This window comes from Chionomys nivalis, chromosome 5 (genome assembly GCF_950005125.1).
Source record: "Chionomys nivalis chromosome 5, mChiNiv1.1, whole genome shotgun sequence".
Lineage (NCBI taxonomy): Eukaryota > Metazoa > Chordata > Mammalia > Rodentia > Cricetidae > Chionomys > Chionomys nivalis.
In genome coordinates, this window is record NC_080090.1 from 98,811,612 (window position 1) to 98,883,700 (window position 72,089).

Consider the following 72,089-nt stretch of genomic DNA (forward strand, 5'->3'; position numbering starts at 1 on the left):
TAGAAAATGAAAAACTATGGACTCCTTCAAAGCTAGTTGAGATTAGATTTGACTCAGGAAGACCTCCTGAAATTTTTGACTACACACCTGTAAAAAAAGAGCCAGGCAGTGGGGGTGCATACCTTTAATCCCAGCACTTGGGAGGCAGAAGCAGGTGAATCTCTGTGAGTTCAAGGTCAGCCTGGTAACAAAGCTAGTTCCAGGACAGCTAGGCATACATAGGGAAGCCCAATCTTAAAACAAAAAAGAAAAAGAAAGAAAGGAGAGAGAGACAGAGAGAGAGAGAGACAGAGAGACAGAGAGACAGAGAGAAAGACTACAAGACAGGTCATATATATATTTTACCTGCTCAAACATAAAACAAAAGATTGTTTTTGACTTGCTTGTGTATAACACACAGTCCATACTTGTGTTAATGCATATATGTGTCTTTCCTTTGAAAGTTGGTGTGTTTTCAGAGCAAGGGGACCAGACACCAATGAAAGTGGGTATCCCAAGTGATCCAGCCACTCAGAGTGCCTCTCTTGCAGTTTCTTCAGAGTTCTGCATTCAAAACAACTTTAAGACTGCTGGCTGAGATTGTCCAGCCTCACAGACTATTTTAGCCAGGACTGCAGAAAAGCCTTGTGCTTTCCCATTGTACAGAGATTGGACAACAAATATTATGGCTCACTCTTCCAGGACTTGAACACCATCTTAATTTTCTCAGGGTCCCCCAAAGATGCCATCAACTTCCAGACAACAGGTAGCAGTTTAGAGAACATGACACCCGCAATCCCAAGAGGTAGTGTAAGTGGTTTTTGGTCATTCAGTGGGTTATGGATGTTTGTCATCATTTAGGGGGGTTGGTTACAAATTGTTGCTTGTCATGGTCAGGAAGAAAGCTGAACAAAGGAGATTAGACTCAGGGATTGTTTTCTGAAGGAGAAAATGGGGGGGGGGGATATAGTAAAGAAATGGTGAGATAAAAGAGTGGATTGTTGAGTCTACTTTTGAACAACAACTAGTCTCAAATATTTTACATTGGTGTGGATTTTTGTATATTGATAGAAATTTAAGCTTAGTTTTGTTATACTGTATATATATTTATACTCTTGTTTAAGGTATTGTACCTATGCAACTCATTTAAAAATATAATGTATAATTAATAAATACAGATTAGTAAACAGTTGTCTGTAATAATCAAACCTGTAGTCATGTTAGGTATGTTTTCATGCTCAAACAGAGATATTTTAAATAGATGGCCTTTAAACACTTTGAACACCTATAGAATATGTATGTTATTTAAAATATTTTAATAACATAAGACTTTTTATGACAGTGAGACACATCTGCTCCTGGAAGCACCAATTCACTTCAAAGAATTATGGGCATCAAAGAACCTCCATTTGGAGTTTGCTTTTATTGTGGCAAAGTTGTTTTGATTGTTGATAATATGCTGTCCAAACTGGACAAGTGAGCGACATACAAAAAGTGACTGCTGAACTTTGCCCAGACAAGGTAGGACAGTCCTTTAAAATTCCTATTTTTATGGAAAAGTTTGTCAGATATTCTAAGTGTTTAGGCTAAAGGTGGATATCCCAATGTTGCAAAGAAAGCTTGGGTGACTGACCAGGCAGCCAGATGTTTCTACCATTTCTACAGTTGTGGAAGTTGTTTGCTCTACACTTCCTATTTACTCAGGTAGTGTTATATCCTTCACAGGTCTCTAATGGGGCTGAAGATGAGATAGTGATAGTTATAGTGTTCCTTGTTACCAAATTCAAAAAAAGAAACTCACAAAAGAGATATAAATTTCTTAAGAATGAGAGACATAATTGTTTATCTAAAATATTATTTGAAGTCTAAAAATTTAGTTTTGGATATGCAATACAAATATGATAAAAAATGGTTATGTATAAAACTTTGAACTCATCAAAGTAAGATATATAATAATTTCTCCAAAAGTGCCAAATACAAATGGACTGGATATTTTAAATGTAATTCTCACCTGATAACTGTTCTTATTTTATATTGTTTCACTATTTTAGAGTTAAAACTCTTTTCTTTTTTTAGACAAAAAGAAGGAAATGTTGTGAGATATTTTATTACAGATATGTCACTGTGATTGGCTTAACAAACAGCCAGTAGTTAGGCAGGAAGTGGTTAGGCTGGACTTCCAGGCAGAGAAAGAGGAAGAGGAGATGAATTTAGGAATGGGAGAGACACCAGAGGACAAAGAGAGGAAGCAAGAGGAAAGAGCAAGACGGAAGAGAGATAAAAAACAAAGCAAAGCAAAACATAGATTAATATAAATGGGTTGATTTAATTAATAAGATCTAGTGGGACAAGCCTAAGCTATAGGCTGAGCTTCCGTAATTAATAAGCCTACGTGCCATTTTTTGTGAGTTGGTAGCCCAAAGAAAAATTCATCTGCACCCCTCCCTTCCTCTCCTTCCATCTCCTCCTTCCCTCCATTCCATTCCCCTCTTCTTCTCTCCTCTTTCCCTTTTCCTTTTGCAGTGCCAGAGATGGAAGCCAGATTCTCAGCCTCTATGGACACTGTACTACCTCCCCCAGCCTTACTCACTGTAGCTCTCATGTGCTGGCCTGCAATACACTGTGAATAACATCAACAGGAATAATTTAATTTAATGATTAATAATTAATTTAGTTAATAATTTAATTTATGATGATGAGAAGGAAATGACCAGAAGATCACTGGGAATCAGAATTTCCAGTCAGATGGAGGAAACAGGCTTGAGAAATGGGGGTTAGAGGCATGCAGGACCTACAGTGTGTGGCTGCCATTCCTGCTGCCTGTGCCTGAGGAGTGGATAGGACCAACTGCTGCCCCCTTTCTTGGTGTATGGCAGTTCCTACCTTTCCTTTAAGGAAGTGTGGTGTTTCCAGGGGTCACAGGCTTTACCTATTAACAAAAGATGTTGGGAATTCGCTCCCTAGTTCCTCAGTATTAATGTAACATGGTCTCTGCTTCTGTTGATCCTCCAGAGGTGAGGAAGATCCTAGCCATAGGAATGGGGCTTAAAGATCTATATCTATCTATCTATCTATCTATCTATCTATCTATCTATCCAGATATCTATCTATCTATCATAGATGAGAGCACTGTCTGCATGTCTTCATAAGTGCCAGAAGAAGGAATCAGATCCCATTATAGATGGTGGTGAACCACCATGTAGTTGCTGGGAATTGAACTTATGACCTTTGGAAGAGCAGCCAGTGCTCTTAACCACTGAACCGTCTCTCCAGCCCATCTCTCCAGCTCCAGGAATAGGTCTTAAATAACCTCCAATGTCCTCCCATTGTGGAAACAACTGGGAAAAAACCCTCCTCATTGGAGGACCTTTGGAACAGTCTTGACGTGACACATCTCTGAAGAGAGAAAGAGGGCTGTCTCTGAAGCTTGCCTTGGGGTGACACCTTATCCAGCCTCCTTTGGTATTTGTTCCTGATATTGTAGTCTTTTTAGAAAGGTTTATGTTGTTGTTGTTGTTGTTGTTAACTATTCTACTATTAAAACAAAGCAAAACCAAAAACCTTACTAGGCTAAGAAGATAGCTTGGTTGATAAAGTGCTTGCCTTGCAAGCATGAGGACCTGAGTACCATTCCCCAGAATCCACGTTTTAAAATTGGCCCATGCTTATAATCCTGATGCTGAGGAAACAAAGACAAGCAGATCCCTGGAGTTTGTTGGCCCATCAGCCTGTCCCATTGGTGAGTTCTAAGCCAGTGGGAGATGCTGTCTTCAAAAACAACATGGATAGTACCTAAGGAACGACACCCGAGGATCTCCTCTGACTTCCACACACAAACACACATGTACCTAAAGACACATGAACATGCAAACACACACATTTATTTCAGAAATTGGGAACTCTTAGCAAAAGATCAATAATGTTGGCTTGTGAATTGGGTACTTAATAAAATCTTGGGGAGTGGCTCAACATACTTGTTCAGTACTCTGATCTCCACTTCCTGGTGTGCCTCCACTACCTTGATGGGAGACTCATAGAGGGGGTTCCTTAGACAAAGCCAAGGGAAGTCCAGAGTCATCAGGCACGTGAACCTAAGAGGTGATCAGGAAGAGAGAGGTTCCCAGAACCTGGAAGTCCCTCTAGCAGAGTGTAAATATGTGCAACAGAAATGAAATTTAGCTAACTTGACAAAAGGAAATTACTGCAATTGTTCTGGGGAGTTCCACATGACAGAAAGAACCGAGCTTAGGAAGGAAAGGAGCAGGTCACAGCAGAGGGCAGGAAACTAGGCAGCCCAAGGTCAGGTGGCAGGAATGACTCAGTCAGCACAAGCTGCTGGGAAGAAAAGCTTTTAGAGGGGTGTCTTTGGAGGGAATTAACACCAGTAGGGGGTCACGCCCATAGCAACAGCTCTCCTTGCTGGGCCAGTTCTGATTCCTTGTAGGGCTGTCATAGACTGATTGACAGTGAGGAAGATGGATAGATTGTCCTCTCTCTCTCTCTCCCTCCCTCCACCTCCCTCTCTTCTTCCCTTCCTCCTTCCCTCCCTTTCTTGAAATAGTTTCATGTAACCAAGGCTAGCCTTGTCACGTGGGAGTACAGGTACACACAACACACCCAGTTTATGCAGTACTCTGAGCTGATCTGAGGATCTTGTACACGTTAGGCAAGCACTCTACCTACTAAGCTTTATCTGGAGTGGAAAAGAGGCGATTCTGATCAAGGAAATGAGGAGACTCTTAGAAGGGGAGATGCTGGGATGGATGCTGGGCAGCACCCAGACCTGTAGTGTCAGCTGGTTGTTGCAGCCTCAGGCAAGGAGGCAGCCACATCGTCGTCTGTTTTGGAAGCCTGAGCACCTCTCCGTCCACCTCTGAGCTCAGCTCAGGTCACCTGCCCAGTGAGTACTGATCTCTTGACTTCAGCTGGCCTCATCCTGTGTCTCCCCAGAGACACCCAGACTCATGCTTCAGCCAACATGAAGACAGTGTGACCTCAGGCTTCTCTTTACCATAACACTGATCATCAAGCTACATTTAACAAGTTGTCCCTTGAAGTGCAGCTGGTCCTCCTGCCCTCCCCCCGCCCGCCGCCCGGTTCCCCAGTGCTCTCTAGGTGCCCCAGCTTCATTTCTTTTGCTGTGAGAAGAGATCCTGCCCGAAAGCAACTTAGGAGAGAGGGGGCTTACTTGGCTCCCAATTCTAAGATATAGCACATCACAGTGGGGAAGTCAAGGCAGGAACTCCAGCAGCTGGTCACATCACATCCACGTACAGAAAGAAATGAATGTACCCATGCCACCTGCCTGCTTGATCCCAGCCAATTTTCTCTATGATGTAGCCCAGCGAGGGCTTGAAAGATGGCTCAGTGGTTGAGAGAGTTTGTTGCTCTTTGAAGGGATCTGAGTTCAGTTCCCAGCCCCAACATTGGTTCATTCACAACTGTAACTCCAATGCCAGGGGATCCAACACCCTCTTGGGCCTCCTTGGTGCTTGCCACCCCCCCCCAACACACACACACATATACACAAAATAAGTTTTACACAGTACAGGGCCTTGTCCGTGAACTGTTGCCATCCATATTCAGGATGAGTTTTCTCACCTCAATTAACCCAACTTAGAGTGTCTCTCTCAAGGCATGCCACAGGGCAACCTGATCTAGATAATTCTGAAACGGAGCGTCTCATATCAGGTGAAATAGCTTATAGCAAGCTGACACATGCAGCTAACCCCACACTGTGTCTCCATGAGCCTGCAGTGAATTCTTCCTCACAGAGGGCTGTGGCTCACACTACCGTAGCCCTTACAGGGCCGGGACCGCCTGCTAGCAGTATCCAGAAATGAAAGGAGAAGCAACCCTGGGCAAGACTTGCATTCCAGGTCCGCTTTCACAGGCACCCACTTCCATTTTTGAGGTTAAGACCACTCTATTCATCCCTAGAGTCATATGACACTCAACAGCTAGTGAATGAACTCTGCTCTTGCCCCCAGGGAGTGTCCCTCTGAAAGCAGACTTCGTGGAGATAAGGGCAGAGAAAAGAGGAAGACGGATTCTCACCCTGCACATCAGCCAAGGTTAAAGACCTGCTACTCAGTAAGGAATGGTAAGAGGTCATATTGGTCAGTGTCACTTGTGTGTGTGTGTGTGTGTGTGTGAGAGAGAGAGAGAGAGAGAGAGAGAGAGAGAGCTATCTTCTTCAACCACTTTCCACCTTGCTTATTGAGAGACAGGGTCTTCTCTCAGTGAACCTGGGGCTCACTAATTCAGTGAGACCGACTGGCCAGAGATGCTCTCATCTCCATCTCCCTAGTACTGGGATTCTAGATGTGTGCTGCCTGGTCTAGCCTTTCACATAGATTATGAACATCTGAACTCAGGTATCCATGCTTGAGCAACAAGTACTTTACCAATGGGTCCACCTACCCAGGACTACAGGCACACACGCACACACACAAGCACATGCACACACACACACAGTTTTCAGGTAGGATGAAGACGAGGAATTTAACAGCGTCAGGCCTGGAAGGGTTGACTGGGGAGTGAGCTGAATGTGAAAGTCTTATACAGCTACCAGAAGGCTGAGGTTTTTGCAGCTCGTGTCTCTCAATTAAACAAGACCATCAGACCGTCTGTGTAATCACATTAGCTTCATCTCTCCCCCATTTACATCCAATTGCTGAAGGGCCGGGTCTAACGAGGGTCATGGGTTTTGTCAAGTGCAACGAAGACAAAGAGGGAGAAGGCAGTGGAGGCTGTGTGCAGGGGGTTCATCATAAACATTTTCAGTACACGCAGAGGCATCAAGAGACAGGGCATGAAGTGGGCAGTGGGCCACAAAAGAATGGCAGATTCAGAGGACAGAGGTCAGAGGTCCTGAGACAAGCAGTTGGGAGTCCAGATGTCAAAGCAATAGAGTATTGATGGATCTGTGGCAGAGTGTCCTTGGAGTGGACAGGAGGGACAACTGGAAGGCAGGTGCTGGGGAGGGAGACGGTTTGATCACGAGAGCTTTTGCCTTGTAAGCATGGGGGCCTCAGTTTGAACTCTCAGAATTCATGTGGAGTTTTTTAAAATCTCACCAGAGACTGGTAAGATGGCTCAGTTGGTAACATGTCTGCTGTGCAAGCCTGGGGACCTGAGTTTGGCTCCCCAGAACTCACATAAAAACTGGATGTAGTCTTGCATGTCTGTATCTTAGTATTTTGGGGAGACAAGCAGATGCCCACTGCTCACTGGCCAGCCAGTGTAGACAGCTGGCAAGTTCTAGGTCCAATGAGGGCTCCCGTCTCAAAAGATAAGGCAAAAAGCAATAGTAGAAAACACAGTGTTGACTTCTGGCCTCTATACATATGCACGCACGCACGCACGCACACACACACACACATATATCACATGCACATATGTAAACAAATAAGCAGACAGACAGGCATAGTGGTATGTGCTGATGACCCTGATAGAGGGAAGGCAGACACAAGTGAATGTTTGGCTTGTTCAGCCAGCCTCACCCTTGGTGAGCTCCGGGTCACTGAGAGAGGCCATCTCAGATATAAGGTGGAGTGTAAAAAGTAGTAAGGGATAACCTGGAGTTGTCATCTGGTTTCCATATGTACACACACACACACACACACACACAAATGGGGAAATAATAAGGGATTGTGAGACTCAATAAGCTCACGTGACTGGTGGCTACTGTTTCCCACCCCATGTTTCCTATGATTTCTTAAACCTGCTCCAGGGAAGGGTTGCTATTGCTCATGGAATTACATGTCAGGGTCTCATTTTGCTCTTACAGATGAAAGTGCATTTTGACACTCTTTTCTTTCTTCTTTTTTTTTCTTTTTATTTTTTCTTTTTTTTTTCTTTATTTTTTTCTTTCTTTCTTTCTTTATTTATTTATTTATTTATTTATTTATTTATTTTTGGTTTTTCGAGACAGGGTTTCTCTGTAGCTTTGGAGCCTGTCCTGGAACTCCCTTTGTAGACCAGGCTGGCCTCGAACTCACAGAGATCCGCCTGCCTCTGCCTCCCGAGTGGAGGCATGCGCCACAACCGCCCGGCTTTGACACTCCTTTCTAAGTGGTGTAATGAAAAGTTTGGTCACCAATGAAGAAATCAAGGGTTCCAGTAATGAAGGGTGCGGTGTGTGAGCTCAGGAGCACGTGTCTCTGAAATCAGCGTGGGTGGGAGGAGCTGCCTTCCTGACTATTCTCGTCTCATTCCTGTTGCTGTGATAAAATGTGCTGAATAAACACAGCTTAATGGAGAAAGAGTTTAACTGACTTGCATTTCGGGTTACAGCCCATCACGGCAGGGAAGTCAAAGCTGGGATTAAAAGCACCCAGTTACATCACATCTGCAGTCAAGAAGAGAGACAGCAAATGCATGCACGTCTACTTGTGACCAGTCCCAGGGTCCCAGCCTAGAGAATGGTGACACCTACCATGGACTGAGACATCTCACATCAGTTAACTCCAAAACTAATCACCCAAGGGCTAGACGATCCCTCATTGAAATCCTTCCTGGTGACTCCGGGTTTTATAAAGTTTATAGAGACATCGCACTGGTCTCGCCCTGTGTCAGCCCTGGTGCAAAGAGAGTCTCAAAAGAGACCAGCTTGGGCCGGGCGGTGGTGGTGCACGCCTTTAATCCCAGCACTCGGGAGGCAGAGGCAGGCGGATCTCTGTGAGTTCGAGGCCAGCCTGGTCTACAAGAGCTAGTTCCAGGACAGGCTCCAAAACCACAGAGAAACCCTGTCTCAAAAAAAAAAAAAAAAAGAGAGACCAGCTTAATTATTTTTTATTATCCAAATTTTATTTTAAAATTCTTATACAAGTATATGCTATTGTGTGTTGAGCATAATCCCCTGGCATCCTCCTCTTCCCTTACTCATTTTTTATTATCCAAATTTTATTTTAAAATTCTTATACAAGTATATGCTATTGTGTGTTGAGCATAATCCCCTGGCATCCTCCTCTTCCCTTACTCACACCTTCACCCTCCTTTTAGCACCCTTTGCTCCGAGGCAGTTTCACTTCTGTAGTCATGTCATACACACACACCTACATACATACTTACCTACATACATGCACACACATATACATACATACATATACATACACACACATAAATACATACATACACATACATACACACATATACATACATACACACATATACACACATACATATAAAATTTTATATTGCAGCCACAAATGGAAAAGAACATCTTATATCTATCTTTCTGAGGCTGGCTTAATTCACTCCACATAATTGCCTCAAGTTCCATCCACTTTCTTGGAAGGGGCATGGCTTCACTCTTGGCTGAACAGTCTCCCCTGTATCTATAAACCCTCTCCTCACGCATCCCTCTGTTGCTGGATGCTCAGGTTGGGTCTGTAACTTAGCTATTCTGAACAGCATCGCAGTGAATGTTGGTGGGCAAGGATCCCTGTCACTGCCGACTTCAAGTGTTCCTGGCAGAGACCCAGTAGAAATAGAACTGGGCAGTAGCTCCTCTGTCCCTTCTTCCAGTCTCCAAGCACAGCTGTGGTGCGGCCCCTGCTCCCCCTGTGTGTGGAGGACTTGACTTCCTATGGTGTCTGGCTGTAAACCCAAACAGCAGACAGAATTCTCCAAGATGCCAATGTTCCCCATCACCTTCCCATCCCAGTGGCCCAAAAGAAAATCTTCTGTTCTACTAGTGTAGCAACAAGGATTCTAGAATCTTCTTCTATTTGATTTCTGTTTTAATTAACTTCCAAGGTAAACTGCAAATGCGTACTATGTTAAGCATACATTTATTGTATTTTATAACCAACACCTTAACCGTACAGAACATCTTTATCACACCGGACACTTTGAGCTGTCAGCATTCCGCCATTCCTCCAAAAGCAGGATCCGTTTTCAGATACTGAAAATGAGTTTTGCGTCTTCTGGAACCTTCTAGGAATGGAATCATACCCTATGTTCCCTTTGAGTTCTAGCTCCTCTCACAGAACACGACAGGTTTGGAGATTTATCCTGCTGTGTCTTATCCTGTGGTATGATCAGTGGTGTGTGGATGTGGGTATAACTCTGTGTTCACTGTCCATGGTTGCTTGTATTGCTGGCTTCTTTTTTAACGTGTTTTTGTTTGTTTGTTTGGGGCTTTTGGTTTTTTGATTCTTTGTTTGCTTTTCTTTTTCCTTTTTAAAAATCAGGATCTTGTATAGTCCTGGTGGCCTGGAACTCACTATGTAGCCCAGAATGACTTTGAATCTCTGGTCCTTCTGTGTCCACCTCCTGAGCACTAGAATTTCAGGCATGCACCACCATGCTCAATTTTTTGCTCTTTTGGGGGCAGAACCCAGGGCTTTTCACCTGTTAGGCAGGCTCTCTGGCAGAAGAAGTTTCAGACCTGTGTTTCCTGTATATGTCTCTCAGCCAAGCAGGTCCTGTCGCCTGCTCTGTTGGTGGCCTGAGATAAATGGTAGAACAAGTGGATGACAATGAAGAGAGATGAAGGGACATGGGATCACTATAGAGATGCTGTGTTCCCTCTTTCCGAAGGCTTGCATTGTTTGGACTGTTAGTTGGGTGGGGTGATTCTCATGCTGAAATAATCAACTCAGGAAAGATGCAGGCTGCCATGATAACCTAGTCAATTAAGAGTACAAGAGTCCTTTAATTCTGATCAAGAGTCAGCTAATGCCTCAGAGTTTCTTTGCGTCAAAGCTCAGGGGCAAAAATCATGATCACATCAGCAGCAGATGAGGGTCAGAGTAACCTTGCGACATTGTTTAGGCAGAACATAGTTATTTCAGATACAGCATGACCATTAATTTAGATTTGTACCCTTTCAGTTATGCTTGGTTCGTATCAACATTACTTGTTTTGATTAATACATCTGGACTACGGTCAGGGACATGGGAATACCAGAGATGTTGCCAAGGTGGGTATGGCTGTTAGGAGGGAGAGGGCTGAGTGTCTAAGCAGTCAGGACAAAATGGCGTTACCGTTGTCACCTCCACACCACACCATCACTTCATTTTCAGGCTAGAATGAGGTAACCCCGGGGCTCTTTTTGTTGGTCACACAGACAGCAGCTCACTGGTGAACAAATCTGGGACTCACTAACTGATGAGATGCTGATCTCCGCAGAGGATTCCAAGAGTGGAGCCTGGGTTCCCTCTTCCTCATTCTTCCCATCTTACCAGAGCAGCATGAGGCCCTGGGCTGTCACGTCTCAGACTATCAGGAAACTGGACCCAGCTCCACTGAGGCCTCTTGGAACGCATCTCAACACTCCAGTCCAATTAGGTGCACTCTGCCCAGAAAGCGAAGCCCCGCACTGGACATCTTGAACAAGTCAGTCTCCAGATGCAAACAGGCCACTTCATCTGGGGAAGAAGCAGCCAGATCTGTGTTCCTGGACAGAGAGGTGTTTAAGTGGAGCATGGGAAGAGACTGTACCTACCCCAGAACTGTGTGCTCTGTGCCGAATGGGAGATATAAAGGATTGTGAAGGGTACCTCTGAGAAGGTGCCAGCCTCTGCAGAGTGCTCCTTTTACAGATGTGTCTCGCTTTTATCAGCCCCTCTGATCCTCACCTCAGCCTACAGGCGTGCAGGAACATTTTGGAGTTTCCTGTAATGAAGATGCTAATACCCAGGGCATATAGGGGACTGGGATCAGGGCCCACAAGAGCTGAGTTGCTCAGTACTGGGCGAGGCTGTTATTACTTAAATGCTCATAATTTGCTGGTGTCATACACCCAGTTGGATTTTTTAAATATTGCATTGAAATATTATTTGGACTGGAGACATGGCTCAGTGGTTAAGAGACTTTGCTGCACAATGATGAGGTCATGAGTTTAGAGCTCAGCATGTGTATAACAGGCGAGGCATCCTGGATGTGCCTACAAGAGGGGGTTGGGGGTTGGTGGAGCCAGAAGGATCACTAGGAGTTACTGGATTTTAGACTAGTTGGGAAAACTTGAGCTCCAGGTTCAGAGAGAGACCTCACCTAAAGCAATAGGCAGAACGTGACAGAGAAGGACACTAATGCACTCTTCTGGCCTCCAATCACATGTACACACGTGTGCATCGACACTCGCAAGAGACAGGCATGCACACATGCAAATGAGCAAATAAATCTTTGTAAGAATGCTGTTCATCTTAGGGTTGGGGAGATAGCTAGGTTAATGACGTGTTTGCCCAATACATGTGAACATAAGTTCAATATTCAGAACCCACCTTACTCCCTCCCTCCGACATCAGGCACAGTGTCACGTGCTTGTCATCCCAGTGCTGAGGAGGTGGAGACAGCTGTCTCTCTGGAGCTCATTGGCCAGTCAGCCTAGCCTGCTTGGTGACTTGCAGGCCAGAAAAGATTCTCTTTCAGGATGGTACCTGAGGAATGACAGCAAAGTTGTCCTCTGGAGTGTGTGTGTGTGTGTGTGTGTGTGTGCGTGCGTGCACACACACACAATCATATAGCATCCAGTCACTTGAGTACAAATGGACATGTGTGAGTTTCATAGTGGATGCCATTAACTAAGGAATACACACACACAGGGGATGGAGGTGCTAGGATGCCCCACCTGCCCTCTAGAGATAAGCGAACCTTCTGGGGTTCTGCTCAGTGGACTTCAACTTGCTCTGAGGTCTGACCTGGGAACTCATGAGGGACCAGGGCTTAAGGCTTAGGGTGGAGAACCAGCATGTCTGGCTTCACAAAACACCTTCCTGGTACCCTCAAGTATGGAGTCCTGGCTTAAACAGGCTGTAGAAGTGGTGTTCTGAGTTTGAAATTGGACACCTTCTTGGTATCTGTGTGCCAGGCAGCTTACCTGTTGTTAAGTCCTGTCTCCACAACAAATCTTGCTAAAGCACTCAAAGAGCTACAGCTTTGTGCTGAGCTCAGAGAAATTAAGCAGTGTTGGAGGGAGGAGGGCTGTTTACTGGTTCCCAGCTGCTCAGCCCCCAAATAATCACACAGAAACTGTATTAATTAAATCACTGCTTGGCCCATTAGCTCTAGCTTCTTATTGGCTAACTCTTACATATTAATTCAACCCATTTCTATTAATCTGTGCATCACCACGAGGTCGTGGCCTACCAGCAAAGTTTCAGCAAGTCTATCTCGGGCGGCAGTTCCATGGCATCCCTCCGACTCCGCCCTTCTTCCTCCCAGCATTCAGCCTTGCTTTCCCTACCTACCTAAGTTCTGCCTTGCTATAGGTCCAAAGCAGTTTATTTATTCATTAATGGTAATCACAGCACACAGAGGGTACTCCCACATCAAAGCAGGTTGATTGAAATTGCACAGTGAGTTCAGACAAGAGCTGTTGTTCAGATTTAGTTTGGTTTTATGTATATTATATGTATATTTGCGTGTGTGCTTTCATGTATTTAAGCACGTGTGTGTGTGTGTGTGTGTGTGTGTGTAGGGGAGAGGTGGTTGGACAACTTTCATGAGTTAGTTCCCTCTTTCCACCACGCGTGTCCTAGGAGTCAAACTCAGGTCACCAGGTTTGGCCACAAGCACTTTTTACCTATGAAGCCATCTTGTCTGCCCTGTCCACTTTACTTTTCAGTCAGGACTCTCCCTGAATCCCATCAAACCAAGCAGGTTAGCTCACTGGCCTAAGCCCCAGGGCTTCACCAGTCTCCACATGCCAGGTATGGACTTGCAGCCACACGGCCAGCTTCCCACATGGGCTCTGGGGATCCAAACTCATCCTTGTGTAGGAGAACACTTTACCTTAGTTCACTTCTCCCTGAGCCATTGCCCTGGTTGGGAGACTCGTCTCTACCTAGCCCTGTAGCTACAGTCGACACAGGCACACTTGATGTTCCTTACATGATCCCTCTAGGCTTGGGGCTCAGAGGAGCCCCATCCCTGCTGCTCAAAGGACAGCACTGAGTCAGGGAAAGGCAGGAGTGGGGCAGTCCAGAAGCAGGCCTCTTTGCTTTGGGAATTCCCCTTCTGGAAGAGGACCTAACCCCTGCCACCCTCTCTTTGACGGCCCCTGGTTTCTAGTTGGAGCTGCAAGCTGGCTACCTCTGCATGGCCCAGTCCTCTCCTTTAACTCTTTCTTGCCCAGCTATCTTAATGTGCACGGGTACACTTGTGTGTTCAGAGGTCAGAGGACAACCTAAGTCGTTATCCCTCGGCACCATCCATCCATCTCGTTCTTTGATCCAGGCTCTCTACCTGGTCTGGTGCTCACCAAGTGGGCCAGGGATCCGCCTGCCTCTGTCTCTCAGCACTGGGATTTAAGGGCAGACCACAATATTCAGCCTTTGCAAGTGGGTTCTTGGCACTGAACTTAGGTCCTGACACTTGCGAGGTAGTGTAGAACAAGATACTCTGAGCAAAGAAGCCAACGTCTTCTTCAGATCAACTGTTCCTATTTGCAAGAGACCCTCCTTATTGTCCAGCCCTGAGCTCATGCGAGTTTATTCAGCCTCTTCCTTATTGTGCACATGTGGAGAGCATAGCTTGAGTGACTTCTCTACCATCCCACAGCTGTCGTGAGGACCAGGTGGGGTCTACAGCAAGCATTGTTTCCCTCCATCTGAATCTTAATTATCATGACCTGCCTCAGGGTCAACAGAGATGAGAGGAATGAGCTTAGGCCTCACTGAGCTGCAGGGAATGTGAATGTACACACACACACACACACACATGTATGCACATGCACAGAGTGCACAGGAAAGCGTGCATGTACACATGCATTCACACATGTATACACACGCGTGTACACACGCACACAAGAGTGATATGGAAAGCTTGGGCAGAAACCTTACTGGTGTTCTATAGAAAGATACCTCCCAGGTGATTGTAAAAGTATTTTAACTTTAATTGTGTGTGGTATGTACGTATGTACACACGTGTGTGATGGTGTGCATACATGTGTGTGGAGGCCAGAGGATAGTTTGTGGGAGTCAGTTCTCTTTCTCGTCATGTGGATCCTGGGATTCAAATTCAAGTTGGCAGTTTTGGCTACAAGGGCCTGTACCAGATGAGCCATCTCTCTGGCCCTCCACCTCTCTCTCTCTCTCTCTCTCTCTCTCTCTCTCTCTCTCTCTCTCTCTCTCTCTCTCTCTCTCACACACACACACACACACACACACACACACACTGAACCTAGAGCTCATTGATTGGCTAGACTACTAACCAAGGATCTCAGGGACACCTGTCTCTATCTTGCCATCTCTGGGGTGACAGACATTGCAGCTACACCTGGTTTTTATTGTTGTTGTTTTGTTTTTGAATTGGCTTTGGTGATCTGAATTTATGTCCCCATGCTTGCCCAGCAGGCACTTTCCAGCTTGCTTCCTAAACTTTAATGTGCTATAAACCACATGGGGACCTTATTAAACTATATAGGTTTGGATTCGGTCTGTGTCCCAAGTCATGCTTCTGAGGCTGATACAGGGACCCTTTATGTCTAAGGATGAACTCAACCTGAAGAGAGTCAAAGGAGAAATCCTGGGACAGCTAGTTAGGTCTGCACGAATGCAGGATTAAGAAGACAGAAGGAAGAGAAAGGCCTGTTTAGGCGTCCCCTAGAGTCCCGAGGACAAGGAGAGTCTTCCCCAACCTCTTCAATTACCCTTAATCAGTAGCTTCCCTGCATACAGCTCCACAGGTGAACAGCCTGATTGTAAGCAAAAATCAACTATACACTAAAAAATCAGGAAACATTGTGCAAATTGTAGAATCATTGCCAATGGGAAGTCACGCAGGTCTCCAGCTAGATGCCGTAGTTAAATAGGAGCCCCACTTCCTCTTGGGAAAGCATTTCTGCTGGCTCCAGGGCTTTGGCCACCTATAAAACTTAGCAATGGGAAATAAAGAAACCTTCAAGGAGGAAGCCTTGTTGGGGAGCACAGAAGAAGGAACCAATTTTGACCAAGCTATGTTCCCTGTGATGGAGACCTTCGAAATCAATGGTAAAGTACGACTCCCTAGTAATGGGACTGCACAGAAACTTAGCCTTTGATGGAGGGAAGAAAGAAGAGACAACCGTGGGAGGTGCAGGCATCTGACCTGGTGCATTTCGCACCTGATTCTCACTAGCTAGACTGCATCAGTCTGGAACTTCTGGAAAGCTGACCATAGATTCTGTGTCCTTGGTGCATAGTCGATTTTTGCTTAAAGTCTGATCCTCTTTAAAAATCATATTTAAGTATTTTCCTCTTGTATGAATGCCAGTGCTTATTAAGGCAATGGCTCCTTTCTTATTGAGCATCTCCTGAGGACACACTGGGTGTTTGTTGAGATGATGCTACAAGTCAAGAGATGAGAGGAAGTCCCACAGGGGCTTAGATGCAGCTCAGACAGTAGGGGGCTTACCTAGCATACATTAAGCCCTGTGTTCAATCCGGAGCATGATATAAATGGGTGATGCATGCCTGTGATCTCAGCTCCGGGGAGGCAGAGGCAAAAAGATGAGGAGTTCAAGGCCATCTTTGGCTATGTGGCACATTTGGGGATAACCTGAACTATGTGAAGCTTTGTTTCAAAAAGAAAATCAACAGTGCTGAAACCAGGACTGCATATATATTTGGATGGAAGTCTTTTAATATGCCTTAAGGGGCTTCTGTGATAGCCGAGGTGTTGACTTGGAAGCACATTCCTCATTTCCTGTCAGTTTCTCTAGCTTTGTCACTGGTTTAATTTAGATGGAACACAACTTTCAAATATTAGAAAAGTTTTCTTACATATTTATTTGTGTGTGTGTGTGTGTGTGTGTGCATGTATGTGTGATGCATATGTCAGGGTGAATGAGTGACAGTCAGGGAACAGCTTTAAGAATCAGTCCTCCCCTTCTTCCCTGCGGAATGCTGGGAGAGAACTCAGGGGGTCAGTCTTGGATGTAAGTGTCTTTCTGCACTGAGCTATGTCATTGCCCACTAAAGATGGCTTAGATGACCTCTCAGTATTATATAGGTGAGGTATCTTTTACATCCTCAGGAGTTTGCAGCATTGAAAGTCAGGGGTGGACTTATTTGCCACTGGAGAGCTCTGGTTTCCCATTCTAGAACATTCTATGGGAATCATCTTTCACAGTGATCAGCTGGAGTTAAAGGGGGTTGTGAGCCACATGACACCGTGCTGGAACCTGAACGTAGGTCCTCTGGCAGTGCAGAAAGTGCTGTTAGCCACGGAGCTTTCTTTGCAGCCTCTGTTCCTGACCTTTTGAACATGGGTTCTGGGGATGTGAACCAGGCCCTCATGCTTGCTAATCAAGCACTCCACTGACTCATCTCATCATCTCACCCTCTGGGTTATTTTAAATATACGCTAGTCTAGAAGATTCAGCTGACCATTATATTCAGCAGCTACTGCCTTCTGGATACGACACTGAGCACAGAGAAAAGATAATAGATAAACAGGGCCGCTGGCCTTCAGGGAAGCATACTGAGGTGAGGAGGGCAAGCCCTGCCTTGGCTGGCCTTTCTAAACAACCCCTGCTGAGGTGGAAAATTGTATAGGACACCATGGATGTAACCTGGGATGGGGCCTGAGGGCAGAGCTGCTGTCGCTTCTCAGGTTGAAAGGACGGAAGAAACTAAGTACAGAAACGAGACGGTGAGTGGCTGGGGAGGAGTGAGACAAGTTTAGGACTCTCCCTCTCTCTCTCTCCCTCTCTCCCCCTCTCCCCCTTTCTCTCTCTCTCTTTCTCTCTCGCTCTCTTTCTCTCTCTTTATCTCTCTCTCTCTCTTTCTCTCTCTCTCTCCTTTCTCTCTCTCTTTCTCTCTTTCTCTCTCTCTTTCTCTTCCTCCCCCCCCCCTCTCACTCACACACACACACACGAGGAATGCCCTTAGAAATCTAAAGGGTTCCATGCAGTGGGATTGAGGGTGGGATAGAGGACTCTGAACGCTACCCTGGGGTGACTGGGAAGGCTGGAGGGCCGCATCGAGGTTGAGTGCACTGGCCTGTAGCTGAGACTGCTCGCTGTGGTGGTGGGAGATAGGTGGAGAGCCAGACAGCAAGGGATGACCAAGGCAGTATCTGTAAAGAAGCAAAACAAGAGCAGTGGATATGTCTCAACAGGTTAAGCGCCCAGCCCACAAGCTGAGGACCTAGGTTCAGCTCTCCAGTGCCCATGTAGCAAGTGGGGCGGGGCTGCACAGTCTGTACCCAGTACTGGGGATAGGTGGAGACAGGAGGATCTCTGGAGTTCCCTGGTCAGCTAGCCTAGCTAGTTGCTGAGCTTTGGGTTAGATGACAGATCTCATCTCAGAAAATCAGGGGAAGATCAGTTGAGGAAGATACCTGATGTCAGCTCCTGCCTCTACTCACATTTGCACACGTGTGCAAGCACACACCCTGCAAACGGGAACACACAAACAGGGAGGAAGGAGATAGTGCACACAGGAGTCTGGTGGAAAGTTTGTGCTGTACAAGTAAGAGGAGCTGAGTTCAAATTCCTAGAAGTCACATGAAGCCAGGCATGGTAGCGCCTGTCTGTTTTCCCAGCGTTCCTATGGTGTGGTGGGGGGTGGAACAAGCAAGTGCTTGGAAGCTTGAAAGCCAGCTGGACTGGTGGACTCAGCAGGAAACAACAAAACAGAGATCCTGTCTTCAGCAAGGTGCAAGGTGAGGGCTGACACCTAAGGTTGTTCCCTAACCTCTCTATATGTCAAGTGCATGCCCACACCACAGTAAAACAGAACTGCCCTGGGCAAAGATTGGTAAGACAAGTGGTAAGGACAAACTTTAGACTTAAGACTTGAATTGTAGCTATGCTTCAGAGGGGAAAAATGTGAGCCGTGAGCCAAGACCAAACCTCAACAAAGTCCTGAGAAACTATGGAGGACAGAACACTTCCCCCGTGCAGTCACAACTTCCTGTTCTTGAGTATGAAGACCAAGGAATATATGAAACCTTCTAGAAAAGTGCCATGCTAAACAGTAATTGCTGAAAGGCTTGGCAAGCATGGAGACCCCTCAGGGTTTCCTGTGATAACCGAAATCTCGATACTCAGGAAAGCGTAACTCCAAGTTATTTTTAATTTCTTCTGAAACAAAAAAAGCAAAAACAAACAACCAAAAAATGCTATGCTTTTCAAACAACAACAGCAACGAATCACTGAAGAGCATTTGTAGAGTCGTTGTCAATCTCCCCTCTCCTCTTCTTTTTTACATGGGATCTCTGTCATCTGGATTGACTTTGAACTCCCTCAGATGACTTGGAGTGTCTCATCCTCCTGCCTCTGTCTCCCTAGTCCTGGTGTATGTGGTGCTGGAAACAGAACCCAGTGAGGTCTCTGCATTCTGAACAGGGACTTTACTACCTGGCCTACACTGAAGTCTTCCTGCTTGATAAAATACTAACATATCTCTTTTTGAGACAGGGCCTTCGGATTCACGGTCCTCACACTCCAGCCTCCTGGGGACAGCTTTTATTAGTTAGTTTAACTATTCAGGAATACCTTGGGGCGTTTTGACTGTGGCAGCATCTCTCTGTATATGTCTCTGGTCTCTCTCTTTCTCTCTCCCTCTCTCTCCATTCTCATCGATGTCTTGTGATAGTCTCATTGTAGTTTGAATTTGAAATATGCATTTTCCTATCACTTTAACTAAAAATGATTTAAGCTTCATTAAAACGGCAAAATCTACTTTTTGTCTCCCTCTCTCTGGCTAGGATGTGTTCCCACAGTCATGCTTGCCCTCTTGTCTCTGTAACAGTAAGTTCCTTATTAAATGTGCTTATGGCTGGCTAGTGAACCCGGGACCTACCTGCCTGTCTCTGCTTCTCTCGCATTGGGATTCGAATGTCCCTGCACCGAGCTTTTTCATGGGTCCTGGAGGTCAAGCTTAGATGCTTATACTTGTGTGGCAGGCACTTCACTGGCTGAGCTGTACCCAAACCTGTCCCAGATCTTGAGAGGCATTAGGAAATAAAAATCTATTTATCTATAGCCCAAACCCGGGGAAATGATCACACACAGATGGCCTTGATCTCTGAAGGGTGTCACCGGCAATAGATCTCGTTACACACAGAAAGCTCAAGCCAGGTCCTTTGCCACTACATAGGGTTGGTGGGATATTTGAGCCCAAGGGAGAGTTCTTACATGGCCTTTGGGGTGTGTATGTGGACGCTGCCTCCCTTCCCTGAATACTGGACTCTGTCTGTTTTCTGTTTCACTTCCATCTCTCTCTGGCAGCCCTTGTCAGTCAGGGAACTGCCTAGTTTTCTCACACCCAAACTCTCAGCCATTACCTCTTTCCTTACATCCTCAATCTGAGCACTTTCTCCTTTGAAAGGATCGTCTATGTCCGTGACTCCAGCACAGCCCCGTGCTAAGTCCTTCAAACTCTCCACGGATGGAGAGCCTCTCCTCATTGCAGGAGCTCTGGGTAGTGGGCAGCATTACTGCAGAGACCCAGAACTGCTCAAAGTGCAAAGAGTAAGAGAGTGGATATGGATCCAACCCTAAATCATAGCACACCCTGGCTTAGGGAACGAAGAAATATATGTATGTTTTTATATTTAAGACCTAGGGAACATCGAGGAAGAAGGGGTGGAAAGATCATGAGAGCTAGAGTTTGGGGAGGGCTGGGGTGAGATAGTGTCTTCTGGACACCGCAGGACCACTGCAGTCCTGAAGCCACGGCAGCTGTGGTGGCCTGCACAGACATGCACAGCATTAAGTCAGGGAACACTCCTGCATGGATGGGGAAGGGCTCACGAAGCCCCATTCCTGTCCAATGAGCCTGGGAGTGGAGAGTTTCAGCAGTAGGAAGGAAAGGCAGCTTCCTTTAGGGGAAACTAAGCAGGGCCCCTGCTAGACTGCCCATGCTCCAGTGAGGGGCCACACAACCATGCACATACAGCCAGCCCTAAGTAGACTCAGTGGGTTAAGAAATGGGGGACAGAAAATTGGAATGGGACTAAGGTGGGGCGTCTGGAAAGAGTTGTAGAGAGGAGTAGGCATGGCCATGATCAAAATACATTATATACATGCAGAAATTACCAAATAATAATAAAATTTATAGATCTTTTTGAGAGTACCTGGAGAGATGGCTCACTGGTTATAAGCGTTTGCTGTTCTTCTAAAGGACCTGAGTTCAGTTCCCAGCACCCACATCTGGTGATTCAGTGAGTTTTTATGTCCTTTATGGGGACACACACACTTTCAAATGCTGTGTGTATGTTGGGTGTGATGCAGATCCTCGAGTGTTGAGACAGGACCTGTTCTCACTGTATGCTCCAGGCTAGCTGGTCACAAGCTGTTAGAGATGCCTGGCCTCTCCTCTAGGCTCACAGGGATCTGCTCCAATGTCCCGTTTGAAGTGGGTTCTGGGATTCAAACGCAGGTCCCCAGGCTTGCACAGCCATCACTTTACCAACAGAGCCATCTCCCCACTATCCACAATATTTTTCTTGACCGAAAGAACCTTCAAAAATGCTAATAGAGAAGTTAGGGCTTTGTAATTATCATAGTACTCACCTTTGACCCCGGCAGCAACTCCCAGGTGCCCCTTCTTCTGGATCTAAGGATAATCTAAGATACCTTGAAGCCTTCTGACACATCTCTACCCCAAAGTCCCTTCAACTTTGTGGATATGACTGCTGTGGTTTTACACAGTCGTTTTACGTTCTCTCTTTTGGCGCCTCTCTCTCCCCTCTCTCTTCTTCCATCCCTCCCTCCTTCCCTCCCTCTCCCCCTCTCTCTTTTTTTTTTTCTGAGACAGGGTCTTACAATATAGCCCTGATTGTCCTCGAACAAACTGTAGACCAGGCTGGCCTCGAACCCACAAAGATCCTCCTGCCTCTGCCTCCCGAGTGTTGGGACTAAAGGTGTGCACCACCATGCCTGGTTGTTCTGTCTTCAAGTCTTGAAACATCTGACTTTACCATAGAGGTGTAGGGAGAAAAAACCTTTTTGTTGTTAAATATTCATGCAGAGCCACAGAAAGTAAGGAAATGTGTTCAAGAAGGTCTTCGGTGACCTTTTACCAGTGTCTTTGAGGCATAGCTTCTGCATAGTTTTGGTACAACCCCACAATGTGACGCTTATCCATTCTACCAGTTGTGGGCAGACTCGTCTATGTGTGTTTACCACTCTGCACGAGGTTTTAAGCCACAAATAGTTTTCAGCTCCTCACAGGTCATCATTTCTTCTGCCAAGGCCAATCAAATCTCTATCTCCACACTTGTGCTATTTTGGGAATGTTAGACAAATGGCATCATATGTAACTTTCTTTCAGCTTTTTTATTTTATGTGTATTAGTGTTTTGCCAGGGGCATTGGGTACCCTGAAACTGGACAGTTACAGGCAGCTGTGAGCTGCCATGTGGGTGCTGGAGATTGAATCCAGGTCCTCTGGAAGAGCAGTTAATGCTATTAACCACTGAGTCATCTCTGCAGCCCCATATGTGACTTTCTAAAGACTGGTAATGAGGCTAGCAAGATGGCTCAGTGGGATAAAGGTAGCTGCTGCCAAGTCTGATGGCCTGGGTCCACATGGTGGAAAGAGAGATCTGACTCTAACAAGTTAGACTTTGACCACCACATGTGTGCTATGGTAGGCTTGTGTGTGTGTGTGTGTGTGTGTGTGTGTGTGTGTGTGAGAGAGAGAGAGAGAGAGAGAGAGAGAAAGAGATACACAAAAGTGTAATAAAACTGTTTTTTTCTCTTTTGGTATGTATAGTGTGTGTGATGCATGCATGTGCATTTTATATGTGTATACATGCAAGTGGAGGTCAAAGGACAACCTCAGGGGTCAGGTCTCTTGGGATTCTCCTGTATTCTCCTCCCCTCTCACCACAGAAGCACTGGGTAGGAACTGTGTGTTACTGCAGCCGACATTAGATGGATTCTAGAGATTCTAATTCAAATCCTCACAAGTCCATGGCACGCGCTTGCTCAGTCCACCGAACAATTTCCCCAACCAAGGTTTTCAATTTTACCACATAATTTTACCACGTAGTGTAATACGCCATTCAGACAGCTGGATCTCAGTAGTTGGTTCTTACGAATGAATAGTGACCCACAGGATGAAGGCACCACAGTCTAAGTGTTCATCCTCAGGGGGCATTAGGACTCTTTTTTTCTTTGGGGCTTCTACAAATAAAGTTGCTGTAGATAATTATGAAAAATTTCTGTGTGAAGATACATTTCCTTTCCCCAGCATCTGAGGATAGCCTGCCTCGTGTTGACATGCTGTCTTTGTTTTCAACACTCACTGTGTAAGAGCAGAAAACTTCCCACATACAGCAAATTCTCAGATCCCACACAGGCACTTCTGGTGGTGCTTGCTGGCACTGTATGACATGAGGGTATGCTCGGGGAAGTCATGTGACCAAGACTGCAGCAAAGTCACACCGTGCAGCTATGACAGCCCTACCAGAAACACTGTGGGTTCTTATCACGATTTCACGGTTTTGAATTAAGTCTTGGTCACTGGACACTTAGAAGCCTTTTGCTAAGGCTGATACTGTGTTCCTCCACCACATTCAATAGGGTCATATAGACCATAAACTGAAAACCAATATATTTCATGCTTTTGACACGAAAGTCTTGGGGAAATATTCACAAAACATATCAAGCAATACATAAGGATAATTTCAAACCACCACAAGTGGACTTCATTCCAAGCATGAAGGATGGTTTGACAATGCTCACAGGGTCTATGACTAACCCTTTCCCCGTCCACCCTGTCTGGATTACTGCGTTGGATAGAGCTGTTCTTCTCATATTCCAATCTTTACAGATTGTGTCGGCTATTCTACAGCCTGGCCTTTCCACACACATTTTAGTATTAGCTTGTCCATCTATTACTACATAAGAATCTTGTGTTACACCTCTAAATGAATGTATTAATAATTAACACCTTTGCCCCATACAGGTTTAACCTATGAATGTAGTGTATCTCTTCATTTCTTGATTTTATTTTTCCAAAGTAGAATTTTGTAATTTCTAGTATGTATACAAATCCTGTATTTATTTTATATCTGTATCTGTTTACATTGGAATACTTTATTTTCTCTGGACTGAACATAGTATTACCATGGGAGTTAATTTATAAAATTAAAACAATAAATTTTTAAAATTTTATTATTGTAAATTAATTTTAATTAAATCCTGAGTTAAATTTAATTTTTAAATTAAAATAATAAAAATTTAAATTAAAATGACAAAATTATTTTGTTTTCTTTCTGCATGAGTGTGCATGCACATGTGTGTGCATGAATACATGCTTGTGCGTGCCTATGGAGACTTTAAGAGGGCACCAGAATGCCTGAGGAGGAGTTAAGGGTGGTTGTGTGCCTCCTGATGTGAGTGTTGGGTTCTGAGCTCTGGTCCTCTTGGAGAGCAGTAAGTGCTCTTAACTGCTGAGCCATGATCTCTCCAGCCCAATACTACTATGTTTAATTTTAGTTCAAATTGTTTTTTATTGGAATATAACAAAGACATCGAACTTATTTATTTATTTATTTATTTATTTATTTATTTATTTATTGCCTTCTGGCTCTTCCTCACTCTGTTCTTTTTTAAAATTGTTTTATTGAACTATACATTTTCTCCCCACCCCTCCCTTCCTCCCCTCTCCCCTTCTGCCCACTCCCATGACCCCCACACTTCCAATTCACTCAGGAGGTCTTGTCTTTTTCTCCCTCCTATTTAGATCCATGAATGTCTCTCTAGAGTCCTCTTTGTTCTCTAGGTTCTCTGGGGTTGTGACTGTAGACTGTTTTTCTTTGCTTTATGTATAAAAACTACTTATGAGTAAATACATATTATATTTGTATACATATTATATGTTATATATAATATTATATATTAAACCTCACTCAGTATGTTTTTTTTCTAGTTCTGTCTATTTGCCTGCAAATTTCAAGATGTCATTATTTTTTACTGCCGAGTAGTATACCATTGTGTAAATGTACCTCATTTTCTTTATTCATTCTTTGGTTGAAGGGCATCTAGGTTGTTTCCAGGTTCTGTTTATTACAAATAACACCACTATGAACATAGCTGAGCACATGTCTTTGTGGTATGAATGAGCTTCTTTTAGGTATATACTCAACAGTTGTATCTCTGGGTATTGAGGTAGGTTGTTTCCTAATTTTCTGAGAAATCACCACGTTAACATCCAAAGTACCAGCTTGCACTCCCACCAGCAATGCAGGAGTGTTCCCTTTTCCCCACAACCTCCAGTATAAGTTGTCATCAGTGTTTTTGATCTTCTTGGCCATTTTGACTGGTGTAAGATGGAATCTCAGAGTTGTTTTGATTTGCATTTCTCTGATGGCTAAGGATGTTGAGCATTTCCTTAAGTGTCTTTTAGCCATTTTAGATTCCTCTGTTGAGAGTTCTCTGTTTTTAGGTCTGTACCCCATTTTTTATTGAATTATTTGGTCTTTTGATGTCAAGTTTCTTGAGTTCTTTGTATATTTTGGAGATCAGCCCTCTGTCCGATGTAGGGTGGGTAAAGATCTTTTCCCATTCTGTAGGCTGTCGTTTTGTCTTGTTGACCACATCCTTTGCTTTACAGAAGTTTTCAGTTTCAGGAGGTCTCAGTTATCAATTGTTGCTCTCAGTGTCTGTGCTACTGGAGTTATATTTAGGAAGTAGTTTCTTGTGCCAATGAATTCAAGTGTACTTCCCACTTTTTCTTCTGTGAGGTTCAGTGTGGTTGATTTTTATGTTCATGTCTTTTATCCATTTGGATTTGAGTTTTGTGCATGGTGATAGATATGGATCTATTTTCATTCTTCTACATGTTTATATCTAGTTATGCCAGCACCATTTGTTGAATAAGCTTTGTTTTCCATTTTATATTTTTAGCTTCTTTGTCAAAATTGGGTGTTGATCGTGTATCTTACAGCTTTGACAAACTACTTATTAGCTCTCTACATTCCTTTTAAATATTATTAGGGACTTGTTGCGTTGACTCTTGCTTTTGCAAATAGGAATGTATATGTTCCTTTCCGAGCTATGTCTCTTCCTTTTGTTCTTTTTTGCACTGGGATCTCCATGACTGAACTGAATAAGAGGACAGGAATGGACATCCCTGCCTTGTTCCCAGTCTTAAGGGAGAAACACTGTGTCCTTTACAACTGTATGATACTAGCTTTAGACATTTGCAGATGCCTTTTTATTATTAGTTTATTTTTAAAAGTTCTTTATTTTATTTTTTTATGTCTGTGTCCATGTATGTTTGCACACGTGTGTGTATTCCCACAGAACCCAGAAAAGAGCATCAGATTCGCTGAAACTGGAGTTGGAGGTGCTTGTGAGTCACCCAGTGTGAGTGCAGGGGATTGAACTTGGGTCCTCTGGAAGAGCAGCAAGTGCTCTTAACTGTTGAGACAACTCTCTGCCCCCATTGTTTGGAAGTTTCTCACCTAACCTGAGGTTTACAGATTCAACCAGACTGACTGGCTAAGAGGAATCTTCCTGTCCCTGTCTCCTCGCACTGGGATTATGGAAGAGCGTTACAGCAGTTGACTCTTACTTGCATTCTTGTGATCTGTTCATGTTTGTGGATCTAACATTGAACTGACTGAGCCATCCACAACGGCCCAGCCCTGTTTCCGTCACATCTTATCGAGGCCTTGTTTTGACCCAGGATATGCTCCATCTTGGGGAATGGGTGTTCTGGATGTGGTGAAAGAGCTGTGCCCTTGGTTGTTACTGGGTGGAACGTTCTGGAACTGTTCACTAGGCATTCGTTGATGGTGTCCGGTCCTTCTGTATCTTCGCTGGGTTTTATCAGTTGTTGAGGGCAAAGTACTAAAATTGAAATCTCTAATTATATTTAGTGATTTGTGTCTCTCTCCTTTCAGCTGTATCATTTTTCTTTTCTTTCTGTAGTTTTAAGTTCCGCTATTTGGTTTTTTATAGATAATATGTGGTTGTGCCACGTGTAATTCTCCTTGCCTACATGTGTTCTTAGGTTGGTAGACTGGGGCCGTTTACAGGTATGTCAATTATCAAATGTTAGGGCTTAAACGGGGCCCTACTTTCCATTTTTTCTCTTCACCTATTTTCCTTTCTTACTTTCTGGTTTTTCTTTCTTTCCAGTGAATTATTTGAATACTTTTTGAAATCCCATTTGAATGTATCCCCCCTTTCTTTGTTTGTCTACTTCCTCAATGTGATAAAATTTCCTGACAAAAGCAACTTGAGGGAGAAGGAGTTTATTTTGGCTTAGCATTCTAGAGGAATGGAGTCACCATAGCTGAAAGACACGGCAGCAGCGTGTGAGAACTTGGCGGCTGTGGGAGGGTGGCAGCAGCAGGAGGGGGTGGCAGCAGGAGGAGGGTGTGGGGCAGGGGGAGGCCATGGTGGCAGGAGAGGGAAGGTGGCTGTTCACATTGCATCCTTGCTCAGGAAGCAGAGAGTTAATAGGAAGTGGGGCCAGGCTGTTAAACCTCAAGGCCCGCCTCAGTGACTCACTTCCTACAGCAAGGTGCCACCTTTTAAAGGATCTACAGCATTCCAAAACAGCATCACGTGCCCACACACGTGAGCCAATGGGGAACAGGGCACATTTAAACCACAGCCGTTTCTTTAGGGCTTTCTCTGGGCATTGTAATATACTTACGGAACATACCACCATCTGTTGGAATTAGCATTTTCCCACTTAAGGGCACACAAAGGACTTTTATTTCCATTTGTGCCCTTCTACACTTTAAAAATGAAATTATCTTAAGAATTTCCTCTCCGTGCATTGAGCACAATGTAAAAAGACAGTATATTTGTTTTTAGTCATGGAGTGTGATTTTAGAAACTTGAAAATTGTGTGTGTCTGTGTTTGCATGCGTGTGTGTGTGTGCGTGCATGCGTGTGTATGTGTGTGTTTGTGTGCGTGTGTGTGTCCCGTTTCTAACCATTCCATTGTTCTCTTTCTGTTTTGAAGCGTAGGCCTTCTATGTCATTTCCTGTTCGGAGAAGTCTTTTTAAATTCTCCTGGTCGCCCTTCCTCTGAGACTGTCTTTCCTTTCCACTCATTCCTGAAGATGTTTTCATTCACAAGAGATTTGTGGTGGACAGTTCTTTCCTTTTGGCACACAGAACACAGTGTGCCACTTCTGTCTGATCTCCATGGTTTCAGGTAGAAAGTCGCTGTCATTCAGATCAGTGTGTCTTGGCAAGAAAGTGTCCTTTCCAGCTGCATCCAGTCCTTTCTCTTTAGCTCTTAAATGTCCTCTGCTTTTAACGTCTCACACTTGCATGTGTGTTTGCCTGTGCAATGTGTTCCTCTGTGTGTGTGTGTGTGCGCACGCGCGTGTGCGTGCGTGCTCATGTACACGGAGCTAGCAGAGGACAACCTCTGGGAGTGACAGTCCTCAGGCACTAACCACCTTTTCTTCTAAAGACAGGGTCCCTTGCTTTTCTGGAACCCACCAGATATGCTGTCACAGTCTGGAATGTCCCCCAGAAATCTCTGCCTAATCTCTTTTACCCCAGGGAAGGCCCTGAGGATCTTTTCTCCAAGGTTTCCCTCCATGCTTTTGCAACAAGCCATTTTTCGTGACTGCTCTTATTGTCCCACCCTGTTTCCTGATGCTGGGGACACTGGCATAGCTCACTTTCTCTTGAAAAGGACTGTGTGGTATCTACAAAAGTCATATTGTACAAAGGACTCAATGATCTCTGTGTTTTAGGTACTTTTGTGTGACTCTGGAGCCATCTGCATAGACATCACGGAACCACTGTATATGGATCTGTGGGCACAGAAGGGACAAATACAAGAGCACACCCCTGAATGTTCATAATGCATTCCCCAGCAGGCTGGGACCTTACAGAACAGAGAGGCAAGGCCATGAACCCGTCATGCCTACTGTTCTGCTTGTTTATCCTAAGCATGTTTTGCATGCACACATAGCTTTAAACACACACATATACACACATATGCTCACATGCATACTCATACAGAGAGAGAGAGAGAGAGAGAGAGAGAGAGAGAGAGAGAGAGAGAGAGAGAGAGGCGAAACCAAAGACCAAGGGAGTAAAGTCATGAACTGATTACCTGCATCTTATATCCTAGTAACTCAGTTCTCTGAGCTTCACACAGTGTTTAGGAAACAGGAACAAACCTCTTCGCCCTCCCAGGCTGTGTAAATGAAACGTGTAGTTTCAGTGGTTCACTGTGTGGGCATTGGTGACCCAGCACAGGCCGGGCATCATGCTAGTGTTTTACACTGAGCAGGGTCCATCCTCCTGTTTATCCGTGTGTAGACATGTAGCCAGCAGTCAACCTCAGCTGTCCTTCCACAAGTGTTCAACACCTTTCTTTCTTTCTTTCTTTCTTTCTTTCTTTCTTTCTTTCTTTTTTCTTTCTTTCTTTCTTTCTTTCTTTCTTTCTTTTGTCTTCCTTCCTTCCTTCCTTCCTTCCTTCTTTTCTTTTGAGGAAACATTTCCCATTAACCTGGAGCTCACCAAGTAGGCTAGGCTGATGGGCCATCAAGCCCTGGGGATCCGCTTGTCTCTTCCTCCCCAGCCATACATATGAAGAGCTGAACGTGGACCGTCTTGCCTTTTGGCAAAAACAGAAATTACAAAGATTTGGGTGCCTTTCCTACTTTCCAAGGAGTTCCCCGCTGTCCCACATGTGACCTGACACAAGTTACCTCCTTCTCAGTGCCTCTGAAGCCATTACTTCTCTTCTTGTATTCCAGATCCAACACCCAAGAAGAGAAATGGAGGGGCCTTTTGCTTGGTAGTCATAGCCATCCACCTGACCCTGCTCACGGCAGCTGCCACCCTGCTGTTTGTTCTAGGTGAGGTAGTCCTGTCCTGAGCCTGTGTGGTTCTTCATGGGGTGGCCACCTAAGGTCCTTGGGTGCAGAGAACAGGCCGAGTGGAGGCATCTTGAGAGGACATTTGGCCTCCTGCTAGGGCACAGTGGTTAGACCCACCAAGGTAATGGAGGAGTGAAGGTGTGTTCATCTCTGTGTGGTGTGTGTGTTTGTGTGCCTCTGTGTATGTTTGTGTACTTGTGTGTGTGTACCTGTGTCTGTGTCTGTGTGTACCTGTGTGTGTGCGGGGGTACCTGTGTGTGTGCATATGGAAGCCAGATGGTAACTTAGGGTTGTTCCTCACTCTCCATGTGCATGTGTGTAGGAGGCATACATACACATGCATGCACATGTGTGGGGGACAGAGGGCAATCTTGAGGACCATTCATCAGGCATTGTCCGTTTTGAGACAGGCTCTCTTTTTGGCCTGGAGTTCACCAGATGACTGCTTAAAAGGTCCCAGGGATCCTCTGTGGAGAGACTTTCCTTTCCCTTCTCCCCATACTGCACAGAGCTTGTGTTTGGAACTCCATGACCTACAGACGTCATGTCCATGTGGCACAAAATTTTGGGACCCTACCCCAATGTCTCAGGCTTCAATGAGGCCCCTAAACGATGCTTTGGGTTTGGGTTCCAGTTCTCAATCTGCAGGAGCAGGTCCTGTTCCTGGATATGTCCTTAAGCAATGGGACACCAGCTGCGGAGGACAAGTCATTCTTCTGGCGACAGCTGGCATATCCCAAAACACACCCGCTACTACCCGGGCTGCAGGCCCTGAAGGTTCACCTTACTCAGTTCCACACCAACCAGGAGCAATTGCTTCAGCGGGTTGATAACATGACTCGGAATCCAGGTACCAACACACCCGGTTTCTGTGATGCTGAGGATGAAAGCAAGGGTTCCGTCCATGCTGGGTGAGCACTCTACCAGCTGGGCTCCATGTCCTGCCTGTAAAAGAGCCCTTAGGCCATTGCAAACAGGCTTTCGCCTCTGCAAACTGATTTGGGACCATCTGAATATTTCTGCACTTCCCCAGCTTCTGGGGACTGGGCTCCTGGTTTCTTGAAGCTTGACTTCCTGAACAACAGGTGTTATTCTAACCCCCAAGGCTGGAAGAACCACGGGGGCCAAGCCTTCCAATGCAGAGTCTTGAGTTCTCTGTGGGGCACAGGAGTGGGCACAAGCTCCACTCCACACCCTGGCTCAGTCTGAAACCCTCTCTCCTTTCCTCACAGAGCTGTTCCGGATGAAGGGTGAACGAGGCTCCCCAGGTATGTCCATTTCCTGACTAACCTAACGTGCCATCCCCTGGAAGTCTCCTTTGTTGGGAGCTGTGTATATTCTAAGTTCAGCTCACCTTCCAATGATCTGCTCATTCCTTATGTTGCTTCTTCATGGACCTCCTCTGTGCCCCATAGAGTGAGGTCCCCTGCTCTGGGCTTCTGCCTTCCAACATCCAGACCTTGTCATCTTCCCAGGACAGTCCATCTATCTCCTCCTCCCACCTTCCCCAAATGTCCTAGGTTTCCAGAACTTTCTTCTCTCTGTCATGAATAGGGAGATGTCTCCCTCTGAATTGCCTCTGATCCCAATCATGGCAGGAAAATAAACCACACTAGGACACAGGTAGAGTGAGTAACCAAAGCTTATTCTTACCAAGCAAGGAAGGAGAGAAAGGGTCCGAGGGAGGCTCAGAGGCAAGAGTGCTGGCTGCTCTTGAAGAAGACTCAGGTCTGGTTCCCAGCATCCATGTCGAGTGGCTCACAACAACCTGTAACTGCAGCTCCAGAAGACCCAGCAGCCTTTTCTGGCCTCCACATGTACCCCTATATGTGGCATATGCTCACACATACACATAAAGAATAGGCTTTAAAAGAGGAAATGAAATATACCTTCAAGAGCAGAGAGTGGTCCCAGCCATGGACATGAACAATTGGCTACTCCTATGTCTGGACTTAGCATCTCAATCTATTATGTCCCCATCTGTATCTCCCTGAGTGCTTTAGGGCAGTCCTTTCCCTGAGATAGGAAGAGGCTTGCTTTTTAAATATATTTTTATTGATTTTTATTGAGGTCTACATTTTTCTCTGCTCCCCTTCCTGCCTCTCCCCTCCCCTTCAACCCTCTCCCAAGGTCCCCATGCTCCCAAGTTACTCAGAAGATCTTGTCTTTTTCTACTACCCATGAAGATTAGATCCATGTATGTCTCTCTTGGGATCCTCATTGTTGTCTAGATTCTGTGGGATTGTGATTTGTGGGCTGATTTTCTTTGCTTTATGTTTAAAAACCACTTATGAGTGAGTACATATGATAATCGTCTTTCAGGGTCTAAGTTACCTCACACACACATAAAATGTTTTCTAACTCCATCCATTTTCCTGCAAATTTCAAGATGTCATTATTTTTTCTGCTGTGCAGTACTCCATTGTGTAAATGAACCACTTTTTCTTTATCCATTCTTTGGTCAAAGGGCACTTAGGTTGTTTGCAGATTCTGGTTATGACAAACAATGCTGCTATGAACATAGTTGAGCACATGCCATGTCCTTGTGGCATGGTTGAGCATCCTTTGGATATATACCCAAAAGTGGTATTGCTGGGTGCTGAGGAAGGTTGTTTCCTAATTTATTGAGAAATCGTCACACTGATATCCAAAGCGGCTGTACCAGCTTGCACTACCACCAGCAATGCAGAAGTGTTCCCTTTTCCCCATACCCTCTCCAGCAAAAGTTGACATCAGTATCTTTGATCTTCTTGGCCATTCTTACAGGTGTAAGATGGAATCTTAGAGTTATTTTGATTTGCATTTCTCTGATGACTAAGGATGTTGAACATTTCCTTAAGTGTCTTTCAGCCATTTTAGATTCCTTTGTTGAGAGTTCTCTGTTTAGGTCTGTACTCAATTTTTTTTATTGGATTATTTGTTCTTTTGATGACCAATTTTTTGAGTTCTCTGTATATTTTGAAGATCACATCTCTGTCTGATGTGGGGTTAGTGAGGATTTTTTCCCATCTGTAGACTGCCATTTTGTCTTGTTGGCCATGTCCTTTGCTTTACAGAAGCTTCTCAGTTTCAGGAGGTCCCATTTATTAATTGTTTCTCTCAGTGTCTGTGCTGCTGGGGTTATATTTAGGAAGTGGTCTCCTGTGCCAATGCATCCAAGTGTACTTCCCACTTTCTCATCTATGAGGTTCTGTGTGGCTGGCTCTATAGTGAGGTCTTTAATCCATTTGGACTTGAGTTTTGTGAATGATGATAGATATGGATCTATTTTCATTCTTCTACATGTTGATATTCAATTATGCCAGCACCATTTGTTAAATATGCTTTCTTTTTTCCATTTGCTATTTTTTGCTTCTTTGTCAAAAATCAGGTTTTCGAAGGTGTGTGGTTTAATATCTGGGTCTTTGATTCAGTTCCATTGGTCCTCCTGTCTGCTTTTATGCCAATACCAGGCTGTTTTCAGTACTGTAGCTTTGTAGAAGAGTTTGAAGTCAGGGATTGTGATGCAGAGGCTTGTTTTTTAAAAACAGAGTTTTTCTTAATGGTTTGTTAAGTTTTGTTTTTCTGGCAATATGAATGAGTATGAGTCTGTGTGGGGGTACATGCGTGTGAACACTATGCTGGAAGACAAGGACACATGTGTGTGAACAGGGAAGACGGGGGCACGTGCCTGTGAACGCTGTGTTGGAAGAAGCACGTAGATGCCCTGGAGCTGGGGATACCGGCATCTGTGCCCTACATGGGTGCCAGGAACTGATCTCAGATTCTCTGCAAGAGTATCTTAACTGCTGAGCCACATCCTAGCCCTGGAGGTGGAGGCTTGCCCACCATGCAGTCTGTTGCAATTATCTGTGTTAGCTGTAGAAAATGTGTTTCAAGGTGTACCCACTTGTGAGGCTGAGAAGTTCATTAGTGGGAAAGGCAATGGTGCCTTACGTGTGAACTTCGAGGAAAGATTCAGGGAGCTGGTTCAGCTCCTGCTGAGATCAGCTCTGTTTGTTTTGGGTTTTTCCAGAATCCTGTTCTTCCTATTAACTTCTCAACTTGTCTGTCTCCTACCCAACTTTTGTAAGAGGTTGCTTGTTTGTTCCTGGCTGCTCAGACCCAAAATAATCACACAGAAACCATATTATTTGCAATACTGTTTCGCCAAAAGCTTAAGCATATTCCTAGCTAGCTCTTACATCTTAATTTAACCCATTTCTGTTCATCTGTGTATCACCACGAGGCTGTGGCTTACCGGGTAAAGTTCCAGCGTATGTCTCCTGCGGGGCTACATGGCTTCTCTAAACTCCACCTTCCTTCTCCCAACATTCAGTTTAGTTTTCTCCGCCTAATTCTATTCTTCTGCCCTAACACAGGCCAAGGCAGTTTCTTTATTCACCAATGGTATTCATAGCATACAGACGGGAACCCCACATCACCCAGCCAGCTGTAAGCTCTCTTATCTATCTTCCCCAGGGTCCCTAACTTCACGTTTTTACCCTAACATCTCCAGGTGTCCCAGGACCTCAGGGCCCACCAGGCATCAAGGGAGAAGCAGGTAAGTAGGCGTCACAGTGGGCTTTCTCAGCGACAAGGTTTCACAGTGGCTAATCCCATGGGGGTGGCCTGCATAAGGGGAGGAAGCTAGTATGAGACTTTGGGTGGGTTCAGAGGTGAGGGGGGTTCACAAACAGGAGTACTGCCCAGTGGTTTCTCAGCCTGGACAGGTTGTAAGGTGTGGACAGCCCTGTTGAACCTTCTCTGCTGAGGACTGCAAACCTGTGAGCTGGGGGTGAGGGGAGTGCAGCTCCATGGTCCAGCAGGGCCTGAAACATCCACACACCTGCCTTTGGGACCTTGCCTCCCTCACCTCCAGGCATCTCAGTTTCTTTCTATGTAAAATGGAGTTGAGACTTCAGTGAGCTGCTGTTATTGTACATTCTTCTCTCCCTGTCTCTGTCTCTCTCTCTCTTCACACATGTGCACATATGTGTTGTGTCTTGGCAACATGTGTCCATGGAGAAGCTGGAGTCAACCTTGGCAGTATTCTTGAGATACTGCCCACCTTGGGTTTTGTTTTGAGCTTTGTTTTGTTTAGAGGCAAGATGTTTTACTGACCTGTAACTTCCCAAATAGATTAGATTAACTAGCCGGTGAGCCCCAGGGATCCGCCTGTCTCGGCCTCCTGGATATCGAGACCACAAGGACACAGCCCCACTCCTAGCTGCCTTACGTGGGTTTTGGGAGCCAAACTCAAGTCCTCATGCTTGCAAGGCAAGCACTTTACTGAGACAGTCGTCATCCAAGCCCTTTGCTGTTACTGTCCTCTGAGCCCAGCGGTAACCCAGACTATCCTTCAACTCTCAGTCTTCCTGCCTCAGCCTCCCGAGTTCTGGGATTACAGGCCCGCATCACCATACCAGCCTCCAGACAATGTCTTAAAGTCGCAACTGCTGCTAGGCCATGTATTAGGTTCTGTTCTTCAGGCTGAGGCTGAGACCTGCCTAGCTGTCTTAGCCATTTGCATAGCTCTGTCAGAGTAGTAGACCCAGAGCTGTCTCTCTGCGGAGACAAAAGCCTAGGGGAGCGACTGTTGGCTTTCACAGAAGTCTCCCAGTGCCTAGTGGGTGGACCGGCTGTGGAGGAAGGATGCAGAGCCCTGAGAACTTTTAACAGCAGTGAGTGGAGCCAGCTGGTCTAGGTCAAAGGGGAAGTAAACAAAATCACAGGCTTACTCCTCCAGAAAGCTGCAGCAACCACAAAAGGGGGCTGGTGAGCAGAGAAAGTGCCTTTCAGGAACTGGCTCTGATAGGAAGGCAGTTAGTAGGATCCTGGGGAACCCACTGCTCTGTGTCTAGGCAGGGCTTCTTCCAAGAGGCTTTAAACATGGGAAAGGGCAATTACAGTGTGATGAGAAGCGTGCATGAACACTCAGGTCCCCATACACGGCACCACCATGTGCTCTCTCACACTCACACACATTCATTTGCAAGCGTGCAGCTACACACATTATTGTGTCTTCACACTCATATGCTGCACACAAAGCCACACATTCGCTCGTGCACTCATATGAACACTGGTGCCCACACATGCATACATCTTTACACTCACACCACACGCTCTCAGAGCCACACACTCATGCACTCAGACTTGTGTAAACACACATTTCGGCATACGTGCATCCTCACAGTACACAATCAAGGAACTACACGCTCACATATTCATGCACATGTGTGAGCACACGTTTATCCACACACATACATCCTCACGGTCAGACGATCACACATTCATGCACACATGTAGGATTCTGCACACACTCTGGTGCTCACACTTATGCACAGCATACTGACACTCAGGAGTATGCCCCTGCAGATACATGCCCCGTGCACAAGCAGTCTCACACTCACTCACACAGCAGGCCACTCAGAGGGGAACTAGTCTCCCCTCTTTCCACCCAGAGAGAAAGGGGCATGGAACAGGTTCCCTAGATTCCAGAGACGAAACTAACCAGGCCACTTGGAAGGGCAGACACAGGCCATCCCTAGAGACCGAGCCTGGAATCCCACTCTTCCTCTGACTTCAGCAGGTACCTGCAGAGTACGGGAGAAAGCTGGACAATCTCACTGGCTCTCAACACTCCTCTCATGCTCCACAGAACCCACAAACCTAGCAGGAGGGGGAAGTATCTGTGATGGTGACACAGAGGTCAAGAGCCAAGAGCAGTTGATAACCCCAGGAAAAGTTGGGACTCAGGCATTCCAGGGAGCCTGTTTCTGTGCCTTGCCTTGCAGACCCTCTTCCCTTCCCTTCTCGCCCATCCTCCAGGATCTCCCCATTTCTCCCTGTGCTCACTATCCTGTCCCAGTCCTCATCCCTGGGAATCTCCTGAGCTTTTGGCTGTGTCCTGCATGCTCACCTATAACCCCAGTGACCCAGGAAGGGATCGTATTTCCCAACTCCATTTTCTGTCCTGGGTACAGGAACATTAGTAAGGTACCTGCAGAGGGCACACTCATCCCCAGTTCCATTTTACAGATGAGAGTGTTGAGACAAGAGATACTGAGGTGTCTTTTTCAAGGTCATTTACCTTGCTTGGAGAGACAGCTATGATTCAAACCGACCTGCCTTTTTCTAGAGTCTTCCTTCTGTGGCCGTACACTGGTCCCAAGCCTTTTGAAAAACAGTAACTGCCATCTGAACCTGCCTTGTTTTCTGCCACACATGCCTGTGTGTGCATTTGTGTGTAGGGACAGGGAGTTCAGGATGGGGTACCTGCACCGATTAGGGGGCCCCAGAATGTCAGCTCACTCTAGAAACCACACCACAGTGACTGAGTCCTTCTTCTCGTCTCACAGGCCTCCAGGGACTCACGGGTGCACCAGGGAAACAAGGAGCAATGGGTAACTTGGGCTTCCTCTTCTGGGACCAGCCATGCACTGCCAACTCCCATTGAGCAACTGCCCCCATGTGTTCTCTCTACAGCCCTGCCCTGACCCCTGGGGGTCAAGGCTTTTCTACTCTCCTTTCTGTCTCAAGACTTCAAAGAGCTCACCAAGCCCATCAAAGAGACGCTAATCAATGTGCCCCCCACGCTTTCCCTAGAGATCCCTTTCCACCTCACTCCGCTTCTGTCCCAGGGAGCCCATCTCCAGCAGGACAGTTGGTGCCTGCCTCATTCCTGCTCTTGCCACAGGTGCCCCAGGACCTCAAGGAGAGAAGGGAAGCAAAGGTGACAAAGGTCTCATTGGCCCCAAGGGGGAGCATGGCACCAAGGGAGACAAAGGGGATCTAGGCCTTCCAGGTAAGAGTTGTGTTGGGGTGTTAGCATTCACGGGGAGCTGGAAGTCGTGGGGAGTTTGTATATGCTTACTCTGGCTGAGAACAGGGCTCAAGAACTGCCTGCTTGACTGTTTAAGAGAAGCCTCAACTGTACTCCAGTTCTTCCGAAAAGGAATTAGTTCATTTCTATTGATACATAGTCATTCATGTTTGTGGGTTACAGTGTGATATGTAGGTTGTACACTGATGAACACAAGATACTTGCCCTATCTGTGACACCTTTAATTCTGTGTGGTGAGAGCCTTCAAGACGGTTTTCATGGAACTATTTGGACTCCTAAGGCGAGGACACCGGGGTGTGCTCTTGCTCCCCGGTGACATCTTTGTGCACATTGAACTCAGTCCTTTATTAGCACTTGGTGTCCCATGAGGAAAGAGCCCTCCTTTTAAAAAACCATGGGTGGTATATGGTGTACGTGTGCACACATTTGTACATGTGTTGCTATTGAGTGCCTTCCTCAATCACTTTCCACATTTTTGCTTTTTTGTCTTTTTGTTTTGTTTTTTAATGAAAATATATATTTTCATATAACACATTCTCATTGTGGTTTATTCTTGAGATGGGGTCTTTCACAGAATCTGGAGCTCCCTCACTGGCTGGCCAGCAAGCCCCAGAGATCTCTTGCCTTCTCTCCCCAAGCTCTGGGGTAACAAGCACTTACCACCATGCCTAGCTTTTTATATGGGTACTAGGATTCAAACTCAGTACCTCAGGCTTATGCAGCAGGTACTTTACCCACTGAGCCATCTCTCTGGTCCCAGGAATCATTCATTCCTTATGTCTAATCATCTAGCCTTACTCCCAAGCCTTGGACTACCCTCACTCACTCAGACCTGGGGAGGCTGATCCTTGCTCTTGCTGTCCTCTTCGGGACCATTCAATCATGAATCAATTAGTTGAGAGGAAGCTGGCATGGCACCCAAGTCCTCTCCCAGGACCTTGTCAAAATAACAAGAGTAGAAGTCTGGAGAGATGGCTCACTTGGTGAAGCACTTGCTGTACAAGTGCAAGGATGTGAGCTTGTGGCCCAGAAGGTATGGAGAAAAGTCAGGCATGGTAGCATATGCTCATAACTGGCCAACCTGTCTGCTGAGTTCCAAGTCCAGTGAGAGACCCTGCCTCAAAAACAAAATAAGGCAGATAGCAGCTGAGGAACAAGGCCCAAGGTCATCTGGCTTTCAAACTCATGTCCACAAGCATACACTCACGCTTAAGCAAGCATACACAGGTATACACGTCACAAAACCAGTGCATTCCAATATTACAGAATAGAGCTATACATTTTTCTTTTAGTAAGTTTTCTGTCCACATGTCCTTTAGAGAGCTGGAAAGGTTGCTTTGGGGTGACAGTCCTCTTTGAGACCTTCACCCCCATGTTGGTCCCAGTGGGAACAGAGCTGGGTGTCCACACCCAGGTGACAGTGTGACCTTAGTGGCTCTCAGAGTGGCTACTACTGAGGGAGCCCACTGTGCAGCCCCCTCCCCAGCTGACCTGCCCTTCAGGAAGGCAGCTGCCCTCAATTGATATGCACCAGGTACTGAGGGAAAGGAGGAGGGAGAGACAGAGGACTCAGGAGAGGACTGGCTGAATGAGTTCCGAATGCTGATGATGAGTGGAAAATTTGAAATCTTGGGGGCCAGGGCAGCCGTGTCTGTGCCGCAGGCGGGGGTGCCAGGACAGCCCGTGTCTGTACTGCAGGCGGGCACAGAAACTGCTGCATCGTTTTTCTCTTTCCCAATGACCTTTCTATTCTCGGCATCCGAGAGATGCTTTCTAGAACATTCAGATTTCAGACTGAGAGGCTATGAAAGAGAATTCCCAAATTTGTAGAGAGTAAAATGAGCCCCCTAAGTACTGGGTGACCCCAGGCTGTGATCCTTCTCCCCAGGGTAATGGTTTTGACTGGGGTCCTGGTAGCCCCACGGTCACTGGTGTCAGGTTTTCTGGTCAACCTGTTATAAGTTTTTGGCCTGTCTCTGGGAAAGGGACTCATTCCTGGAGGGCTGTGACCAGATATTCCACTTCAAGCACAGGGCACTTTAGTTTGGAGTTTGCATAAGACGGCAAATGCCTAAGTGGGCTGTTTTTCCCTTCTCCCATGCCCAGCCTTGATTTCTTTTTCATTTGTTTGTTACAGGGAGCAAAGGGGACATGGGCATGAAAGGAGACAGAGGGGTCATGGGGGCCCCTGGCGCCCAGGGAAATAAAGGAGACCCTGGGAAACCAGGCCTACCAGGTAAGAGGTTGCACTGTAGGGTTGCAGACCTGGAGGAAATGCCCCTCTTTCTGGGAGCCCATACTAGTGACAACATCCTTAGGAGTCTTTATCCATTGCAGGTTTGGCTGGGTCTCCTGGAGTCAAAGGTGATCAAGGTAGGAACTGTGGGCATCTGGGCAGAGTGACTGCGGGCCCCAGAGAGAGTCGAATAGGAAAGTTACTCATTATCTTTCTCTATTCCTCCTTTCTCCACTTTCTTTTCTTCTTTCCTCATTTTCTCTTACCCTTTCTTTCTGACAGGGTCTCATGTAGCCCAGGCTAGCCTAAAACTCACTATTTATCTGAGGATGACTTTGAACTTCTGATTCTCCAGCTCCCAAGGGCTGGGATCACAGGTGGTTTCATCTCATCTTAGGGTTAACCCAGAGCACTCCAGGGCTTTAGAAACCTGACTGTCCCTAAAAGAAACAGATCAACTGGTAGAAGGGAAGACGCTAATGATAGCCCTCTTTACATGTCTACCTCCTTGGCTGCTGAGGAGCAGAGCTCGGTGGTCCCACCCAACGTCCTCAGTCTGTCCCCCATCTTCAATCCCACAGCTGTGACAGAGGAGATGAAGCATTGCTTCTCTCTCACCCACTGGGGAGTAGAAGATTTCTAAAGATGGCAACCGGATAGTGTTTGGAGATGTATGTCATGAAGAGTGGGGAGCCCTTGTTCTACTCACTCCTAACCCTGCCATGACCACTTACCTTCCAGGACAACCTGGAGTGCAGGGTGTTCCAGGCCATCCTGGTGCAGCAGGACCTTCAGGTGCCAAGGGTGAACCAGGCCGCATGGGTCCTCCTGGGGCAACAGGTGAGGCCCTTTATCCCTGCACTGGGAGTGGTATTCCGATGCCTGCCCAGCCCAATCCTTATGCACATGCGGTGTCTGTTGTCCAGGACCTCCAGGGATCCCCGGGATTCCAGGGGCTGCAGGTGTGAAAGGAAGCAAAGGGGACACAGGTGAGTGGGTGTGGCAAGGTGGGGAGTCAGATTGCTGGGTATTCTGGAAGGACAGGAAGGAGGATTGTCCCCAGCATCCCACAAGAGACAGAGATTCTCCTGTCTTCTGGCCCCAGAGGCTCCTGAAGAAGGAAAAGAGTTTCTTCCACTAAGTCTCCTTGAGCCCAAGGTCTCTGGGTTATTCTTTTCTGCCCGTGTTTCTCAGAGAGCCTTGAATGCTATGACCAAACCTGCAGCATTACAGGAGGAAGCTGAAACCCTGTCCCAGCTGGGCTTTCTGCAGTGACAGCAGCACCTAGGATTAGGACAAGGGGCAAAAATCTTTCCCTCTGTTCTCTTCTGGGAACACTGATCCAACCCAGGGAACTCATGGAGGCTAGTTCACAAGCCTTTGAACAGCTTACCTGAAGCTCTCGGTATACAATCAGTCTGGGGGTTTGTTCCAAAGATGTTCTTTTTCAGATTCTATTCTGTAGACTAATATAGTCATTCTACTCTGTCATATGGACTAACATAAATTCTTTTCTGTCATATATAGATGAACATGGAGTCATTCTGTTCTATTGTATGCACTAACAGATTTATTCTATACTGTCATACAGATCAACATAGAGTCTTTCCATTTTGTGGTCTGGATTATAAACAACTTGCCAGTTTTGTCTATATATCACACCCACTCATCAGTGTGGGTTACTTCCTAAGTCTCTGAGATAATCTGTCTGATCTCTGAAGTCAGGCTGCTACATTATGCTCACCTTTCTAGAAAGTTCAGGCCCTGCACTGGGGACTATGGCGACACTGAGTTTGTGGAGGAATACAGTAGACAGACTACAGGCAAGCAGTTCACGCAGACTCTCCGATGCCATTGGGAAAGCCCCGCGCAGTCAGCCAGTTGAGAGTTCTGTGGGGATGGAGGGCCGAGTGGTGATACTAGGCTCCTGTCCCCACGAATGTCCAAGGACCCTCTGCCTTGACCCCTTCCTCTGCCAGAGAATAAGGTTGAACAGGGTCAAACAACTTGGGTGTCCTTGCCTTTGCAGAGATATAGACAAACATAAAAGCTGGCCCATCCCAGTTTGAACTGGGTTAAGTGGTTAGCTAACTCATTCATTCATTCATTCATTCACTCACTCACTCACACATCAGTACCTCCCAGCAAGCCTTGGACACTGAATGTATGATCTTTGTGAATTTCCTGAAGTCAGTTAGAAGCCTCTGTCTCACCTGTGTTTTCTCTTTGTTTTGAGTCCCCCCACACACACCCTAGCCCCAGATTCCCTCAAGAGTTCTCACCAAGGTTCCTGCCTTAGACTCCCACAAAACCCCTCACCAGGGTTGGGGGGATGGGTCAGATGGCTGGAGTGCCTAGCAAGCTCACAGACATAAATTCAATTCCCAGAACTCATGTCAAAATAAAACAGGCTTGGCGGTATTTGCTTTTAATCCCAGTTCTGTAGAAGTGGAGACAGGTGGATCCCTGGGACTCGCTGGCCAGCCAGCTTAGCCTGCTGGGCAAGTTTCAGGCTAGTGGGAGACGATGTCTCAGAAAACAAGGTGGCAGCATCTAGGGAAGAACAGCTGATGTCCTTTGCCTGCCACATGCGCACGTGTGTACACACACACAGTACCCCACACCAGTTAATACACAAATATCCACACACATGCATGCACCTACACACACCAAGATCCCAGCCAATTTTATTACAGACATTTTAGTCTCTGGCTCATTTTGTGTCTCCATGAAGCATCTTTATGTGGTGTCTATATGTGTGCGTGCACCCCATTTTTCATCCAGGTGGTAAATACCACCAGCCCAATCTCGTGGATCACCCATTAAGTGTGGCTCCTTAGGTAAAAAGAATGAATTATATACTCAATTTTCAATGTCTGATAATCACCATTTGAGTTGGCGGCTCACCCAAGGCTGAAGCATGCCTTGGTGCCGCATCTGATGGCTTATGTGGACCTCCCATGGAAGGGACTTCCTGGAATTCTATGGGCTAATGAATGGCTGCGCCAGTTAGATTTGGTGATTTCTGGGGTAAATGGCAGATGTGATCCAGATGTCATCCTCGTGTTTGAGGACAGCATCCCTTGTAACCTCACTGTCAGGAGACTGGTAATCCCCAAGCTAGAGCTTCAGTGGCAGATATCCAGCGTTGATAAAGCCTTCCAGGCTTCCAAACCCATGACCTTCCCACTTTGTAAATAAAGCCATGAATCTCTCAAGTGAATATCTTGCTGATTCAGATGACATTGCATTGGCTTGGCCTGGGTTTCACTATTACGGGCTAATTACAATTGAGGAGAGGTCTGTTTGCTGTGCTTGGAAGCTTACCACCACATTCATGGTCTATCAAACCCACACCTGAGTTCTATCTTCTATGCACAGCAGTCAGGAAGCAAAGACGGGGCTGGGGAGATGGCTCGGTCTGTAAATTCATGCTGCACCAGGATGAGGACCTGAGCTCAGATCCCCATAATCCATGTAATTCCAACCCTCAGGAGACAGAGACAGAATCGCCAGGCTACACTAGCCTGAGCTGGTGAGCTCTGGATTCAGCCAGAGACTCCCTTGAGAGGAGCGTAATCTAGAAGAACACTCAACATAAGCCTTGGGCCTCCACATGGGCACTCACACGTGGATCTGAGAGTCCATCCCAATGTCTAATCCCAAAGATATGCTTTTTCGATTTTGTTAGATGGAGTAATTCAGAGGGCTGCCACACTAAGTGGGACCCTGGGCCTTGTAAGATGGTTCTGTATGAGCGTGTGTGTGTGTACACATGTGTGCGTGGTGTGTGTACACGTGTGTGTACGTGTGTGTGCATGCATGTGTGTGTGTACACATGTGTGCGTGTGCTCGTGCACATGCACGCAGAAGTCACTGGAGAAACTTGTCAGATAACCTCCCCTATCAATCCTAGACTTCTTTTTTTTTCTTGAGAGAGAGTGCCACTGAGCCAGAAGCTTGCTGTTTCAGCTAGACTGTCTGGCATGTCTACCGGGATCTGCCTCTCTTCATTCCCCAGCACAGGGTGCTGTAACCGTGCACATCCACGCACATCCATGCCTGGCTTTTACATGGGTGCTGTGGATTTGACATGCTTGCACAGGAATTATTCTCCCCCAGCAAACCTCCTCCTAGCCCCACACATGCAGGAGATTCTGAGACACACTGAAGACAGACAGTGATGTCGTTCAGGGGAGCCTGGAGAGGTGGCTCAGACCAAGCTAAGTGGTACTCCAGGAAAGGGCAAGCTGGGCACACTGGTGGACAAAGACAACTTCAGAGCACATTGGGAGCTGGCGTCTGGGGAAGTGCCAACTTGTACTGCTCACTCCTTTGTGACCTTGGATAGATCACTGCACCTCAAGTCCCTGAGCGTCCTCTGCAAATGCTATCCTCTTTAGGCAGGGAAGCAGCAGGAACACTGGGGTGGGGGTAGGGGAGCAAGCAATGAAAGAAGGCCGGGCTGGGCTGTGGAGGTAGCTCTGTTGGTAACATACGTGAAGACTTGAGTTCGATCCCCAAAACCCATTTGAAAACACGCTGGGCTTGGTGGCATTTGTAAAACGGGGAAGACAGAGAGAGAAGGTTCCCGGGGCCAAGTAGCCAGCATGAATCAATGAGTGAGTTCTGGGCCAGACACGGATTTGCTGCTGAGCAACACTTTTCTCAGGGATCCCTTCCAGAGGTCACCCAGTACCCCCTGCTCCCCGCTGGTGCTGCAGTGAGGTCTGAAGACTCAGGTAGAGAAGGAGGTGGTGGGATGGACAGGAAGGAGGTAATGGTTCCGCATGATTTCTGGTGATAGGGTAGGATGGGTTAATTTCTGGTGATAGAGTATGATGGGTTAATTTCTGGTGATATATAGTAGGATGGGTCTGTGGTAAGGCTGGCTTGTGGCACAGGTGGGAAGCCTGTCAGGCACAGGTGGGAAGCCTGTCATGCACAGGTGGGAAGCCTGTCAGGCACAGGTGGGAAGCCTGTCATGCACAGGTGGGAAGCCTGTCAGGCACAGGTGGGAAGTCTGTCAGGCACAGGTGGCCATAAATAGTTGTTGTATCATCCACTCCTTCTCAATGGCCTGCAATAAGCTCGTACTCCCCCAGGTTTGCAGAACGGTCTCGGGGAGCCCCACTGATTTGATAGAAACTAGTATGGGCCCTTAAAGTGCTAAAAGAACAGGTTATGACCCACCGTGGGGATGCTTGAAGGGTGCTGGAAACAGTGGGTCTTCTGGGAAAGGTAAGTTCACGGAGGAGTGAATGACTGGAGAGGAGGGGAGGAGAGGAGGGGAGGGGCCAGTGACGTTGCATGGGTAATTTCATGTGCTGCCAAGCTGGACAATATGAATTTTAGCCCAACACCCCATGCGGTGTAAAGAGAGAGCCAGCTCCTGAAAGTTGTCCTTTGATCAGACAGACAAAAAGACAGACAGACAGACACACACACACACGAAAAAAGGAGGAGTAGGAGAGAGGACCTCTCACATTAAGCTCAACTGGAATAATCCCCAATGGTTGCTTTATTATTTTTTTCATTTTCTGAACATTGAGATTCTTTTTCCATGTGGATGAGATGGCAGTAACTAATCCAAGGTTAGTTAATAGGGGCTGCCCTTGCACATCATGGAGACCTGAGTTTGATCCCCAAAAATCCATACTAAAAATTAGCCAGACATGATGCTGTGCTCCTGTAATCCTGGAGGTGGGGATAGAGAAACTGAAGTATCCCCAGGGTTCGTTGGCCAGCCAGCCTAACTACTTGGAGTGTTCTAAGCCCCACTGCGAGACCCTGCCTTCAAATACAAGACAAAGTCTGTGGAGGGACGCTGACGGCCTCCCCGTGCGCACATACAAACACACTAACTATTTCGACTCATGTACTATAGATGATGGCCTCTAAAAGTCAGGGTGGTCACTCCACAGGCTTTGGAACCAAAATGTCCATTTACAAAATATCTCTGCTCTGTCTTATGCAAATCTCATGAGAGAGAAAGCAAGAAGGACAAGTGTTGGCTTTGAGGTCACATCGGGTCGCTGGTGGAGAGAGGGAGGCAGGCCAGGGCGTCTGGAGGCTGTGGGCCTGAAGCTCTCACACACGACATCACCACATTTCCCAAGCACGGTCTTCATCCATCTGCGGCCTGTCTCCCCTTCCACCCCACTGTGAAGTGTGAAGCAATCAGCCTTCCATCGGCATTAATCAGACAAAGGTAGAGACTGTCTAAGATTAAAAGTGTCTAATATCTAAGTTTTATTATCCTCTCCCCTTTCCCTGTGTTTCCATCTTAGGAATTCAAGGACAGAAAGGCACAAAAGGAGAATCAGGAGTCCCAGGTAAAGGGCTGGCTTTGTTTTAATTTCTCAGACTGATGACTGGGGAGAACTGTGTGTGTGTGTGGAGCAAAGCCTTATTGACTTTGAACACTGTGACCTTACTCCTCAGAGATGAGGCAGAGACTCCAAGTTTTGTCACCCAAGCCTCCATTCCTTCCCTGGAAGATCTGGAAAAAGGGCAGGAACTCTGAGTTCTACAATGGCTAGGAAGTGAGGCAGGGGAGTCAGCTCAAGGAGGGTGGGAGGTGGATGTAGCAGTGCCAGCCATGCCACCACCAAAGATCAGGGTGATCTCCTTCTCCTCTTAGGGTCAAGGCTTTTCCATCTCTGCTTTGACCTGTTTTACGCTTCTTGGTTCCCCAAGTCCCTCCTCCCCTTCTGTTGCTACTTCTCATCTGGATACTATCATCTTCATCATCACCATCACCGTACTGCCCAAAGGAGTCTCCTTTATAAACAGAAACAGTAAATGAAAGATCATGGCAGAGCCCCATGTTGCCTGTCACCGCAAACACCAATGAGCAAAAATGATAAGAACTGAATCTAGTTCTGCTTATTGCTTGTTTGTTTTGATTTGATTTTTTTTGTTTGTTTGTTTGTTTTTTGAGATAGGATCTCACTGTGCAACCCTGGATGGACTAGAACTTGCTATGTAGAGCAGGTTAATCTCAAACTCGCAGAGCTCTGTCTATCTCTGCTTTTCACATGCTGAACTTTTTAAGCTGACTGAAGTTTAAGCTGGGAGCATAGGGAGCAACCTCCCAAAGAACCTGCTGTCCCCACTCTGCCATCTCCAGCTAGCAAACTTTCTAGAGAATGAGAGGAATGGTGTCAGTCCAAAGCCTGGGCCTGCCCCTCTCCGAGGAGGTCAGCCTGGTCTCTGAGAACCACGGTACAGATAGATGCCTCTGTCCCCGCCATTGCTCCCTGTGCGGGTAGTTGTCCTGCTGAGCTGTTTACAGTGTGCTTGAGGGGATTCCTTTCTACAAGGGTACAAGTGTGCTCTTCTCATGTGTCGCCTAAATCCCATCTAACCATCTGGACCATCATCGATCAATGGGAGCTCAGGCAGGACAGGAAACTGGCAAAGCAGTCCTAGGCTCTTTTCTGCAGACAGCGCCCTCACATGGCTTGGAGGACTTACGATCATATCGAGATCCTCTTAACACCCTTTGTATGAGGCTTAATCTCCCAACACAAGAACCTTAGTTGGGTGGGTGCAAACCATGCCCACGCCACAGCAAGCATTACAACAGAACTCAGGCAGGCTTCTAGAGTGATGTTTCTTCCATGTTAGCTACATATTCTATTGCAGTCTTAATTTACTAATCAGACATGGGGACCTAGAAACATTCTAGCAAATTCTCACAGAAAGACTAAAACTTACACATAACTATGTCATCTTATGAGGATTCTACCAGCCATATCTTCCTTTGCATACTCCATGGCATTAAGGTGGAAGACCAGACAACCAGAACAACCCTCAGCTGGACCAAAGCCCTGGCAGCATGTTTACACAGCCCATTCCTCAGGGATCTGATAGCCAAGGGCCACTCATCCAGTAATCAGCAAGGTCCTTGTATTCATCTAGGACACACTGGAGCATCTATGGGGCTAACTATCTCCTCTCAGGCTTTGCAGGCAGAAAGGGAGACACTGGAAACCCTGGGCTGGCAGGCCCCAAAGGAGAACCTGGGCAACCCGGCCTGAAGGGAAGCCCTGGGATAAAAGGTAGGTGCTGTCATTTAAATGGACTTAAAGGTTAGGGATCTTCAGAAACCAGGCTGGTGGGGTGTCTTTATTGGGTTGTCAAGTTGCATGCTAGAGATTGTCCTGGACATAACCCAGTTTCCCCAGCATGCACGCAGCCTTGCTGCCTGTGCTCAGCCCCCTCAGGCAGCACCACAGCCTGTCTTTCTATGCGTCCTGTTGTTCACTAAATGCTGTCACTATCTAACTTCTAACCTTCCATTACATCTGAGGCCCATGTCCTCCCACCCACCCACTGCTGCTCACGACACAGGTAGCTGTTCCCGGAGATGCTAGATCACACACGGAGCTGGAGGAGGGCGACTGACCCGTCCTCCCTCTGCATGTGCTCATGTGGGCAGAAAGGGCAAGGAAACTTTTGGATCAAATTGTGGGGTTTTTCTTTGTGACAGGGTCTCCCGGCCAGCAAGGACAGAAGGGAGAGAAGGGCCAAAAAGGTAATGGATGCTTTAATTGTCTTTCCTTCTCCTTTAAAGTTAATTTCCTATTGCAGAATCCTGGAGGGGGGGGTATTTCCCAAGGACATTCTTTATCTCTGACCAGAGACCCAGAGAGCACCTCCTCTCTCCCTTCCTTCTCCATTTTCTCTCCCCCATCCTCATTCCTAACATCTTTTCTTCTTCCTCCCCCCATGCTTACTTCCACTCTCCATCCTTCCCTTCCTCCCTCACGTCTTTCCTTCTTTTTTCTCAACTTCTCAATTTCTCCCTCTTTCCATTCATGTCATCTCTACCTCCACTCTCTCCTTCTGTTCCATTTTCATCCTTTATTCCCTTTCCACAACACATGGCAAGTCACCATCCCACAGAGGCATCTGACCCCGTGACTTGCTACCTCCAGGGAAGAAGGAAGGAGGGCTGGCTGTACACCAGGAAGTGTTGGTGCTGAAGGGGGATGAGTGTAAGCTCTGATGACAAGGCCCTGCAAGCAGGACTCATCCTCCCCTATAGCTGTAGAACCTCTAAGAGCAGCAGACAAATGCACAGCATTGTGAGCTAGCCTTCGCCTCACCTTCCACATGTGTTCTTGTCCAGGCGAATGGGTCCCGACCCTATTTGTCCGGATCGTGGGTGGCACCAGTAGAGGCCGAGCTGAAGTTTTCTATAACAATGCCTGGGGGACAATCTGCGATGATGACTGGGATAATAGCGATGCCACTGTCTTCTGCCGCATGCTCGGTTACTCCAGTGGGAAAGCACTTTCCAGCTACGGAGGTGGTGAGTGACTCTGCAGCCAGGGGCTTTGTGCTACACGTGTTCACATGGTCCTTTGGTGAGGTAATGTAGTGTGGCTGGGGCTAAAGAAAACCACTGGCTCAAGCAACTGGGACGCCCTGCAGCTTAGCAGAGTAGCTGCAGCTCTGGGACCAAAGCTTACCTCTTTCCAGTTTGGCACCCTGTCTGAAGGACGCTGTTGCATTCCCAGCACTGACAGCAAAGGCTTTAAAGGGCTCTGAATACTACTGTGGGTCACTGTCAATCCAGTCTTGGAGCAAACATAACCAGGACTGTTTATAGAGCAGGGATAAGTGTGGCTTTTGAAAGCTGAGGGAGAAGATGGAACCATGGCAAAGGCAGATGTTCATTTCCACATCTGGAAACCCAAATTGCAGCTGCCAGAAGACTTAGCCTTGAAGATACTCCCACCTCTGTGTGTGCACATGTGCACACATACATGTACACGTATGTTCATGTGGGTGAGCACGCATGTGTGTGCACATGAGTAGGACCTCAGATGTTTCTCAGTCCTAGTTTTGTTGAGACAGGGTCTCTCACTGACCCAGAGTCATTGACTAGACTGGGTTGCCTGGCCAGTCCTAGGCACTGAGAGTACAAGACCACACCTCCAGATCCTCTTTCTTTTTTTGTTTGTTTGTTTTTGTTTTTGTTTTGACATGGATTCTGGCTTAAGTGGTAGCACTTTACCCACTGAGCCATCTTCCCTGCCCCTGTGAAGGTCTTTTTAAAAGATCCGTGAGAAGTCAGGGCTGGTGGCCAGCACCTGCTATTCCAGCTCTTGGGAGTCTGAGACAGTATGACAGAGTTTGAGGCCGTTCTGTGCTGCACAGCTGAGCTCTGTCTCAAACAAAACCAAAAGTAGAGAGAAAAGAAAAACCGTGCTGAGACTTACTGTCCTCAGGTCGGGGAAGCTTCTCTGCATCACTAGAAATCAGTTCACACATCCATCCTCCCTCCTTAGCAAAGACAATGGCTGAACAACAGGGCACAAGGCCAGCTCTCCTTGTTACTTTCCTTGGGTGTTTTCTGTTTTACCCACCCCAAAGCACAGAGCCCCTTGTCACACAGAGTCCACCCTCTGCCTTATTCTCTTGAGACAAGGTCTCTCACTGAACCCGAGCTGGGCTGGCCACCCTTTTATGTGGGTGCTGAAGATCCATACACAGATTCTCCTACCCACGGTACCATCTCCCCGGTTTCATGCTTGCCTTTTAGTAAGTCGTCTGGCTAGACTGGAAAATGGTGGTCTCAACCCTGCCAGAGAGAAGGGGCTGGTAGCCGCATGGCTGCCATAGGTCCTGTGGAAATACAGACGCAACTTGAGGGAGCTGAGCTGATGGGGAGACAGTGGAAGGCTGTGTGCACACATAGTGTGTGGATTAAGTAGTAAATATTTGCATGAGGCGTTCATGATGTGGTTGAGGTCAGAGAACAATCGGAGATGTTGTAAGAGATATTAAAAGAGTCTTAGAGCCCTGGGCTCACCTGGTCTCTCATCTACCTGGAAGCTCCTGGGAACTGGCATGTTTCTCTGACCTCTCACCTAACACCCTTCCTTTCTCTCTCTTTCTTCCTCTGTGTCAGGCACTGGGAACATCTGGCTGGATAATGTGGGTTGTCTGGGGACAGAGAACAGTTTGTGGAGCTGCACGAAGAGCAACTGGGGCTCTCACAATTGCAACCATAATGAAGACGCAGGTGTGGAATGCCGCTGACCTGGGCGGAGGTCACTGCTGTATCCCCAGGTGTCTTCGGACTCCAACCACATGGAGACCTATGGGCTCCCTAACTCTGTTGGGGGGATTAATAAAACTCAGCTGGGGATCTGCTGTGTCTGAGTGTCTCTGAGCTAGTACCCCTGTTCTTTATAGCCATGCCCACTCAAAATGCACATGTGAGGCTCACAGACATGCCCGAGACTCAAAAGCTAGAGGGGAGACGAGGCTGAAGTATATGAAAGTTACTGTGGCCATATTTCGTCTTGGCCAGCCCTTCAGTCATTCATTCCCTTTCAGGGCCTCCCTCCCTCTCTGTCACCAGCACGTGGCCCTCTCTTCGGCTGTCTACTGCCTAGGGGTTAGCTTGCGAATGGTGCTAGGTCATAGATACGTGCGAACTGTCCTTTTCCATCCACGGGCTACTCTGAGGTCCATAACTCTGAGGACTTTTGGCAGCTCCCCCCCCCCAGAGTAGAAACTCAGAAAATACTAATTGAAGGCTAGGGAGATGGCTCAGGGGATAAAAACACTTATGGTGCTAGTGTGAGAGCCTGAGTGTGCAACCCAGAACTCACGTTTAAAAACTGTTGGGGAGCTGGAGAGATGGCTCACCCAGTGATCAAAAGCACTACCTGCTCTTACAGAAGACCCAAGTTCTATGCCCAGCACCCATAACAGGGAGCTCACAGTTGCCTGCAGCTTCAGTTCCAGTGGCTCTGGGACCCCTTCCAGCCTCCAGTGGCATCATCGGGGACTGGAGAAGATGGCTCAACAGTTAAGAGCGTACACTCTTGCAAAGGAGCACATAACCATGCCCAGTGCCAACTCTAGGGAATCTGATACCCTCTCTGACCTCTTCAGGCACCTGTGCTCACCTGCAAATATTCCCCCCACCACACACACATGCACACACACACACACACACACACATGTGCACGCTCACACATGCACACACACATACACACGCACACACACACATTTTAATTCATCAACAGCTGCACAATAAATCACTGGGTCCCAGCTTCCCAGGTTGTAAAATGTTGCTAACAGTTTCTCCTTGAGAGAATAACCCGAAATGGGAAATGAAAAGAAAATGTTATTTTAAATGATGTCTGTTCAGTTAGTAGAGTGCCTAGCATGCACAAAGCCCTGGTTACATCCCCAACACCATGCAGACGCAGTGTGGGGGTGCAGGATCAAGGTCATTCTCCACTACACAGTGTGTGAAGGCTAGCCTGGGTTACTTCAGACTCTATCTCAGGTTTTAGAAAATTCTTGAGACCCAAGTGGAATTATGGCTCCTTTAGGAAATGATCCATGTACCCTCACTCCAAAGACTTGTTTCCACTGTCTAAATTTCCATAACCCATTTGAAAGAAGAAAAAAACATGATGCTGAGCCTAAGACTTCATGTGTGCTTGTGAGGTTAGCCCAGGCTAGCTGTGCTATATGTGTGGAGGACTCAGCACAGCAGCAAAACATGGTGGTCCTCCATCCCATCTCATGGTACCTCCATCTCACAGAATAGACCCAGCATCTGCATCTCGGTCCACTGCACTCAGCTCCCATGCTTGGAATTCCCAGTGCCTTTTCATTTGTACAATGCCAGACTCCAGAAGCATCCAGGAGATTTGCATTGCTGCTAATGAGTGAAATAGTGCCCAGAGATCTTTGCTAATATCAGAACTCACCTGATGAGGTTATGCTAGGTCTGTAGCAATGGGCAGATGCTTATATGCATGGGTTTGTCCAAACACTTTTCGGTTCCCCTTTGTAATGGGGATAATCAGAGGGAAAAGAGGCCATGCCCCAAGAATATAAATCACTAATTCACACAGGAAAAAGAGCCTACAGGGGGCTGGATAAATGGCTCAATGATTAAGAGCACTTACTACTCTTTCAGAGGTCTCAGGTTCAGTCCCAGCTCCCACATGGTGGTTCACAACTGACTTTAACTCCAGTTCCAGGGGATTCAACAACGTCTTTTGGATTTTATGTGTATCGCACACATGTGATTCACAGACATAAACAGGCAAAACACCCATATATATGGATGTGTACATATATATAATATGCATTATATCTTTTTAAAAGCCTATAGGGTAGTACTTATATACACATGTATGTGTATGTTTTCATCCTTATTTACTGTAGAAGAAATTCTAACAATATATACATACATACAAAATTAGAAAAATTGACGTTAAAATACATCCTTGGTGCTGATGTTGGAAGAGGTAACAGGTATTACCCGTGGTCTAGGAATCTAGGTGGAAAGCTGGGGATGTGGCTCAGTTGGTAGAGTGCTTGGCTAACGTGCACAAGGCTCTGGGTTTAGCCCCCAATATTGCATAAATTGTGTTAGGTGGGACTTGACTGTAATCTCAGCACTCTGGAGATAGAGACAGGAGGGTCAGAAGTTTGAAGACCTCCTTGACTGCATAAAAAGTTCAAAGCCAAGCTGAAATAAAGGAGACCCTGTCTCAGGGGGAAAAGTTTTTTTTAAATACCAACCACTACCATCAGAAGAAAGACACAGCAGAGCTGTGTTTTATGGGCCTTATTGGTCTTTTTCATGTTTAAATTGCTACTTTCCCTGAATTAGAACTTACTTTTTCTAGCCTGAGGAGATGCAGCCACCAGCCCTCCTCCTCAGAGCTCCCCTGTCCTCTGAGCTTGAAACAAGAGACTACCTACAAGGGAGCAACCTTGGGATAGGGTAGCTGTTGTTAACTCACTGTGCCTAGAGCAGAAACTGTAACAGTGGTGCACCCTCTTCTTAAGTGTGCAACATGCCACACACACAGTGTGTGCGAGTGTGTGTGTGTGTGCAACCATATACATGTATATGAGTGTCTCTATGTGTATGTGTCCATGTTTGTGCCTGAGCGTGGGTGTGTGTATGGATTGTCTACAGTATCTACATGTATGGGGGGAAATCTGTGTCAAAAGAAAAGACAGAAATGGAGATGTGAACCTGCACCCCGGAGCTAGGGTAGGGAAGATAGAGACAAGAGGATCTCTGAAACTCCACGATCAGCAGTCTAGTCAGAACAATGAGCTTCTGCTTCCCTGACAGACTCTGTCTCAAAATGAGATGGAGAATGACTGAGAAATGACATCTCCATATCAGCTTCTGACCTCCATGTATACCAGCACAGCAAAGTGTACCTGCATACACATGGTGTATACATGTGCTTACACCACACACACGTTAGAAAAACATATGTGACTCTGGCTGACCTGGAACTTGCTGTGTAGACTAGGCTGGCCTCAAACTCACAGAAACCCACCTGCCTCTGCCTCCCTAGTGCTGGGATTAAAGGTATAGCCTCCAAACCTAGCCCTCTTCTCTTCCATTTTAAAATACTTTGTCATGGTTCTTTAGTTGGCTGCTTTGATATTTATAAGATATATGAACGTATGTATTTATATGTAGAAAAATATTATTAGTTCAAGAGAACTCCTAACAGTATAGTATGGGTCATGCAAAGGCTAGAATCCTACCCATCCTAAGCACAGATTCCCAGTCCTTATTCCTCTGGGTCTCCTGTGTGTGGTTAGTGATAGGACCCTCAAAGATGGGAGGAAGACAAGAGCTTGAAAGTCCTTGGGTGAGGAGCAGAAATGGGTTGCAACTGATAGAGAGGTGGGTGTCCGGAGGGCACGGCATTTTATAACAAGATAAAGTAAGTTTTGTTTGTGTGTGGATGGGTACGAGGGAGGCTCAATTTCTAAGGAGACAGGACATCAGTTCTTAGGAGTAGAGTCTCGAGAAAGCCTTAGAAGGCCAAGGGTTCTCAGCAAGGGCAAAATTGTGAATAAAGATGCAGAATTTGGTAGATCTGGTCCTGGGACCAGGGAGTTCTCTGATTCTGTTGTGTTCTCAAAGGACAAGAGCCAAGGGCAGCAACCCTGCAGATGGGGAGGGACAGGTGCCAGGGGGAGGGTGCGCTCTCTGCTGTCTTGATTGGAAATGTCAGCAGTCAGTAGTCGGGTTCAGGCTGTCTCCTTCAGCGTGTAGAGGAGCCTGCAAAAAAGATGCTGAGGGTACCACTGTACAGCTGAGTAGAGGAGGAGGCAGGGTGTGGCCTTACAGGGTTGCCATGGTGACATGTGTCCTGGAGAAGATTTCTGGCTGCACCTTCATGTCCTGCCTGCTCTCTCAACCTCTTTAGGCACCTGGTCCATTCCCTACCTACCTGCCCAGATCAAACCTCAGGTCCCTGAGCCCTGATACATCAGTGACAGAGGACAGATTGGGGTCCACCCTAAGGGTCCCTCACTGAATTTAATCAGTACCTTATTTCTATTTCTTTCCGTCTTCCTCGCTGGGCCCCCACAACCTGGCTACTGGCTATGACTTCCTCAAATGTCACCGGAGCCTGATGTTCCCCTCCCTAGGTTTTTCTGCCGCGAGGAAGCAAAGGTCGCCTGCCTTCACTCTCCCAGCACGAGGGGGCGCTGCAGGCCGCGTACAGCCTCCAGGCACTGGCCTAGGTCTCCCCACTGAGCACTCTGCGCGCTTCTAACCTGGAGAGGAGAGGCTAGTTTCCCGCAAGGGCTTTTTTCTGAGGGCACTGTCGGGCTGTGGATCTGCTACCCTGGAAGAAAGACACCCTTACATCTCTCCAAGCAAGGCTTTCCACAAACTCCCTCTTTAACCCCCTCCTCCCCAGTTTCTACTGTTACCTGAACAGATGGCATAGAAAAGGGCAGCGAAGAAAATTTCCATTTATTATTAAACACCAACTGTGACCAGGGCTTTTCACACATACGAATTCTTCAGAATCATCCTATGAGATTCTACAGCCTCAACAAAACCGAAGCTCAGAGAGGTAAGGTAAGAACACTGGGCAGGAAGATATGACTTCTCCAGGTAGTTGATGAGAGACTGCGAGATCTGTCACGGACAACCTCAGCCAGTCAGGGTCCAGCTCTAATCCCTGATGCTCAAACTTGGCTCCTGGTGGCAGCCTTCCACCTTTCCTCCCAGCCAGCCCCTTCCCAGGAGAAAAGGTTGGACTAGGTCTTTGTGTTAGGGTTGGGACACGGGGCGGGGAGGGGGGAGGTAGACAGGAGGGATTCCAAGCTGGTAAGAGATAGCCAAGATGCCCAGAAAGGAGGAAGAAGCCAGCTCAAGGCAAAGCAGCAAAGCTGTCTCCAGGTTCCAGCTGACTGCGCTGAGGACCTCTTGAGAAACAGATGCAAGAAACCATTGCCCTTTCTTCCTGCAAACTCCTCGGCTTTATGAGTAGTTACACCTTTATACATATTTTTAAATTTTTTTTTATTTTTTATTCATTTATTTATTTATTTATTTATTTATTTATTTGAGACAGGATCTCTAGCCTAAGCAGCAAGCTTGCCCTTCTGATCCCAAGTGCTGAGATTACAGGCAAGCACCACCATGGCCATTTTATGTGGTACTGGGAGTGGAACTCAGGGTTTTGTGTGTCCTAGGCAGACACTCTACAAACTGAACTACAGCCCCAACCCGCTTCTGCATATTACAACAGATTGAATTCTGGGTAAGGACGGCTTCTAAGGACACCTTTGCCTTTTCCAAGGAAACCACAGCAAACCACCCAGAGATGGTCAAGGAGAGAAGAAATGTTGGCCAAGACCCTCACATCCAGAAATTCAAGAGCTTCCCATCTCTCATGGGCTATGACGGAGGACTCCCTGGCCAGACCTCCTGGGTGCTGGCAGGTGGATGAGGAGAGCCAGGAGGGGCCTGCAGCCACACTTCCTTGAGGCGACTGCATCTGGAAGTGGGGCTGTGGTGCCCAGAGGACAGGAAGTGCCCCTGCCTCAGACAGGCTAGAGGCAGCAGTTGTTCTGAGGAGAGAAAGTGCGGTTGCCCCTTCCCCTACCTAACACCGTGACAGCCTCTGTGCTCAGGAGACCCCAGCTTCACAAGCCCGCCCATCCTTCTCCTTTTCTCCTCAGACTGTCCTGTGTTTCCAGTTTGTGTTTCAACAGATCACACCTAGCACATTCTACCAGACCATGCCATGTGGCAGGTGTTTGACCCAGAGTAGGAAGATAAGGCTTGAGCCATCCAGATCTTCAAAAGGCTCTTGGTCCATCTGGCATGAAGGTTTAGTTCAATCCAGAATGGTGTTGTCCAAGGACTCAGGAAGAGGAAACACAAGAAGCTTCCTCTCTTCTCTTTGTTCTAACCCCAGAGGCCACTAAAGCGCGGTGGGGGGGGGGTAGAGGGAAAGGGTAGACCCTAGGGTCTACCAGAGTTGCATGGCCATGCGCTGGTCCCAGGGGCAAGACCGTCAAGGAGCAGTGAAACTGCCTAGCTAAGGCAGAATAGGGGCTAAGTAAAGGGCAGAGGATGGAGGGCCCTCCCATGCCCGGAGCTGGAAAGAGGGGTCAGAACTGATTGATGGCATACTGGCTAGTGACCCAGGAGCAGGGCTGTTTGAATCAAAAATCAGAGAACTCTCTGCAGAGGCAGGACAGAGATGGCTTGGCTTTTACAGGAGGGACCTTGCTTGCAGTAGTTCCTCCTGGAGGGAAGAGGGGAGCTCATGAGACCCCAGACAAGACTTGCACATCTCAGAAGCTCAAACTTACCAGAGCATGGGTGCTGGTGGAAGAGACTCTCCAGCCAGGTCAGCTGTGCAGGAAGCCCCGGGGACACAGTTGTCATAGCGTCCCTCACTATGGGGCTGGGGCTTTGTTTTTATGAGCAACTCCTCCTTGCCATAATCCTCTAGGAACCCCAGTGAGCTCACACTCCTCTGGGATCTACAGTGAGCTCACACTCCTCTAGGAACCTTAATGAGCTCACACTCCTCCAGGATCCCCAGTGAGCTCACACTCCTCCAGGATCCCCAGTGAGCTCACACTCCTCCTGGATCCCCAGTGAGCTCACACTCCTCCTGGATCCCCAGTGAGCTCACACTCCTCCGGGAACCCCAGTGAGCTCACTGGCTCACTAAGACTTTGGTGCCAGGGGTGGTTTTGTCTTAGTTTTGGAGGGGGAAGGTTGGGAGACTATCACTGTCTCAACTCTGACATTGAGTGAACCTTAAGCAAAAGACCTCAAATCCCGCCTCCCAGTGACACACTTGGTCCAACAAAGCCACCCTGCCAATAGTGCCATTCCCTTCATGGCCATTCTCTTTCAAACCACCACACTTAGTTAGGGTTACCATTGCTGTGATAAAACACCGTGACTAAAGCAACTTGGCAAGGAAATGGCTTACTAGGCTGACGTTTCCATGAAGCTGCTCATCACTGAAGGAACTCAGAACACGGAACTCAAACAGGGCAGGAACCTGGAGGCAGGAGCCGATGCAGAGGCCATGGAGGAGTGCTGCCTGCTGGCTTGTTCTCTTGACTTTATTAAGCCTGCTTTCTTATAGAAGCCAGAACCACCAGTCCAGGGGTGGCCCTCCCCCACCAACCACTAATTAAGAAAATCCCATCTAGCTAGATCTTATGGAGGCATTTTCTCCTTTGAGATTCCCTCCTTACAGACCACTCTAGCTTGCATCAAGTTTACACAAAACTAGCCAGCATACTCTCCTAGCATGCATGAAATATGGTTGAACCCCCAGCATTACATACACCAGACATGGTGGAACATGCCTATAATCCCAGCACTCTGGAGCTGGAGGCAAGAGTATTGGAAGTTCAAGGTTATCTCCTACACACACGGTGACTTTGAGGTCAGCCTGTGGCACAGGAGACGTTATTTCAAAATAAAAGAAACAAACCAACGAAGACACATGTTAACCCAAATGCGTGTTTCTGTGCTGTTTATCGCCCTTCCTGTGTGCCTCTGGCCATAAAGTCTCACACTCATCCTCCTGGGACCAGAGCTGTCAGGGGCAGAGCCTGGGCCCTGCAGTCCTAACAAACCAGGCTGGAGCACCATCCTCAACAGGCCAAGGAAACATCCAAGTGGGAGGGAACAGCAGAGAAAGGAGAGAGGCTCACTGCATGTGGGGGAAGAGGGAAAAAAAGGCCCGGTGACTCCCAAGCCCATATTCTGGGTCCTGACATGAGATTTAGGTTTAAACAGAGGGAAAGAATTGAGTTATACCTACATCTAGTAACTGATGGAAGCAGATGCAGTGATCCACAGCCAAGCACTGGGCTGAGCTCCTGGAGCTTAGTTGAAGAGAGGGAGGAGGGATTGTATGAGCAAAGTGTGTGTGTGTGGGGGGGGAGAATGACAAAATCATGGTTAGGAAAACCATGGAGACAGTTGACCCGAGCTAGTGGGAGCTCAAAAACTCTGAACTGACATCTGGGAACCTGCATGGGACTGAGCTAAACCCTCTGAATGTGGGTGACAGTTACGTGGCTTAATCTGTTGAGCAGATCTCTGGCAGTGGGACAAGGACTTATCCTGGGTGCATGAACTGGCTTTTTGGAGCCCATTCCCTATGGTGAGATACTTTGCTTAGCCTTGATACAGGGGAAGGGACTTGGTCCTGACTCAACTTGGTATGCCGAAAAGGTGGTATTGTCAAGAGTGGTAGCACACACCTTTAATCCCAACACTCAGGAGGCAGCAGCAGGTGGATTTCTGCAGGTTTGAGTCAAGCCTGGTCTACATAGTGAGTTCCAGGACAGCCATGGGTAGAGAGAGACCCTGCCTAAAACAACCTCAAAGACGGTATCACGGGCTCCCACAGGAGAGGGCATCCTGTCCCTAGGCCTTGGAAGTAAGACCCAGGAGGCTCATTCGTCCATCAGTGACAAAAAAGAAAAAAAAAAGCCCCATTGCTGTTTAGAATATGTGTTTCTGATTATGTGTTGGGCTCAAGATGTTTTCCCACTATCTTTCATCAAGTTAGTTTCCTGTTCACACCTGCTCATCCAGAGTCTTTTTCTCAATGACTCATTCAACATAAATTAAAGAAATTGGCCGTTGTCTTCAGCAGATACCTTTACCCTTTCTCTCCAAGCTCTCTTCTCAACTTTACTAAAGCTTTTGCCTTTTTTTAAAAATGCAATCAAATGTATTTTTCTTTTCCTTTGTGGCTTCAGGGTTAAACTGTTACTTAATTTTTATAACTTCAGTGCAGTTTTCACCTGAATAAAATGTAAGTGGCTCTGAGCATTGTCTTCAGGTTCAAACACTAATGCGTTATGCTGGGCAAGCATGCCTCCAAATGCAGACAGACAGAGGATGGTAGACAGATAGAGATGATAGACATAATAGATTAATAGTTGATGCCATACACATCAGTAGATCAATAGTTGATGACATACACATCAATAGATCAACAGACAAATCAATAGGTGAACTACATATAGGTAGGTAGAACCTAGCTAGATGGTTAAAACATAGATTTATCTGTAGATTGATTGATAGATAAAGTAAATGGATAGAAAAAGAATTGGAAAGTGATTGGCGCTTAACCACTGTTTCTTTTAAAAAAAAAATAAGGTGTGTGTGTGCACACATGTGTGCATGGTGTCTTAGCTTGCTTTCTGCTTCTGTGATAAACACCATGATCAAGATCATGGAGTCCATCATAACGAGAAGTCAGGGCAGGAACTCATGGCAGAAAACCGCAGGCAGAAACTGCAGCAGAGACTTCAAGGAACGCTGTTGCATAGCTTGCTCTCTGTGGCGCACTCAGTTTGCTTTCTTACATGGCCCAGGACTATCTGCCCCAGGGGCAGCATGCCCATAGTGGATGGGACCCCCAGGGGTGGCATGCCTACAGTGAATGGGACTCCCAGGGGCGGCATGCCCACAGTGATGGGACCCCCCAAGGGTGGCATGCCCACAGTGGATGGGACTCCCAGGGGTGGCATGCCCACAGTGGATGGGACCCCCAGGGGTGGCATGCCCACAGTGGATGGGACTCCCAGGGGCGGCATGCCCACAGTGATTGGACCCCCAGGGGCGGCATGCCCACAGTGGATGGGACTCCCAGGGGCGGCATATCCACAGTGGATGGGACTCCCATGGGTGCCATGCCCACAGTGGATGGGACTCTCACGCGTCAGTCATTAATCAGAAAAATGCACCACAGACTTGCCTGCACACCAGTCTGATGGAGGCATTTTCTCAACGGAGGACCCTTCTTCCCAGATGACTTTAAACTATATCAAGTTGACAGAAAACGGTGGACACCTGTGGAAACCTGATGCTGACGTCAAGTGTCTTCAATCATCTTCCACTTCTTTCTTTCATTTATTATTAATAAATAATAAAATTATACTAATAAAAATATCGATGAAGTTAATGAATAAATTATTAAATAGTAATCATTAATAATAAATGTGTGTATTTAAGATGGGTGTGCACATGCCACTGCCTGCATGTTTAAGTTAAAGGTCAACTTTGTGGAGTCAATTCTCTTCTTCCAACTTTCTGTGGGTTCTGGGTATTAAATTCCGTTCATCAGACTTGTGCCTTTACCTGCTAAGCCATCAGGCTGGGTTTAATTTTTTTTTTTTTTTTTTTTTTTTTTTTTTTTTTTTTTTTTTTTTTTTTAAGTTAGAGCCTTTCACTGAAACTGGGGCCTGACATTTGGATAGGCTAGCTGACCAGCAAGCCCCAGGGATCCACCTGTTTCCAGCTTCCCAGGATCACAGGATAAGCATGTGCCACCATGCCTGACATTTTTACATGGGTCCTGGGGATCAAACTCAGGTCCTCATGCTTGTGCAGCAAGCACTTTAGCAGCTGAGCCATCTCTCCCAACACCACACCCAACAAAGTTTATAGACTCAAAATGCATTCTGAAACACATTCTCCTTGATCTGCTCATGTCTTGGAGGGTTTCATTTGCTTCCTGGCCCCTGGCTTCCTCTTTGGTTCCTTCTTCTCTTCTGCCCCATCAGAATGGCATCTCTTCACCTCCTCTCTCTTCACTGCTTCCCTTGTCCCCCAGCAGGGATGGTGCTACTGGGGGCTGGGTCGCTTCCCCCAGCTTTGCTTCCCCTCAAAGACAGGAGAGAGGACGAAAGGAAAAATAAACAAAGCATGTGTTTTCTTATTCTTAAGTAAAGCTTGCACTAAAAAGAGCCTTTTGCTGCTCTGGCTTTATTTTTGTTGCTGTGATAGGAACAGATGCAACCTGGGGAAGAAGAGCGTTTGCTTACAGTTCCTGGATACAGCCCATCATTGCGGTGAGTGTCAGAGGCAGGAGGCTGGTCACCCTGGAGCCACAGTCAAGGGCAGAGAGGAATGAATAAGCCATGCTGCCTGCTTGCTTTCTCAGACTCAGCTAGATTTCTCTTCTGATACAGTCCAGGGCCCGGTCCATAAAATGGTGGCCTCCCCTGGAAGTCAAAATAGGCAAGATCGACTGACAAAATGGGGAGCATGGGAGTCGGGGAGAAGTGAGGGAAGAAGAAGAGGAGGGGAGAAGGGGAGGCGGGAGGAGAAACTTGAGGGAACAGGACAGTCGTGATGGAGGAAGGACAGAGATGAGACCAAGGAAAGAGATATCTTGATTGAGGGAGCGCTAGAGAAATTCCTAGGAATCCACCAGGATGACCCCAGCTAAGCCCCTAAGCAATAGAGGAGAGGGGCCCCAAACTGGCCTTGCCCTGTAGCCAGACTGATAAATATCTCAAATATCACCATAGAACCTTCATCTAGCAATTGATGGATACAGAGGCAGAGACCTGCATTGGAGCACTGGACTGAGCTCCCAAGGTCCAGCTGAAGAGTAGAAAGAGTGAAAATACGAGCAAAGAGGTCAAGACCATGTTGGGGACACCCACTGAAACAGTCTACCTGAGCTAATGGGAGCTCACCAACTCCAGCCAGACAGGGAAGGAACAAGCATAGGACCAAACTAGTTCCTCTGAATGTGATTGACAGTTGCGTGGCTGGGGCAGACTGAGGGGCCACTGGCAGTGGCACCAGGATCCCTACTGCTTGTACTGGCTTTTTGGGATCCTATTCTCTTTGGATGGATACCTTACACAGCCTATATATAATAGGGCGGGCCTTGTACCTTCTCAAAGCAATATGCCTTACCCTCTCTGTGGATGGGTGGATGGGGTGAGAGGGTATGTGGAGGGAATGGGAGGAAGGGAGGGAGTGGGAACTTGGATTTGTATGTATAATGAAAAAAAGATAGTTTGCTTTCCTTTAAAAAAAAAACAAATTAACAAAAGAAATAGTGGCCTCCACATTCAGGGTGTCGTCCCACCTCAGTCAGCATTCATGACAATCCTCCACATGCCTATAGGACACCCAAATCTAGACAACTCCTCATTAAGACTCTGTTCCCAGGAGCTACAGTGCAAAGACTTTATTTCTTGCTGGTGTCATCTAAACAGAAACAGGTCATTGTCTGTGTTCATGCAGCCTGGAGCTGAGCCCTGGGCCCTAGCACTACCAATGCTTCTAGTACCATTGCTGTAACTGAACCCTGTCCACCCTGCCTAGTGTTGTGGCCTCACCATCCTCCGCATGCCACTCCCCTCTCACACACACCTTCAAGCCCCCAAGCTGGGACCATTTCTTGCTCCCCATCCACACACCTCCTCTTTTCCATGAAGATGCTCCATTCCTGAAAAGTCAGATGGGAAACCAAGGGCTCCTCCTTCTCCCTCCAGTGCTTCTGGTTCTGTGACCAGATTCTGCTGAGATCAGTTCTCACTCCCAGAAGCCATTGTCTCAATCCAGACCTCTGACCCCTCTCAGCCTAACCCCCTCCAGCCTCTTGAGGAGAGCCCTTGACATCTCTGTGATCCTCTGTAGCTGGAGTTCTCCAAAGCCTAAATTGGACGTTACGGTTCCTTCCACCAGCTCAGGACCAAGTAGAATATGGACACCCATGTTTAAGGGTCTGCATTTGCAGGTGTGTCCAACCTTTTGACACTGACCATTTAACACTGCTGTTTGCAGAGTTCATGCTCAAGGACCATGCAATCAAGTTACAAAACCAAAGCATAAGAATGCGATCTCATAGTATCTTAAGTACATTTCAGCCTTGTGTTGAGCTGTGTTCATATCTATCCTGAGGTGTGTGTGACCTGTGGGTCATGGGCCAGCCCTTAGGTGGGTGGAGTAAACAGACAGAATGCTGGGAGAAAGAAGCCGAGTCGGGAGTCGCCATGATTCTCCCACTCCAGACAGATGCAGGTTAAAATCTTTCCTGGTAAGCCAGCTCGTGGTACTACACAGAATATTAGAAATGGGTTAGATCAATATGTAAGAGCTAGCCAATAAGAGGCCGGAACTAATGGGCCAGGCAGTGATTAAAAGAATACAGTTTCCGTGTAATTATTTCGGGGCATAAGCTAGCCATGCGGGCGGCTGGGTGCCGGGGACGCAGCCCCGCCGCTCGTATTACAACAGATGCCTGGCCCTTGGGCACCTAGGAGGAGAGGTCCAGGTGGAAGAAAATCTAAGCAGGAGTTTCAGGCGTTCTGGTGTGTTTATTAATCTTGATAACCAACTTGATAGGATTTAAAATCTGCAGGCATGTCTGTGGGGGAGTTTCTAGATCAGGTTGACTGAGGATGGAGACTCTCTCTGAATACAGGCAGCTCCATCCCTGTATTACCTATAGCTGGGGTCCTGGATTACCTAGAAAGGAGAAAGCAAACTGAGCAACAGCCTTCATTGTTCTCTGTCTACCCACTATAGCAGCGAGTGTGATCAGCTGCTTCACACCCCTGAGTCACACCTTCCCCACCCTGATGGCTGTACCCTGGAAGGTGAACCCAAATAGACCCTGCCTTCGTTGGGTCACTTTGTGTCAGACATTTAGTCATCACGATGTGAAAAATAGTGAATGCGGTGGGGTGGGACTACATAAGGCTCAGAAGACCAAATTCCTTTATTTAAAAAGTGATTCTCATGCAGGGAGAAAATGAAAGCCACGCAATGGGATGGACTGAGAGAGGCCGGCCTCGGCCTGCTCCCTTGCTTCATTCACAAGCTCAGACTCCACAAAGAGCAGCAATGAGTCACGCCAGATGTGCTCTCCTCACACAAAGGCACAGGCCCATGCAGTCATCAGCTCAGAATCCAGCTTGTCACATTGCCACTTAGGACAGTGCCTGTCCCTGTACCTGACATTCAGGTGACGTCCTGGCAAACGGGTGCATCACGGCAAGCCTAAGGTCCATCTGTAACCGACAGCCCTTTGGGGCTGGGAGATGGCTCTGTTGGTAAAGTGTTGACCTTGAAAGGACCTGAGTTCAAGTCTCAGAACCTACGTGAGAACAAGGCTTTTGTTGAGCACTTGCAACCTCAGTACTGTGGAGGCAGAAACAGGACACCTCATGAACAGGGCGTGCTGACAAATCGTATTCCCAGCCTTCAGAGGCTGAGGCAGGGAGAACCACAAATTTCAGAGTAGCCTGGGCTACCTAGTAAGACCCTGTCTCAGGACATACATACACAAACACACACAAGAGAGAGGAAGAGAGACAGAGACAGAGAGAGACAAAGAGAGAGGGGGACAGAAAGAGAGAGAGGAGAGGAGAGGAGAGGAGAGGAGAGGAGAGGAGAGGAGAGGAGAGGAGAGGAGAGGAGAGGAGAGGAGAGGAGAGGAGAGGAGAGGAGAAGAGGAGGAAGGCCTGCAGGCTGGCTGTCAGTGTAGCTCAGTGGAGGGAGTTTGCCTTGCTTATGCAAAGCCTTGGGTTCAATTCCCTGAACTGCAAAAAGTAAACAAAATAGAATTTAAAAACGGAAAATAAGTGCTATTTGGTAAATATTGCCACAGCACCCCCAGAGAGGCTCCCTTGACTGACAGCCCATTAGCAGCACCCCATGGCGTTGCCTCGTGCCCCCCTGACTCACTGAGCACTGTCATCATTATTTTGCCAATAAACTTACTGAAAATGCACGTCGCTATGAAGCTGTGTGAGTGATGAGCTGGGACAAGCCTCTTTCATATGTTTATCGACTGTCCCCCTGTCCCTAGTTGTGAGCTGCCTGCATGGGTTCATTTCCTATTGATTCTAAATTGACGCATTGTTCTTCGGTTCTAATTTCGAAGCACTCCCCCCTCTTCCGACGGCACGGATATGAATATGGAAAGCCGGTTCCGGCTTTGTCCTTCGGCCTCTTTTCTGCTACCTCTCACTGTGAAGAATGGCGTTCTCACTTGACAAAGGCTCGTGAAAACGGTGCTCATCCTGGTTTGGCAGGGAGGGGGGGAACCTTCAGTCGCACCTGACAGGAGCAAAGGCTCAGAGATGAGAGAGAACATGGAAGATTAATATGACCGGAGCAGTTAGTGGAGAGGAGGATTGATGAGCGTGTGCGCTGTCAAGGCAGGAGACCGCAGGAGCCGCAGGGGACACAGCTAAAAGCTGGATGGAGAATTCTGAGCCTCTGCAACTTGCAGGCAAAGGAAGAACCTTCTTTAAAAAAAAAAAAATATTTGTGGGCCAGCAATTGGGCTAGCGGGTAAAGGTGCTTGTCACCGAGACTGTTGACCTGAGTTCAGTCCCCAGGTCCGACACAGGATAAAGAGAGAGCCAACTCCCACAAGCTGTCCCCTAGCGTTCACAGTGGAGCGCTTGCTGAGCATGCTTGCAATTCCAACAGTGGTTGAAGAGGGAAAGGAAGAAAACCTTGTAAGATTTGGGGCTCAGAACGGAGACAGCTGGATGGGTACAGTGCTTGTCTAACAGGCACAAAGCCCTGGAACCCATGCCTAGCACCACATAAAGCAGGCGTGGTGAAGCACGTCTGTAACCCCAGGGAGGCAGAGGCAGGGGGATCAGAAGTTAAAGGTCATTCTCAACTATACATAGAGTTCAAAACCAGCTTGTGATACATGAGACATTGCTCTTTTAAAAATGTCTTTATGCCTAAACATGAGCAGAACAAGGACAACAACATTAGACATGCCAAAGCAGACAGGGGGGGTCCATAAAGCTTCAACCCCATACAGAGAACTGCAGGCATCTAAAGAATATTAGAGTGGGGTAAATATTCCCCCGCCAGGGAGGAGCACATCAATTGGTTCTCCAATACTAGATGGTTAGCTCTTAAAATATACATATAAATAACATTATACAGACTGAGTAGGTTGTATTTAGGAATGTATATATAATATATATACATATATATGTATATATATGCATATAACAGTAATAAAAAACAGAGGCCATGAACTTGAAAGCAAGCAAGGAGGAGCATATGGCAGGGTTTGGAAGGAGGAAAGGGAAGGGAGAAATGATGCAATCATATTATCTCAAATGGAAAAATGTTTTTAGTTCCTTCTAGAATTCCCAACACTGTGTTGTGTATTTAAAACGGCTGATTCTGCTCAAGCTTCATACCCGTGGGATAGAGCACCCTTCCGTTCATTTATAAGCTGGTGAAAAGCAGGCTCAGAAAGGTTATGTAGCTTATGAAGGTCACACAGGCCATAAAGACTAGACGCACACAGGCCTGAACTCCTCCACGTCTCCAGTTGACATTGCTGTACAGGCTGCACTTGTGACAGCCCTGTGGCACCTGCATTCCCTGAGCATGGGGGCGTGGACTGAGTGAACTTGCCTGACCGCACACAACTTGGAAGTGAGGGAATTCAGATGTTGACTCAGACTGTTCACTCTTAAGACCTTGCTGTTCTTTCTTCACATACTCCTGAGTGCAGAGTCCCCGGATTGACAAAGCATGGGTTTAAGATCATTCCCAGTTCTTTCTGTAAGTTTAGAAGCCCTGCCCTGCTCTTACCCAGAGCTAAGGCCTGAAGACAAACCCATCCTGTTGAGTTACCTCATGCAACTCATAACTGCTCTGAGAAAGCCAGCCATTATCACCCACACCAGGTCTATTTGCCCAGCTGAAACCCAGCCCAGAACAAGAAAGCAGGCCTGGATCCCTAACGTCAACCAGGGATGGGGACTCTGTTGAAGAGGGGCACTGAGGTCCAGACTGGATCCTTGTGGGTCCTGGGTTCCTTCTCACAATTCTCTAAAGTCCAATATGGCACCCAAGGCTCTCTAGGGTTTATGGAGATGTTTACAAAAGGCTCCTGAGCCACCATGGGCTTCTGCCCGTATTTCTCCCTTTCCTGTAGCTCGCAGACCCTCTGTTCCACTCATGAGATTAAAGAGACTTCCATAGGTTTCCCAGGGCTCGGACTTGGACTCAGAGCTGCTGTCCTTGCTCCAGGTGGGGGTGTAGTGAGGGGTGTCGACCCAGAGGACTGAAGCCTGGGTCTTCAGAATCTTGTTGATTTCAGGAGACTCTGATGCTGGCTGGCTGAAGGACTTGTTCCAGGCTCCTTGAGCACAAGCCACTTTAGTGTGTTATCTGCGGGTCTCAAGACGGTGACACCCAAAGGTGTGAAGGCTGGTAGCAGGCGTCATGTGCTTCCTGTTGCTGGCACCAGATGGTGTCCCCACCTCCTCCTTTGCAGGTAGCCTCTAAGGGTGCCATGCCCTCTTCCTTACTGTGGTTAGGCCCAGGGCAATGAACCTTTTCAACTGATGTGTGTCCTTGTCACTTGTGGAAGTGGTGACACCAGGCTCCCCAGAACTCCCGACAGTGAATCGCAGGGGACAGGGTCTCCTTCCACAAACACTAGTCTTTCCCATGAGGGCCGGGTGCAGGCTCCCCAAAACTCCCTACAGTAAATCACAGGGGACAGAGTCTCCTTGCACAAACACTAGTCTTTCCCATGAGGGTCAGGGTACAGGCCACACTGACAGCCACCTTATTCTGGAGACATGGGCTACTACAGCCTGGTAGTTCAGGAGATGTCCCTAGGCTTCCCTGTTTATGCTTCAAAATTACAAGTGGCAAATTTAACACGACAGGAAAGAGATTTCTTGCTCTCATTTGCCTGCGTTCTTTTGGCAAGACATGTACACGTGGTATCATCCTTATAAGAGGTAGGATCACCATGGAAACATACCTCTGTGTGTGCCTCTGAGGGTGTGGCCAGGAAGGTTTAACTAAGTGGGGAAGATCCACCCTAAATATGGGTGGCACTGTGCCTTGGGCTGGAATCCCAGACTACATAAAAAGAAGAAAGTGAACTGAGCACACACCAACATGCAAGATAACACATGTCTGTGTGTGCATGTAGAGACCTGGGGACAACTTTTGTTTTAAAGGCACTGTGCACCTTATTTTTTGAGACAGGGCCTCTCACTGGTCTAGAATTCACCAAGCAGGCTAGGCCAGCTGGCCAGTGAGCTCTAAGAAGCCACCTATCCCCACATCCCCAGCACTAGATCCTTATGTGCCCGACAGGTACTGCACCGACGGAGACATTGCCCCAGCCCATGATTTGGTTTCCAAGGACTCTCTTCATCATTTTGATTAGTCACAGGTGGTTGGTGAACAAGAAGAAACCAACTGGATATTTTCCATAACAGGCAAGTAGGCACCCCAAAGAAGAGTTTTGTTGATAATGTAGCCCAGAGGCCAAAGGTGACACATGAGTAGAGCCTCAGAGCGCTAGCGAAGTCACAGCACCAGCCTTCACCCAGAAGAGACACAGAGCGCTAGCGGAGTCACAGCGCCAGCTTTCACCCAGCAGAGACATAACTCGCCAGCCTTCACCCAGCGGAGACAGCACGCCAGCCTTCACCCAGCAGAGACACAGTGCGCCAGCCTTCACCTAGCAGAGAAACAGTGCACCACCCTTCACCCAGCGGGGAGCAAAGTCGGCCTAAGAAGCACCTAACTGTTCACATAATCAAGGCAGTCATCTCACGCTGATGGGTCACCTAGATGTCTTGCTAGGCTGCCCGGCTTCCCCTTAACTCTCTAGGCTCTTCTTCAGCCTCTTTACAGTGCTTTGACCTGCTCAGGCGTCTCTCCCACCGCTTCCTTTCCTTCTTTCCTCTTACTGTGGTCTCAGTCTGTGTGCGCATAGAATAAGATTTGCATAGTTCGAGAGAGAACTGGGCTGCTTGTGATTTAAGGATGCAAATTGCTTTTTAATTTGGGAGAAAAAACTGCTTGGTCTTGAACCAGTCTTCCCTTTAGACATACAGCCAAGGCTGGTGAATTACTCTTCCGGCTACAGGGCATTGGTTAAAGACTCTCCGGTGCACCCTATAACTCTGGGAGTGCTGTAATTGCCGCACTAACTCCTAAATTTCCCTCTGGCCAGATCAAGGCAATCCATTCTCATTTAGCCAATCCGCTCAGGATTTACGATTTCCTTTTAGACTGACTTCAACCTTAAATTTTTCCTTTTCATAAAGTCCTTGATGTTCAAATACATTGGTGCCCTGGGGGCCACCACCACCTGCCCTTGACAGAAGCTCCTGCCCCTGCCTCTTGAAGGGAGAGATGATAGTGACCCCAGGACACTGAAACATCAGCCAGAGTAGTATTTATGCATAATTATTATGTGTATATGTAGGCATCATGTGTATATCATATATGCTCACATATCACATATATAAGCATATATCATATAGAGAGACTGGGTCTTGCTAGGTAGCCCTACCTGGCCTGAAATCCCCTATGTAGACCAGGCTGACCTTAAACTCACAGAGATCTGCCTACCTTGGCCTCCTGAGTACTTGGATTAAAGGCATCGATACCATGAAATATGTGTGCTCATGCAAGCACACGCACGCGCGTGCACGCGCACACACACACACACATTCAAATGCTGTTTTTAAAAAATGTAAAGAGTATACATCTGGGGCTGGGTCTCATTCAGTGAACTGCTTCCCAGATAAATGCAAGGCTCAAAGTTTAAGCTCCAGAACTCATGCATCTTAAAATCCCCGTGCTGGGAGGCAAAGACAGCACATCCTTAAGCCCCAGTCGCCAGCCAGCCCAGCCTACTTGGCATGTTACAGGTAAAAGTGAGAGACTCTCATGGATGGCATCCTGAGGAATGACACCTGAAGTTGGCCTCTGGCCTCCACATGCATGTTAACACTTGTATGCGCATCCAAACACACACACACATACATACACACAAAAGTCCATGTTTGTATACACACATTCAGACATGCATACTTGCATACTCATACACGTGAGTATATATACAGTTTATGCTTGCGCACCTGTGAATAATTTCCTAAATAGAAGTGTTTCCCATTTCACAGATGGAGAAGCTGAGGAGAAACTACAAGTTAATTGACTTTGTGTAGCAGTGATGGGCTTCCCACATGCTAAACACATACTCTACTGAGCAACAGCCTCGGTCCTAACTTTTTGTTTTGATTCCCCAGTCCTGCTAATGTGATTGAGCCAATGTCTAAGTATAAAAAGCTCATTCAAGTAGGAACAGGTGTGTGTTTCATCATTGTGCTTACCAGCTCTTGCTGTGTTACTTGTTCCGGGAAGATGTAAACAAATGTCTATTCATCCCAGAGAGAGTACCAATTATAGGATTCTACCTAAGTCTAATTTGATGAACAAGTGTTTCCTGAGGTTGTTTACAAGAGTGTGAATCAGGGGTCACTGTCAAGAGCAGGGTGACTCAAAGGCAGCTTCATCCCTGAAGCGCCCACTGCAGCATGGGTGATGATTCACAGAAAGTGCATCCCCAGAGCTCCCTGCCTGACCTGGGGCAGCTCTGCCAGATGGTGAATCTCCTCTCCCCATCCTTGTTACTGCTCATCTAACCTTGGGTAGGACCTCATGAATCCTGTACTTTTCAGGAGCTTGCTGAGCTTGTTTTGTTTACTTCCTGAGTGTTGTTTCTGCACACACACACACACACCCCATGCCCTTCCTCAAATGGGAAGGTTTCATTTGGAGGAAAGAGCTTCGGTCCATATGGAATCACACAGAGTCTGCCTGCCTCAACCCTCGCTTGTGCCAACCACTAGAGAGAGACCCTCTCAGGTTTAGACAAATTCCTTTTTGATTATTCTCAGGGATGCCATACCATGGGTTCTTTGAGGCCATATGAATGAGTTCTTTTCATACTTGGAGCTGATGCCAAAGATGACCTCACAGACTGTCATGTTAGCAATGACAGCCGCAGGCATGTCCTATGGGGAGGGCTCACCCACAGGTCCTCCTACTGCCTGCCTCCCTTGTGTTCTTTGCTCTGACCACAGCTCATTTGCCACACACATGCTTGCCGCATGGACTGGGGAAACAGTCACCTTTGGGAGGGACCCACAGCCCCTCTTAAAAATTATCCCCATTCGGATTTTGCTGGCTTCATACAAAATGGGGAAAATTAATTTTCTCTCGTCCTCACTTTTTCCTTCTCAAACCTCAGCTCATTAGTGGCTGCAGCATTGGCAAACGCAGTGTTCCCTGATCCAGAGCGCACCACAGCGTTCTATCCTTGACTCGGTGTCTGCTCTTGTGCCA

General features: G+C 47.1%; 1 protein-coding gene across 1 annotated transcript; it reads left to right on the forward strand.

The window, feature by feature from the left end:
- The first annotated feature begins 15,811 nt into the window (after positions 1-15,811).
- Positions 15,812-50,857, forward strand: Marco (macrophage receptor with collagenous structure). Its single transcript, XM_057770774.1, has 16 exons — positions 15,812-15,920; positions 29,616-29,717; positions 30,373-30,588; positions 30,971-31,006; positions 34,237-34,281; positions 37,079-37,123; positions 37,417-37,524; positions 39,701-39,799; positions 39,901-39,936; positions 40,541-40,639; positions 40,726-40,788; positions 46,090-46,134; positions 47,767-47,865; positions 48,297-48,341; positions 48,939-49,121; positions 50,727-50,857. Exons 1-16 carry the CDS (start codon positions 15,812-15,814, stop codon positions 50,855-50,857), a joined length of 1,461 nt encoding a protein of 486 aa, XP_057626757.1.
- Positions 50,858-72,089: the final 21,232 nt, after the last annotated feature.

Coding starts and splice junctions, on each gene's coding strand:
- Marco (XM_057770774.1), top strand. CDS start 15,812: ATGGGAAATAAAGAAACCTTCAAGGAGGAAGCCTTGTTGGGGAGCACA. Junction 15,921..29,615: donor GGAGACCTTCGAAATCAATG/GTAAAGTACGAC, acceptor CTTGTATTCCAG/ATCCAACACCCAAGAAGAGA. Junction 39,937..40,540: donor TGGAGTCAAAGGTGATCAAG/GTAGGAACTGTG, acceptor CTTACCTTCCAG/GACAACCTGGAGTGCAGGGT.